General features: G+C 42.4%; 1 long non-coding RNA gene across 1 annotated transcript; it reads right to left on the minus strand.

The window, feature by feature from the left end:
• Nucleotides 1-27625: 27625 nt before the first annotated feature.
• LOC123285102 (uncharacterized) lies at nucleotides 27626-53318 on the minus strand. Its single transcript, XR_011499564.1, has 3 exons — nucleotides 53215-53318; nucleotides 51452-51564; nucleotides 27626-37949 (listed from the first exon to the last, which is right to left on the minus strand). It is a non-coding gene; the product is annotated as an uncharacterized lncRNA (long non-coding RNA).
• Nucleotides 53319-72089: the final 18771 nt, after the last annotated feature.

Genomic DNA, 72089 nt, shown 5'->3' on the forward strand with positions numbered 1-72089 from the left:
CGTGTTGACCTCTGTCTCCATCCAGTTTGAAAAATAGAGGCTAATTCAATTATGCCAAGGGTTTGGAAGGTTTTCGTCCCCATTGTTTTTGAAGTTCACTGAAGCTGTGTTTGCTCTCCAGCTGAATAAGCAACTTCTGAAGTGGATCTGACATTTCAACTTTGTTTCTGCATTGGAAGCCACATTGAGGAGGGGGGTATGGGGTTATTACTGGATGTCTTTTTGATTACTGTTTAAAATATAACAAAAGTTGGGCAAGAAGCCCCATAAAAATCTGTTTTTCTTATGATGTATGAAACAACGAGCATAGGAGATTTTTTTTAAGAAGCCAACTCGAGAAGGGAAGGCATTGCTAATTTCGTATGTGAAATTGTGAAATAATGGGCCAGATTCAATTAGAAGGCAAGCCACACTGGTTCTCAGAACAACAGAGGGGCAGCCAAGGTTTGGTGTTGTGTGTACCCATCTTTGCAACATGACCTTCTTCCATCTACACCCCTTCCTTCTCTTCCCACTGTCCTGCAGTTCATTCCTCTTACGAGCTCTTGTTCTCAGGACAGAAGCTGGTAACAGACTTTGACCTCCCAGTCAGGAAGCTGGGTTCTGTGTTAGCTCTACAACTAGCAAGATTGCTCTTTTTCTTTCAAGAAATGTGTATCATGGCTGCTACAGGTAAGAGACTCTAAGTGGTCCCCAATGATGCCCACCTCTGGATATTCGTGCCCTTGTATAATCTACCTTCACATTGAGCATGACGAATACGTATCTTGCTCCCAACCAAGAGAATATGACAAAGGTGATGAGCTGTCGCTTCTGTGTTCTTTCCACAACAGCAAAATCTGGTAGAAATACAATCACTGGTGTTCACCAGTGATCGCTAGGCTATTTTCTAAGATGCGACTACAAGGAAAAACCACTTAAGACTCAAAGTCAAAATAATCCATATAACAGTTATGTTGGGAATAATAGGAAGAACTGTGACCCTGACCTACCCCTGAACAATGCATTTCTTAACAGCTCACAGAATACACAAGTTCCACCAGGAAAATTTAAATTAATTAGCTGAAAGTGGTGCCAGGAAAATTCCTGGAGCTGTAAGATTTTACAATTGCAAGGCTCACGCTTTTAGTGTAAATACACTCTTGTTTCCTTTCTTAAGGTGGAAAGGAAAACCAAATGAGGTCAGATGAATTATGCCACTGTTGCAAAAAGAAAAATCATTGCAGAAACAAACAGGGGGAACAAACGCCACAGCAAAGCTGATCTGTGCTTTCCAATGTGGTCAAGGACTAGCTTTGATTTGACTTTTTAAAAGACTTAATTCCCCTAAATTGCAGTTCTAATTCTTAGTTAGTTTGTTGTTCTGTTGTCCCCAACTGATTCAGAGAGCTAGAATGTCTGACCTTGAGGCTGACTGCAGTCCAGCTGTGTTCATTTTCTTATCATCTTCTCAACAAGTAAACATTTTCATCTTGGAGAAAGGTTTGCAGCACACAATTAGACCTCCCAGCAAGGGTTCTCATGCAAATTAGTAAGTCGCCACTATTTTAAAACATAAATGGTTTTTGATGTAATGTCCTTGACGGAAAATTTAGGGGAAAAAATGTCATTAATATCTTCAGGTATTGAACTATTTAGCAAATATTCATGTAAAGCTTCTTAATTCTAAGACACCAGACTCGATTTTTTATTCACTCATTCATTCGCTTATTCGTTCAAGGATTTTCGCTGGGCACTGACTGGGTGCCAGTCACTGTCTTAATGGCCGGAGAACCAGTGGGGATAAAATAAACACGGCCCCTCCCTTTGGGAAAGTGTGGGTCTGTTAGGGGAAGTCGTTTGAATGGTTAGAAGCCGAAATGAATGTCTGTGAAGGAAAAGCAGAGGTGCTGGGCAGGACAATGATAGGGAACGTGAGGTTTCTCCAGTCCAACTCCAGGCTTTCTCCTTTCTCCTGTCTGGTTTTTCGTCTAAATTTCTTCATTTTGCCCACTGCCATGCCCTCTGTCTCAAGAGAGGCTGGCTCTGTGGGTGGATTCTCTCTTGGTGAAAGCACTTCCCACTTTCCAGGATGGAGGTCCATGGACTCCCAAGACGGGAGGTAGTGAGGAGGGTCCTCTCCATGCAGCACAGTCTCCATCAGATAGGTCAACTCTCCCCCAGCCACGTTAACTGATAAGGAGAGGCTCCAGTAAACTGACCGTGTGGATAGCTCGCATCCAGGTACAAGCCAGGGGGACACTCCCCAACTCACTGCTACTGAGTTAGCAGTTCAATTTGAGCCAAAACAACCACCAAGGACATACCTACCCACGTATAAGTAAACAACAACAGCAAATATGCATACTCAGATGTAAACAACGAACATACACCTATGTTTATACAGAGATAACAAACAACAGTCCCAGCAAACATGTGCATACCTATACACACATACATGAGCAAATATACAGATCTATGCATATATAAATAAATGAGAAAACAACAAAAATGCACATACCTACATGCATACATAATGAACTTCAAGAAACGTGCACATGCACATATGCAAATACACAACAAATATATACATATATGTTTGTTATAGTAAATAATCACAGCATATATACACACATATATATAAATAGGCAACAGTAAATTTACATGCACTATATAAGCAACAATGACAAACATATGCTAACGTACATATATAAATTAACAACCTAACAATAGGTTGAATGCATATACACATATACAACAATTATGCTTATATATTAAACAACAATAACAAATATACATATATCAATAAGGTACACACATGTATCTATATGTAAATAGCACCAACAAATACATAGATACATATGTGTATTATGTATATACGTGTGTGCATATGATATACATTTAATATTTATTTACACTCAAATATAATATATAAATGGTACCATATTGTATTTATTGCATATGTATACATTGTATAAATATATTTATATATACACATACATTGGGGAGATTTCTAAAGGACATACTGTTGATTCCATTGTTTTTAGATATTTGAAATCTACCCGTATGAAGCCAAATCAGCAGATAATGGCACCTGGTCCCTACCTTGCCAGCCTGCCCTAGATTCATTCTCATTGAATCACCCTTTGGGATGAGAATAAAAACCTCCCATGAACTTAAGACAGGACTGCTTGTTCTGTCATCATGGCAACAAGTAGCCATCACTCCCTGTTTGAAACCTGTTCAGTCCCTCATGGACCACAATCTCAGTGAACAACACCCTTTACAAACCAACCAATGTTCTCAAAGTCAGCCAGTCAAGGATGGAGTTCCTCCAATACACGTGCCTCCCGGTGACAACCAATTAACAACAGTCCCACCTGGAGCCGCCTGGAGTCCCAGCCTGCTCTCACCTCCAAGAGAGCACTGAACCCTCAGCGTCATGCTTCCCAAAAATGCTCTATAAGGTCAGTGCTCTGCTCTGCCCGGCTGTAGGAAGACGAGTTCAGCTTTGTCTCTCTGTTTCAGATAGGTAGACTCACCATCCTCGGGCAGGTGGAAAGTCATCCAACTGGACGAAACTTGCCCATGGAACTCACCTTGGATCCTCCATGGATGTGGAGGGCTCCCCTATGAGCCCCTGCTGAAGAATTCTTTCTGATTCTAGAACCAAGAAGACAGAGGTTGCTTGTGGGCAAAGCCCACGGATGGGGTGATGAAGGAGACTTTTCTGCTGTACCTACTGGAGAGTTTGGGATGGGTCTGTACACCACTCATTGCAAGTGCAAGTCTTTGGGAGGTCACCTGGATGTGTTGACCTCTTTCTTCATTCCACTTTATGTTGCTATGCTTTTGTGTCAACTACTTTTAAAGCATGTCATCCTGATGTGTATATTACATCCTTATAACTTATTCTTTTCACTGCGGTTAAAACACAACTAACATAAGTTGTGTCATTTGTATTAACTTCCTAGGGCTGCCCCAACAAAGTACCGCTTACTGGGTGGCTTAAAACCCAGAAATTTACTCTTTCAAAGTTCTGGAGACTGGAAGTCTGAAGTCAAAGTACTGGCAGGGCTGGATCCTACTGGAGGCTTCAGGGAGAATTCGGTCTGCGCCTCTCTCCCGGCTTCTGCTGGCTGCTGGCCGTCCTTGGTGTTCCTCGTTGGTTTGTGGCTGTTTCACTCCAATCTCTGCCTTCATCTGCACATGGCCTTCTCCCTGTGTGTATGTTTGTGTCCAAATTTCCCGCTTTTATAAGGACACCAGTCGTACTGGATTAAGGTCCCTCCCTACTCCAGTATGACTTAATTATATTCACAATGTCCCTAATGCCAATTCAGGTCACATTCTGAGATGCAGGGACTTAAGACGTCAACACATGAACTTGAGGAGGACACAGTTCAACCTATAACACCAACACCACTGAAACCATTTTACAGTATACAATTAGTGGCATTTAGTGCCTTCACAATATTGTGCAACCATCACCTCTATCTAGTTCCACAACTTTTTCATGACCCCAAATTGAAACCCCATCCATTAAGCAGTCACTCCCCTCTCTCCACTCCTTACAGCCCCTGGGAAACACTAATTTGCTTTCTGTCTCTATGTTCAAACACTGGCTAAAGAGGGCATTTATAAATATGGTAAAGGCGAAACACACAAGCGTATGAATGCATGATCCGACCTAGACAGTTGGGATATCTTATCAAGTTTGGCACAGCACCCTCTCTCTGCATAAAGGGCACGTGAGAATTTAAATGACCTCATTCTTGGAGAATTAAATATTTTGACCAATCATTTGGATGACCGAATTCCAGAGCAGGCTTTTTAAGTTTACTCCATTAAAAGCAGCTGAAGAAAAGCCAGCTCACTCCCTCGGAAAGCTCAAGATTAACATCTCTAATAACTGAGATGAGTTGCAGGCATTGCAAAATAAGAAGAATATGAAGCCCAGGGGTGACGTGCTCCAGGTTTTGTCTTGAGGGAAGAAAAGAAGAGGTGACAGGAGGGCTGCTGAGAGTCGGGGATGGTCTTGAGTGTTGTGTGCTCACAGGAGTGTCCCTCAAGCTAAAATGGCATGATTATCGTTTGTGTCTGCCCTATTCTTCTGGTCTGCAGGCAGCTATAAGGATGAGAGGGCTCGCATCTCCATCCTGTTTGTGTCCTGGGTCCTAGCAGGATCTGACATAAGTGTGTCGAATTGAGCAAATAAACTCAACTAAACATGTCGTAGCATAGATAAGACTGTTTCCAAAAAGCTTTAGCCTTCAAAGCCTTTCATCATAAGCTCAAGGTTTGCCTCACGTTACACTATGTGCACAGACATGCGACAAATACCAGAATCAGATTTTCTTGAACACCAAATTAACACAGGAAAATTGCAGAGGAAGAATCCATGTTTCTATTACTTTCCTCTCTTTTGTTGCTGTGGTTCACAGCAAGAATACTGGTGTTCTGTTCTGTTATTTTTTGGTGTTCGATTTGATGATGAAATTAGACGGACCAGCAAATGTCAGCATGTTTTAATACGCTGTCACAGAATTTATTTTATGTTTCCGTTTATGTTGATGTATTTAACAGCGTGGTAATGGAAATAGCAGCTATCGAGAAATTCTCAGATGCTAGGCACAGGAAAGGGTAAGCAACTCCATTAGTCAGTAGGATTGAAACAGTGTGTTCAAGATTGCACCAACCCCTTGGCTACAGGGCTTGCAGAAGCTCAGCATTGCTGGGCATCATAGTAACTGTGCTACAATAACGCCCCCCAAATGAAGCTAACATCAAAGTTTCTGTACCCGAAACAGAGTGAAACAACGCATCAAAAGCTTAAAAATACAATGGAAAAAAAAGGATGAAAACAAAACCAACTTAGATACTTTTCAAGAACAACTTCTTGCAAAACAGAACTCTGCTCATTATAGACAAGCCAGGAGTCACCTTTATAGGTGTTCCTCTTTAGGTTTTGCTCTAACAAAAGCCAGAATTAAAAAAGAAATTTTTTTGATAGCACCTTGTATAATTAAACTCAGTTTCTGCACACTCACTATTTCATCAATGAGTTAATTAATATAACTGGAAAACATTCAGCCTTTGAAACGTTTTTAACAACCACAGAGTAATCCATAATTTGGGAATATTAACCCCCCGCTTTGCAAATTAGGTCAACAGATTTTCTTCTGGCGAAGTTTCATCAAGCTGTTGAGAAAAATTTTTTTGGCTGCAACTTCACATGTCTGTGCTTCATCATTGTTTTATTTCAATACGATTTTTTTTAAGTTCTTCATAAATCGAAGAACAATTTGAAAGTTCACATGAGGTGAAGTAAATACGGCCAATTATAATTTTCTAGCATAACCACCCATGGAATGGTTCTTATTTACAAGGGTTGTGGCTAAGTTAGATTTCTCTCGAGAGACTAGGCAAAATCAGCTGTCTCATGCATTCACTTAGCATCTTCCACTCCTATTCACCACTTTATAGGACAGTTAAAATATTTTTATTGTCATGAAAAGAAGGCCACCCGGGACAATAGACTTTTACTAAAAAAGAAAAAGAAATCAAAGAAATGTCATTAAAACTGCTCTAAGTCTCCTGAGAACCGCCTTTCCTACAGAGCAAAGCTGGAACATGGGAGCTGTGCCATTATATGACTGAGTTGTCTTGTTTTTAAAGGAAAATGTCTTATAAATCACCTGTCAACGATTTTTTTAGAGCTAAGAAAGTTTAAGAGCATAAGGCAAATACTAATGTGAAGACCATCGGAGGACGAGGGGAGCATCTTCAGACCAAGACTGAGGAGGGGTTGGGAGACTCATTGCTTGATGTTTTCTCACGGAAACTTGATGGCATTCTCTCCAGTGCATTCTCTTTCTCATTCTTGGTCTCACAGGGGAGGATGCGAAAATTCAGACAGGTAAGTGACAAAGCTCAGAGTCGAATCTGAATGTCTCTGGTTGTAACATCAGGCTTTGCTTGCTGCCTCTAGAAACTGCACTATCCCTTTATTTTACCCGGTTTTCAAAAACTGTTACACATGGGGCCCATGCCCAGAAGCAGGAGTCAACGTCAAGTGAGTCCTTTACAGATCTCCAGTTCTCTTGGTGCATTTCATAGAGTGAATGGATTCCTATTTGTCCTCGAGCCATGTTCTAGAGAAGTGGACAAGACATACCGTGTCTCCTCCAAGTGTCAAATGCATAAAACTCTAGGTCTTGTTGACTGAATTAGAGGTTTGCCCTGGGCGATGTGGCCATCCTAAACCGAGGAGGATTAGGAGGAAAATACATAAATTACTCTTAAGCTACTGCCTGCACTGGTATTTAGAAACAAATAAACGTGTCTGATTCGTTCCAGAAGTTTCCTCGTACAAACAATATAGTTCGGTCTGCCTTGGCTGATTCAGAACCAGGGAATCTCTTTATTTGTCTATCTAACCATGTTGTCCCAAACAAGGGAGAGAGGTCGCCGTGCAAAGTCATTTTCAGAAGTTGCATCCATTTTAGAAGAAATGTAAAATGAGATGGAGAGGAAGCAAGACTCAGAGACATCCTCCAAGCTGCACGCATCTGGTTTTGATTTGGGGCCGTATTTTTATTTTCATTGTGTAGCTTTCATTTTCAAAGGGGCTGGCGGGTGAACGATTTTAATTGATACAACCCTTTTTCCAACCGGCAACGTTCCGGTTGTCATCCCCGAGACCGTGTCCCACGGTTCCATGAAAATACATAGACTCAAGAAAACCCCGGTCTCCTGGTTTTTTCAGACCCTTGCAAAATCCTTCTTAATGGATCCCACATGTTCTAGGGTGGCTAAGGAATGGGGAATCTCACAAGACTGAGCTTGGAATAATTCCGGTTTCCCCACATCCCGCCCCATGCCCTATTTAGGATATCAAGTCCTTGGCTTTCATGGGGTGGTCAAAAGGTCAATTAAGTAAAAATAAAGAGGAGCCGTACTCAGATTACACTGTATCCCGAATCATTCATTTTTACACTAATGAAACTTCATTTTCTTCCTCTTCCCCGGCACAGAACACAGCCAGAATGCACGTTTGAATGGAGATTCAACAGCTGTTAGTGGGGATTCTTCTGCAGATGGTGAAGGAGATTTGTTTAGGGAGAAAGAGAGGAAGCTAGCCAAGTTCAGCTGCAAAAAAAACCCCACAATACAAACCTTTGTCTGTCTTTCCCTTGAAGGCATGATTTGCCCTAAATAAAGATCTGTAGAAGGCAGGGCTGTGGGTTGCACAATTGATTCTTATAATTCTTCTAAATTTGCTTTGTGTATTTAAGTGCTATTCTAGGTACAAAGAACTTCAACGTTTTTATAAATTTTGGGTCACTTTCTTTTAAATCACTTTATACTGACTTTCTTTATCCCTCTGTTTTTTAAAAAATTCCTTAAAGTCCTTTTTGTGATGTGAACAGGGCTGCAGAAAGTTTCTCTTCGTATTTACTCACCTATTTTAGGGTTTCCATATCTTATTCTTAAGGGTTATTAGTTTCAGATCCTTGCAAATAATAAGGGCTTAGATTATTTTTCAACCCAATTTGAGAGTTCACATCTATTAGAGATATTTTCAGTCCATTTGTGTTTATTGGAGTTTTCTCCATTATATTTTATATTTCTAAATTTTTAAATATTTCTAAATTTCATTCATGTGTGTATTTTGTATTTTCTATTAACCATTACTTTGCTTCTGTTATTTCTGTCTCCTGATGTCTGTTGTTTTAAAAAAATATATTCCTCCCATCTTTTTATTTTTTTAAAGCGTGGCACCTGAGCTAACAACTGTTGCCAATCTTGTTTTTTTTTTTCCCCCTGTTTCTCTCCCCAAATCCCCCCAGTACATAGTTGTATATTTTAGTTGTGGGTCCTTCTAACTGTAGCATGTGGGACGCTGCCTCAACGTGACCTGATGAGTGGTGCCATGTCCGTGCCCAGGATCCAAACCGGCGAAACCCTGGGCCGCAGAAGGAGAGCGTGCAAACTTAACCACTTGGCCACTGGGCGCGCCCCTTCTCCCCTCTTTTTAAGAGAAAGCTATGTTTTCAGTTTTCATTATTTTAGTGAGTAACTTTCACTGTAATCTGCATCATAACATCAGCAGAAAAGTAATAAAGCCAACACGTTGACTGTCTTCTTAAAGAAATGACTTGTTTTAACTCTGCTACATTTCTATCCTACAAGTGAATTCACCTGTGACTGAGGTTCCACCTTGCTTGGATGCCCTCAGATTAGTCATAATTTTATTATTGGAGGTGGTGGTGGTGGTGAATGGGTTTTATGTGGTCAATGTTAGTGTTGGTTACCAATGTGGTTCTTCCATTCTTTGGCTCACCAATGCTTCTTGCATCCTCTCCCTTCATCTGACGTCAACATCATTCTTCCAGTGATTGTCCTTTTGAAGTCCTAACAATGAGGGTCAGCAAGAGGGAAACACTCTGCCTTTGCAGTATGTGTATTTCCTGCAAACTCAGAAAACACTCCACTCAGTGCAGAATCTTAGACAGCTAGCAATTTCCGGTCCGTGCTTTGAAGACATTCTCCCACCGGGTCCAGCTCTTTTGATGCTGTATAGACGTCTTCTCCAGCTCCTGCTGGATACTTTGAGGGGACCTGGATTTTTCACTCTGGCTATTTTAAAGTTTCCTCTTTGTTTTTGGACATCCACCATTTTCCTTATACATATGTGTACGGTTGTGTGTTTATTTTCCTTACCATACTTTTTGAATCGGAGAATGAAAGTCTTTCATGAATCTTTGAAGATGAGCAACCATTGTTTCTTCCAAGAAGGCTCAGCCCTATCTTTCCAAAACACTCCTTCAGGGGTTTTGATTAGATGTGTTGGAAACATCTCATGCTTTGCTCTGTGTGTATATGTATATATATATATATGCATAAATACATGCATACATAGACATACATGTAAACATATATATATACACATATATATACACAATGCACAACTGCTATTCATAGGGTTTTCATGGCCAATGTTTTCAGAAGTGGGTGGCCAGGTCCTTCTTCCTAGTTTGTCTTAGTCTGGAAGCTCTACTGAAACCTCTCCACCATGGGTGACCCTGCTGGTTTTTGAAATACTGGTGGCATAGCTTTCAGCATCACAGCCACATGCAGCCACCACGGTGTGACAATTGACAGATGGATGTTGTGGTTCCCTGACTGGGAAAGGAACTCAGGCTGTGGTGGTGAGAACACCAAGTCTTAACTAGTAGACAATAGGGGCTGGCTGCATATACACATATATGTATGATATACATATATACTTATTTGCAAAATATGTATTGTGTATGCATATGTGTGTATCCACATATGTATACAAATACATACACACATAGATGTGTGTATATACATATGCATATGTATATTTACAAATACACTTTATTCTTTCAAAAGCCTTCTTTTTTTCAACAGACCTTGCCTCTATCCTCGTCATGATCTTAACATTTTTTAATCTTTTAAACCCTTTAAAAATAGGAGTCTTACATGCTTATTCAGATTTCATGTCCTCTCTGCTGAGGTTTTCTGGCACAAATCTGCTTTTTGCTGAGGCTGTGGGTTAAACCTCATTGTGATGGATTCCATCGTGTGGAGGAGGGTTCAGCAAGGCTGCAAGAGATGAAATCAATAACAGCACAAAGCTCAATTATTTCAAAAAGGCAAATTTAAAATTTTCTCTAGAAATTCCCCAACCCCAGAGCTTTGTGGCAGAGAGGGTAAACATTCCCGCTGATGCGGGGTCGGTGAGCCGAGGAGTCGAAAGAAAGATTTCTTAGACTCTTAAGATCTGGCAGTAGTGCTCTTTTATTTAGAGAATAGAATAGCATGGGGACAGGACCCATGGGCAGTCAGAGCTTCTGCTGTTGCCGGCATGGGGACAGGACCCATGGGCAATCAGGCTGCTGCGTGGGGACAGGACCCATGGGCAGGCAGAGCTGCTGCCGGCATGTTGCTGCTGCCGCTTCTGCTGCCTCTGCTGCTGCTGCAAAGTTGGGTGGAGAGTAAGGCTAAATTTAAGGCATAGGTATGTGAGTTATCTCTTTACAAGACAAAGAATATGTAAAAAAGTTAAAATGGTATCAGTGCCCGTATGGTCTGGCCATTTGGCGGTCCCACAACTTTTAGATAAGAATCAAACCGGATTGAGTAAATGGCAGAAGTCACCGCTTGAATTTTATCCTCAGCTAAAGACAAAGGACGATTTGTGGGGGGGGGGGGGGGGGGGGGGTGGTGGTTCAGTTACGTGAGGTTGCCAGACAGTAACCAACTTAAGTTCTTGACTCTGGCATTGATTAAGCGCTTCTAGAGATAAGGCCATCCCCCTTCTTCCTGGCACAGAGAGGGAGGCATCTTCACAGATAGAGGTTTCCCTTAGAAATGTAAATGTTTCCCAACAAAGGGGCAAACAAATTCCACTCCTTGGAGCCTGAATCTCATCTGTAGTTTTAAAACTAACCAGCCTGAAAATCCTCATCATAAGCCATTTTAAAATTAAGCAGCCTAAAAATCCTCATCACCGCTCCGTCAGCACCTGCCCGGGCTGAGGCACAGAGATGCAGCCCCGTCTGTCAGTTTGGAGGAAGATGGCGTGAGCAGCAGCCCTGGATCCGCCCCCGAATTTGCAGCCGCCACCCCAGTGAGCTTTGCTGGGTCTGTCCCTCTGGTTCCCCACAGGGCCAGCCCTGCCATGAATAACACCACCATCCCCAAGAAGGATGGACTCTAATGAAGTGGCCCTGAAGTGACAGAATGTGAAGCACATGTCAAATGTCTTCCACAGGAGACAATACATCTCTGAGAAATCTTGTGCCAAATTCATGCCCATCTCTGAGGTCTTATAAGAAAAAGGGCATTAAAATCGTCCTGTCCTCATCGGGAATGGCAGTGAGGGGGCTGGCACCTTCAAAGGACTTCTCTGCAGCTGGGCTGAGCACTCAGCCGCATGGCCAAGCACTGAGAACTGGGACAGCTCAGGGGACATGGGGGAAGCTGGAAGTGGAGTCAGTATACACATGAAGGCAGGACCCACCCTGATGTGCAGACTCCATACCTGACCTATTGAAGCAAAGGGACGCTCCAGGACGGATGTGACTTTACTAAGAATTAGTGCGTGCAGTCTTGGTGGCAGCTCCTTAGCCCAGTGCCCACAGCTTCCACGGGCCCTCAGGCAGGTCCCAGCTCTGCACCAGCAGCTACAGCAGATCCAGCTCTCCAAGTAGATCGGCATTCATGTGACTGTGTGGGACCCCCACGCCCTCCTCTCCAGCAAGCCTGGAGCCCTTACCTGAAGACATTGGACGGTCCACAAAGGCCTTCTTCCCACCCAGTGTATACCTTGGAAGGGTGTGACCTAACATGAAACCCCTGGCGATGTTGTGTGTCTACTGAAGAATAATTTTGGTTTGCTTTCGCCCCCTCCAGCAAAACGGAATGAATGATTGATGCATTCAGCAATTTGGAGAAATCTCCAGGGAACGGTGCTCAGTGAAGAAAGCCAGTCCCCAAAGTTTACATACTGAATGATCCCAGTTATGCAGAAAATGACAAAATTATAGAAATAGAGAACAGTTTGGTGGTGGTTGCCAGGTCTTAAAATGGTGCTGCAGTGGAAGGGAAGTTGGTGTAGCTATGAAAGAGCAACACTGTGGATCCTTGTGGTGGTGGAAACGTTCTGTTCTGTATCTTGATGGTATCAAAGTCATCTGCTGGTTGTGATATTTTGTTATAGTTTTTCAAGATGTTGCCATTGGAGGGAGCAAGTAAGGGCTATGTAAGATCTCTCCGTATCATTTGTTACAACTATGTGTGACTCTGAAATTATCTCAAATCCAAAAGTTTAATGTTTTAAAAATTTTAAAGTTGAAAAAATTAAACAAAAAAAATACCCACCACTCCAGTCTACTTCCTTCTCAATACGCAAAAGCACACTAGAAAAATTTTTCCCTACAAATCCTGGCTTTCCAGTCAACTCTCTGGAAGGTGATTCAGACAAACACAGAAGAATTCAAGAGGCAGAGTAGGGACATGATGCTGTGAGCAGATGTCCACCCATCTCCTGGACCTTTCGAGTTTGTTGTGTCCATGTGTTGTAAGTTCCCAAGGTGAGAGGATTAACGGGACATGAAATGATGTCTGAACGGACGTCAATATGAATTAGCTCGTAGTACAAAGCAGGGACGTTGCTTTTAAACACTTCTCGATCTTCATGGAGTCGAGAACATAGCTGATTAGACTATAAATCACAAGTCAATGTGAAGTGAGCCACGATCCAGGTACACACTGGAGATTTTATAAGGTTCTCTTGGGGACTATCTTCCTTGCACATGAGAGGAAAAGATAGGAGGAACAGATTGCTGATTTACGAGGAGCGTGCTTTTGCATTGCAAAAACAGACAACGCAAGTGTTTTGATATAGAGTCTTCAACACGTGGAAGAAGAAGATGCGTCGAATTCCTGTCTGGTTTGTCAGCTCTGGAATGACTAACAGCCTTTGCAATTACCCACTTTAATTCTGCTATAGTTAGCGCGTCCAATGCATTGGTTCCAGAAAACGAGGGTCTCTGTGAACATGTGTAAAGTTTTGTTTAGTTTGCATCTGCTATGAATCTGTCTCCTCGTCCTGGTAGAATGGAAGTTCTTTTTGAAAACCAATTTGCAGGATTTCCAATATTTTCGGAATCTTCCCTCTTCCAGGGAAAATGATACATATGTCACATCGCAGAGGAAATTCTCCACTTGCAGGGTGGACTCCACATATTCTGAGCCAAATGGTTCTCCTTTCAACAGGATGTTTATGAAGCACTTGTGCAAACTCAGACTCGATGACCATGGCTTTTTCCTAGAGCTGGGTTAACCATGTTTACTCACAGAATTGCAGTGTTTGAGGAACTTCGCAGCAGATAAACAAAGGCAATTTGAGAATCATTAACTCAGTGGCAAGTGGAGAATGTTATCCAGCAGTGGGAAATTATATCACGACACATTTGTCACAAATGGCAGGTTACCTTAAAGTTTTAGCAATGAGAGGTAAATAATGCAAGATATTCTTCATTATGACTTAGTATAGCCCTGTGGTTTTCCCCAGGGTTGGACATCTTCTCATCTAGTAGAGTTTTCATTTCCACTTGGCCTTTATGGCTCAGACGCAGCCACTTCTTAACTTCTTTGGGGGTGCGTTTCAGGATTAACACCCCTGAATGGGTGGGGATACCCATAGCTTCTGAAAAACCCCATTTTTTACCCAATCTTTTTGCTGACAATTCTGCGTTCTTCATGGTCTCCTTGCCACCTGTCTGACACCTATCATGGGATCTGCTCTGTCATCACCCATCCCAACTTGTCATAAATTCTGAACTCCACTATTTAAAAGGTAGAAATCAATACCTAAAATAAAAACTTTATTCAAGTTCTCAGCATCTAAATTGCATGAACATTTTGCCGGTTTTCTTCTGTCACTAGGCAATGACAGACTTGTCCCTCAAACCTAAAAACTAATGAAGAAATAATTTTTCTATCAATTATGTGATCTTAAAATTAAAAAGAAAACTCTCTGGTTCTTAATTTCCTCATCCAAATCAGATAATCTCCAAAGGGCCTTCCAACTCTAGCGACACAGAGCTTGGATTCTGTCCCTTAAGAGCAGAACATGAGAGAAATTCGTAATGGGTACAATTTCTTTGTCTTCTTATTTTTCTCCCCTTTAAACATTTTCAAACTAATAATATTTAAGTCTTTATAAATTCAAAAAGTGTTGCAAAAATTGTATAGGGAAGACTCTCTATATATGTTTGTAATATTTTAATATTTATCAGAGAAACATTTGCTAATGTACGAATAATTCAGATCAGCTGATATTGCAATTTAAGCTGATATTGGAACTATTTGATGACTTCTCTTATTCTTGGACTACCCAAATTCCTATAATCTTTAGACATGCATTATGCATCAACAGGATTGGTCTTAATCAATGACCAAGATTTGCCATCATATTATATATTATATTATATTATATATGAGCACACTCTTGTCAATGGGGTCTCACATTAGTCTTTAGATCCCAGCTGAAGTGACCACAAGTAGTTCAGCCGATATTCATTCTCCTAACAAGGCAGTAGAGCAGGTAGGTCTGTATCTTCTTAACTCTGATGTTGTTTATACAGTTGTTCAAAGGACTGTTGATCTTGTGGTCCAAGCAAATATTTTCAGTAGCTGTCATAAAAAGCAGCTGAAGCAGCGCATTAGACATGGACCTGAAAAATATCAAAGTTCTGGAAGGGTCAGCCTCTTTTGATTTAAAGGCAAAATTGTCAGAATACTCAGAAATGTTTAAGAATAAAAACCTGCAGGAAAAGAACCTAAAGTCTAAAGGAATGCAGACCGATTATAGACCCGGGTCCTTTTTCAGAATCACGATGTCCAAAGCACAGCTCATCTCTTCTGGACTCTGTGATTTAGACTTTTCCTTTACACATATTTTCTTCTATTAGAAGTCATTTTAATTATTTTAAGTTACTGTCAAAGGAATATGCTCACATCACAGAGAACTGGGAAAATCGAAAACCAAAATAAAGTCCAGAGTAGGCAAATCGATTTAGACCGGAAATAGACAGGAAGACTGAGGAAAGGGAGGGTTTCATTTAGCAAAAGGGGATGAAGAGCAATTAGTAAAGCAGAATGATAAGGCACGGCCATTGGTAAAATAGAAAAAGTGAGATTCCGGATGGAATTCATGGACAGATATCACGAAAAGCTAAAATAAATTAAAGGAAAAGGAAGATGGAGAGAAAAACCAGTAGAGGAGACAATAGGAAGGAAACATGATGAGGTCATAGAATTGAAATGGATCTTTAAAGAAAATCTAACCCAAGCTCCCCACCCTACAAATATTTCACTGAGTCTTTGTTGAGCTTTGAGGCTGGATATGTGGTTAGTTAGAAACAACACTTCATTTAAGCCACAGATACCCACATGATCCAACAGTCTGGATTCTGGGTATATATCTAAAAAAACTGAAATCAGGATCTTGAAGAGACATCTATACTCCCACATGTATTGCACCATTATTCACAGTGGCCAAGCTGTGGAAACAACCTAAGTGCCCATCAACAGATGAATGGATCAAGACAACGTGGGGAATGGTGGTGGTCAGGGGCTGAGTTGTGGGTAAAATGAGGACATAATTGGTCAAGGGGTAGAAACTTCCAGTTATAAGATGAATAAGTTCTGGGGATCTCATCTGTAGCATGGTGACTATAGTTAACAGTACAGTATTCCATACTTAGAAGTTGTTAAGACATTGGATCTGAAATATTCTCACCACAAAAAAAATTAGAATCATGTGAGGTTATGGAGGTGTTAACTAACCTAATTGTGGCAATTATGGTGCAATATATACATGTGTCATATCATCACACTGTACACTTCAAACTTAAACAATCTTATAGGTCAATCAGATGTCAATAAAGCAGAAGGAACAAAAGAAAATGTGGTATGTATATACAACGGAATATTATTCAGCCTTAAAAAAGGACATCCTGCCATAGGCAACAACATGGATGAGTTTTGAAGACATTATGCTCAGTGAAATGTCAGTCACAGAATGATAAATACTGCATGATTCCACTGATATGAGGTCTCTAAAGCAGTTAAATCACAGAAGCAGAGAGTATAATGGTGTTTTCTTGGGGCTGGAAGAGGGGGAAATGGGGAGTAACTGTTCAACAGCTATAAAGCTTCAGTCAAGCAGGATGAATATGCTCTAGCTACCTGTTGTACAGCGTTGTGCCTAGAGTCAACAATAACGACTGTACACTTAAAATTTGTTGAGGGAGTAGATTCTCATATTAAGTATTCTTCCACCATAAAAGTAAAATAGTGTTCTTTGAGATGGTGCTTAGGCATGCACACAGTCACCTGGGGATCCTGTGAAAATGCAGATTCTGATTCACAAGTTCCTAGCTGGGGTCTGAGATTCCACATTTCCAACAAGTCGTGCTTTAAGTGACACTTAACAGAGTGCCAAAACACGGTGTGCAGACGATCAAGAGATGTAAGACAAGGCGAGGAGAATGTGAGATGTGAGACAAGGTGTGAAACACACAGGGAGATTAGGAGATCCAGCTCAAGCTGGGAAAATTGAGGAATTTAGTTTTTAGAAGAAACCTATTCACCCCCTGCCAGGTGCCCTCAAGATCCCAATTCTGGGATGGTGACCCCATCACCTGAAGGAGGTGGCTGGCCCCCATGGAGGCCAAGTGTTTGAACCATCATGGCGGGTCATGGAGCACCTTTGAGCCTGAGTTTTGCACTGTTGTGTCTGAAGGGAGAATCCCACAAACCATCTTGCTCTTGATGCATAAGGACAGAAAATAAGGCAGAAGACAGAGGAGTACTCCACGCAGAGCAGGGAGAAGGCGAGTGAGCACGGGAGGTCTTTCTGGGGAGCTGTCAATGTTGAGAATGTCTGTAACCTAGCGAAAATGGGATGGGAGAATGAGGCTGTGTCCAAAGGAGAGATCAGAGTTTCATGTCAAAAGGCGAGATCAGAGTTTTCATGAAGAGCTGTGGGTCAAGATAGGGGTTTGGATGCTGATGCCCCGGAAAGGACAGCATGGACTGGGAGGCAGTTAAAAAGCCTTTGCCCTGACTCAGGCAATAAAATATGAAGACTTGACCTTGACTATGAGAGTTTTAGTGAGAATTATAAGATGGAATGGCCAGGAAAGCAGGAGATGGATATGAGAATGGAGTTGACTGGAGAAGGATAGGAGACCAATTAGGTGTTGGCATTAAGCACACACAAGGAGTCATGAAGGAGGCACTTATGTTGCTTAAAATGAGTGGTGCCATGTCTTAAAAGAAAGGAGAGAGCTTAAATGGGACTGACTAAAATGTGGTCATCGCGATGCATTTTCATAGCTGGACATCTACTGAGGACCACCCCATTCCAACTCCACTGTTTCACAGCTGTGTCATCTTGGCAAAGTTATAGAAACTTGATTAGCCTCAGTTTCTTCATCTGAAAATTGGGGGTCCCCAATATCTGTCTCCCGTGAGGTCAGCAACATGAGGGAACTCTCACAGTTGGAAGGGCCAAGAGTTGAGTCTGTGCAGTAAATATTCAAAATTCTGAGTTGGCATCAGTCCCTCCCGCTGTGACTCGGGGATCCCATCCACACTCAGCTGTTCCCTAAGGCTGCACTCCAGAGCATCTATCACTCTCATCTCAATGGAAGTCCCACCTTCCAGGCCTCCTATGGGGCTGTCTTCTTGCATCTTGTCACTCATTCTTTTCCACCCACTCTACAGCATCCTTTCCACTGTGCACTTCCTATTCCATTATAGTGTTATTTTCTTCTTCAGCTTCTCATCGAAAGCAAAATTGGTTTCCTGCCTTCCTCTAGGGCACCATCTTTTTGCACAATGGCTGCTCATCCACACCCTCTCCATTAATCACGAGTTTGGGGATGTGGTTGTCATCGCTATTCGCCAGCACTGTGCTTTGTTGATGTTACTTTTCTGCCTTTAAATAAAACACTTCGTTTGAGATTCATGTCTTCCAATCATGCTACTGTTCACAGCGCTTGTCTGCTTCCACCTCCCAAACTTCTTACCAGTCTTCAACTCTTGGAAGTTCAACCAGTCCACAATAGGGATGGCGGAGGTTCTGGTGTTTTTCTTTAGCAAAGATTTCTGAGCCGTGGGCATCTGGAAACACATATTCTGTCGAGAGAGCCTGTTTCAGAGTGCCTACATCTCAAGAAAAGGAAAACGGGGCCATCACACCTCGTTCTCATGTGAATGCTAAGCTGGAAACCTATAGACTTTTAAGATCAGAATACTCTTGGCTCAGCAACTGGAGGCTGGCTTTTCATTTCGAGCCAAAGGGCAGTGGCAAATTATTCTCTCTGCTTTCTATCCTTCTCTTTAGCAGATTCTGGAAGTCATTTTCCCATGAGTAAGGGAGAACAATAAATGTCCCATCAAAGAAAAAATGGGTTTTGTGACTATTAACCGCTTTCTCCCTACTTTACATTGCCTAAAAAGTGTTTCTGACAGCCATTAATTGTCCTACAATAGGGATACACAAAAGCTTTCAAGGGATAATAAAAATAGATAAATAAATAAGTGGCCCCACCATTCAGGATCTTTACAGTAAAAGCCCTGTTAATTTTACCAGCAATTATATACCACAAATTTACTGCATTGAAGCATTGTTTTCATTAAACTGAAAAATGGAAGATCGTAGCTAGAAAGCTGTGTTCTACTTGAAATAGATTAAATGCTGCAGAGTTAATTCCTTTTGAGTTACTGTGTGGGGCTTTTTTTTATCTCGTCTTGTATATTCTGCTCATCTACCTTCTTCATAATATCTAGATTTTTCAATTGCTATTTATGCTCAGAGAACTCTACTAGGAGCCATAGGGTGAAGCCAGCCTGGTGGCACAGGGGATAAGATCACACATTCCACTTCAGCAGCCCAGAGTTCGCCGGTTCGGATCCCGGGTGTGGACATGGCATCGCTTGGCAAACCACACTGTGGCAGGTGTCCCACGTATAGAGGAAGATGGGCATGGATATTAGCTCAGGGCCAGTCTTCCTCAGCAAAAAGAGGAGGATTGGCAGCAGATGTTAGCTCAGGGCTAATCTTCCTCAAAAAAAAAAAAAAGAAAAGTCCAAATATGTAATCTTGAAGTAACAACAACCGTAGGAAGACTCCCTTTATATTTACTGGGCAACAACCGATCTCAATAATCCATTAAAATTGGTTTTAGGTTAGCAGGAATAAAGGAGATTTGTGAATAATACAAAACCACTGTTTTGGTCTGTCTTCCCAATCTTTCCCTTAGAAGTGGCCAGAATTGCTAATGAGAAAAATAAGTTCTTTTAAGGGCTGTGCTCTCTTCTTCTTTCTCCAGTAAATTGGTCCAAAATAAATTTGACATAGAAAACAAATGGAGATACATGGACGCCCCCCTTCCTTGGTATTATAGAGTTGAGTTCAAGAATTCTCTCCAGTGAGAGACCATTGAATAAACAGAGGAGAATGCATGGATGAGGAGGGAGCAAACAGGAGAAGGAAAACTTGTATGTGAAGGTCGGAAATGTAATTCCCTACATGTACGATACCGTCTCCATTTTTCTGCTCATCTGCAAAACGTGTATGCTTTGGATAGAGAGAAAATATGGTCTCTTCACTTAGACTGAGAGGAACATCCTACAACATTGTGCTGCTCGTCAAATGGATAAATCAGAAACTTTGTTGCTTAAAAATGTATCACGAAAATACAGTTTAGTTTTTGTCGCTGTAATGCTGTGTAGTGGATAAATAGAAGCATTGCCTAGGGAAAGACGTAGAAGGGAGCTGGAAGAAATCCAGAAACAATTTGTGGTGTAAAATCACACAGAAGCTGAGTTTCAACGCTTCCTAGCACTCCATTAATATTTGCAGCAGCCATTCTAATGCCAGTTCATGAAGAAATCTAATAAATATGATCTCAAGATTGTAAAACCACTGAAAAGTTTGTACCCATAAAGCAACGTGAGATTTAAGATGTTGTGTTTCTAGTCAAAAATTTACTAACACATCAACCCAAATATTTAACTTAGTATGGTACATCATTTGCTGTATAAATGCTTGTCTGGAGGAGCCCGGGAAAAAAAGTTATTTTATGGAGAAATGATAAATAAGGAATTCATTGTTTGTTTTTTGCATTTGGCTTGAATTTACTGCCTTCATTCTCATCCACCAGAAAGTCTGCTAAGAAACACAAGAGTAACATTACTGAAAACCAGATTTAGGTTTCCATTTCTTAGTTGTCCAAGGTAATGTGGGTTTTCAAACTATAACTTCCAATTTTCCAAAGCAATCGTTTGTCTGCACTTTTCCTATGATGGAACTTTCTCAATGATGTGAAGAGGGGCAGAGATATAAAACATATAGGATGGCCCTCATTCATCTAAGCGGTATCGTTCTTTAGTTTTCCATATGTACAGTGCTCCCAAAACGGTGACTTCCCGTGCTCGACTAACCTGAAAGATTTTGCCAGAATTCAATGTCATCTAAATTATGAAATAGATCGAGGAATGTGAATCTGAATTTTGGAAAATAGACAAGATATTTTAGCTCCTAAATATAAGAGATTAAAATTCGCTGACCCTGGTAAACAACAGGTATATAATACTTGGGTGGAAGGTTGAGTCTGGATCCCAACCAAATATGATATTTAGAACCTCTATGATTTTTTTAATAAAAGGGAAGAAGATAACGTACACAACTTGAGAAGAGAGTTTGTTGATCAAAACATGAAATCTTGTGGGGACATGAGGCTAGAGATGAAAAGGAATTTGAGGAATCCTCATAGAAATGGTGCATTACCCTCCTGGGAACATAGGAAGACTACACACCACCCAGCCACCCACGCACAGGCACACACCTGTAGGCTGGACAGTGTTCATTAATTCTGGCCAATACCATTCAGGCGGAAGTCCTGTCCCATTAAAAATAAATCTCTCCCAAACTGTGGCATCCCAAGAATGGACAATACTCTACACACAAGAAAGAAGAGGATATACATCTGCAGAGAATTTAGACATAAACTAAAGCCAACCAAAGTGGGCTTGTTTTAATTATCACCATGTACCAGAGATTCTTAACAATATCCACAAGAAAATAGTCCTCCCCGGAAAAAATATTTTGTTCATCTGAGTTCTAAAACAATTTGCTGTGGTTCCTGTTGTGTTTTTAATAGCATATTGTACTTCAGAGCTTCTAGTTACCGTGTTTGTATTAATTGTCTTTTAACGAGTGGTATATCCTACATAGCAGTTAATTGAGAGAACCATCACCATCTGTCTCAATACAGACAACTCAGCTACACGTATCCATTCCTAGAGGAATTTCACACCCGTTCGGAATCATTTGAGCAAGCTTCAAGTGCAATTTTGCCTCCATTTCTCACACTTTTAAATACTCCTGGGTTTAAAGAGTAGAAATCAACAATAAGTGAGTGATTTTTAAGGGAAAAGTATCAAGAGTTTAGGTGCAAATCATTCTTTGAACCACGTGCAGTTGGCTTCTTTGCAAGGAATTCATGCATTTTTTCCCCTTTTCCTCAAAAAAAAAATCATTGATGTAGAAAGTATGAATCCATTACTTTTCCTTCATTTAATACTGTTAATGTTTATTTTTATTATTCTTGCTAATATGATTATACATACGAAGTTTAATACATAAAAATCTTTGTTCTTCATGTTCCTCTTCTGTCATTATTATTATTCCTTTTATTTTATGGTTGCTGAAAACATTGTTGTCATATTGAAGAAGGGGATTTATAAAACGATGCATCCAAGGTGTTAAAGATGCTGAATATGCCACTAATATCCTCCTATTCTCCCACCTCTGGCAGCTATAGAGGCCACAGATGGTGGCGTCCCAACATGGAAGGAGTTACTTTCCTAAGTTACCACTTGAAGGATGGATTTGTCACCCATTGCTGTGTAACAAATTGCCCCAAAGTTTAGAACCTTCAAAGAACAGACATCAACTATCTCACACAGTTTCTGAGGCTCTGAAATCTTGGACAGGCTTATCTGGGTGCTTCTGGGTCAGGATATCATGAGATATCATGACATTGCAGTCAAGCTGCTGGCTGAAGCTAGATTCCTCTGAAAGCTCGACTGGGTTGCACCACCTACTCCCAAGCTTGCTCACTAGGCCGTTGGCAGAGACTTCGTTCAGTTCCTTGGCATGTGGACATGACTCCAAAAGGTTGTTCAAGACATGGTAGCTGCTTTCCCCCAGAGGGAGTGGTTCAGGAGAAAGAGCGAGCAAGATGGAAATCGTAAGGTCTTTTATAACGTAATCGTGGAAATGAGGACCTTCACTTTCGCCATGTCGGTCACACAGAACAACTCCGGTATATTGTGGAAAAGTACTACCAAGTGAATATTACAAGGAGGAAAATCCTCAGGAGCCATTCTGGGGGCTGACCACCCCAAAGAATTGCCCAAGAGAAACACGCAACGAAGAACACCCCAGTGGACTTTGTCGGGGCAGGGCATAAATATTTTTGTACTAATCCACTGGGATGTGGGGATCATTTTTAGAACACGTAGCATGAATTTCCCTGTGCCAAATTCTTTTCTGAAACTTTCAAGTGAGAGTTTTCGATATGAAAAATGAGAATCTTGAGAAACAAACTTTTCTCTATTATTTGTGCCCTCCATGGATTCCGGGTTGCATCTTTCTCGATCTGTTGCCTGCAATTGTTCCACATATATAGCCACGGGGACGTGTTTGCAACCCCAGTCTTGGAGTTAGTCTGTCACAAAAATCAAAAGAGTTTTCCTGACAGCTAAACCAAAGCCAGATTCTGTGAATGGTTTATTTATTTATTTATTTTTTACTGCCTTATTACAGATACTGTTATTTCATTAGTCTTCCTGCTTCCCCTTAAAGCCACAAAAGCAAAAACAAAGGCTGATTGTGGTTTTTTTTGAGTTTATATTTCACGTGACATGTTGAGCCGTCCAACCCAGTAGATGAAACAATAAACAAGAAAATGGGATTGATTCAAACCACATAGTGATTGCAATTCTTCCAACCCAACATAGTTTAGGACATTCAAGGAGCTTTTGCTAATGTTTCCCAAGGAAAAAAAAAAAAAGTGAATTTTTGGAGGAAAATGGTTAAATGTTTCTTCAAGCATTTTTTACTTACATTGTATAAATTAAATTCACACGTTATATAAATTGCATCACATAAATTAAATTGTATAAATTAAATTTAAATTTATGAAATGGCTTTTCACACTTCAGTTATAAGAAGTGCATTTGGGAGTGTTTAGGAGTACACGCACATGTGCACATATGTGGTGTGTGTGCAGATGTGTGAATATGGGCATGTGTGTGTCCTGGTGTGTGAGTATCATGTGTATGTAAGCACATGCATATGTGCATGTTATGTGTGTGTGTGCACGAGTTTGTGATGTGTGCATGTGTCTGATATTTACAAACAAGTATGTATGTGGGGGTGTGTGTGTGTGGTCTGTCTTGTGCACGTGAATGTGTCTTGTGTGTGTATGGTATGTGTGTATGCACGTGGCATGTGTGCTTGCACAAGCATTTGTGTGGGGCTTGAATGTATGTGTGTAGTCTGTGTCATGTGTGTGCATGAGCACGTGGTGCATGTGCTTGTGTAATGTGGTGTGGTAGAGAGGCCCAAGATGACCGACAACTAAGGAAATGCTGTGCCCATCGATCAACACATAATAGGACACACGTGTTCCTATTTTAAAACAGCTGGGACCAAGTAAAGTAGCTGGAACAAAGGTTTGTAGTCCGGGACTGTGTGAGGGAGAGTAACTCTTTCCTAGGCTGAGACTGAGGGGTTTCTCACAAGGACTCTTCTCTTTAAAAATGGATGGAAATAAAAGGAATGCAAGTGAAAAAGTAGATACCTTTTTGGCTTACCACATTAGCCAAGACTTTTAATAAGGACATGGCTTCAGCAGTCACCAAAAGCTGCAGGAAATGGGTTCGTCTTGGAGAACAAAGAATCCAAGAAAAGATGAGGCCCCCATGTTAGAACGTCCTCCAGCCACCCACGAAAAATAGCACAGGAACCCAAGCATCGTGCTTCAACGAGGCATGCCACTGGTTTAACCAGGCTGTTGCCACCCTAAGGCTTACGGAATCAAGACTTGATACCAAACAGCCTTTCCCACAAAACACGAAGTCTTAAGCAAAGCCAGAACTGAGGTTGAGTATAGATAATCAATACTTCATTTGCAACGTCAAAGGGCGGTCAGCATTGGCTGTATCATTTCAGTCGGAATGTTTTCACCAACTTGGCTCAGCGAAGCGTTCAGGGTGAAGAGGCACTCCAGCGATTAATCGCGCTATTGATCTGCTCTCTTATCTTGTTAGTGTGATTCGATCAAGGGACCTCCTGGGCACCTCCCATTTCCTGGGACAGATCAGAGGATAATTGCACATAGTTTTGATCTAGGGAAAGACGATGGCAATTGCCTCCAAGCAAAGTAGAAAGTATGATTCTGAACAAGTTGTCAAAAATGTCCAAGTTTAATAAAAGTAGGACCAGCCATAGAGAAGAATTCAGTGTTGGATGTTTCCTTACACCCAGAGGAAACTCAATTATCACAAATATCCAGACGATCAGAGTTTGAATTTTCTTTTGTTGGTTGTTGATTGATTGGAGTCCTAGAAGGTGTGTAGATAAACAGAATTGAAGTATGCATGTGATTACTATTTCTATTATTGGGCACAGCAACAATTTATGTCCTCCAGGGAGGCTCTTTTTCTGTAGATATTTGAGTATGTCCACAGGAACACATGAGTTAATTGAGGGGAGACCTTTTTTACCAAAATATGTGAATTGGGTCTAGACCAGGAGTTGGTAAACCTGTTCTGTAAAGGGCCAGATAGTAAATAGTTTCAGCTTCATGGGTCGTAGGTTCTCTGTTGCAGGGACTCAACTATCCCATTGTAGTGCAAAAGCAGTCATAGATAAAACACAAATAAATGGGTGTGGCTGTGTGTCAATAAAACTTTATTTATACAAACAAGTGGAGGGCCAGATTTGGCGCACAAGCCTTTGTTTTCTCATCCCTACAAGGCCATGGTTCCTTATAGTCCAGGGGTCTGTAAAGTCAAAGACGAGCTGTCTATTTTCCTTATTCTGATGAATAATGGCAGCTGAAAAAATTCAAACGCTGAAAACATGCCTCCCATTCAGAAAGGAAAAGAATGAGAGACCAGCAATCTGGTGTATGGAAATCATGGCGTCGTCAGGGTCCACCTTATCATCTCTTGTCTTCCTAGAGGCTGTGTGAGTTCTGTGCCCACTTCTGCTCATGGACCTTTGGAAACACGAAGATGGTCATAGGCTCCTTGTTTCTGTAAAAATAGGATTCCCTTAAAAACTTGTGGGTATCTGATCAATTTGCTTCCAGTCAGTGTCGATTCCCAATAAAATTCTCAAAATTCTTTCACAAAAAGCCTTTACAAAACTGTTTGCATCAATTTCCTATGCCTGCCTTAAAAATTGCCACAAACATAGCAGCTTAAAACAACACGTGTTCATTAGCTCACAGTTCTATAGGTCAGAAGACCGGGTACGGCATGGCTGGGTCCTCGCCAGGCCAAATTCAAGGCAGCCTTGTCATCTGAGTTTGGGTACCTCCTCCAAGTTCATGCAGTTGTGGGAAGAATTCGGTCCCATGTGTGGTTGGGCTGAGATCTCCATTTCCTTGCTGGCTGTCAGCTGGGGTTTGCTCTCAGCTCATAGAGGTACCCACATTCAAATCATCAACGGAGAATCCCCCTCACGTGGAATACCCCTCATGCTGTGAATTTCTCTGGCATTGCCAAAAAAGAGTCCCATTTCTTTGTACTGTCTCACCTGATTAGGTCAGGCTCACCCAGATAATCTCCCTATGTTAAAGTCAACTGACTGGGGACAATAATTACAGAAGCAAAGTCCTTCACAGCAGCCTCTAGCCTAGAATTTGACTGAATCACGTGAAGAAGGTGTGTGCACTATAGGGGCCAGGGATCTGCTGGTCGTTTTAGAGTTCTGCCTACTACACTGTTTTATTTCTTTATTTTCTTGTCCCATGCCTCTTTCAACTGGATGATGGCTTCTTTGAGACACCGGAGGCTTGGGTGGGAAGCACCCTTGACAGGACCTGGTTCACCGATCAGTATTAATGGGATTTTATGGCTCAAATCCCTTTTCACTCTTTTCCTGTGAGTTTGACAGATTCCCAGGGCTTAAAGACTCTGCATGAGATTGCTGGTGATAATAGAAAGTGTGATTTTTTGATATCTTGTAACAAAGTATCAATACTTGGAATATCTGCAAATTTAGGCACTGATATTTACAAAAGATGGCTGCAACTCACACACTGGTAAAAGATGCTTCAAAGTGCCAGGGAGACCAATGGATTTTAATTTGACCGAGTGTGAAAACATGCTTGATAGGATTTCACATTGGTCATGGCAACTACCCTTTAAGAACCCACAAGAGGTCAAGTTTTGGTGTGGTCTCAAAGAATCTCCAGGATAATCTAAAAAGACTATGAAAATATGCCTACCTCTTTCAATGATGTGTCTGTAGGAGGCTGAATCATTTTTCACACACTTTAAACAAAGCAGCATGTTGACCAGAGATGATACCAAAACAGATACGCAAACTCAGTTGGTAAAAATGTCAAACGCCACTCTGCTCAGTATTTTCTTTTTTCCATTTTGAAAAAATATTCTTTTTCATGAAAAAATATATGATTTTTATAACTTTAAAATGAATTCATCAATGTGCTTTTAATTCCTCAGTTTTAATCTGTAATATGGTAAATACTGATAGATACAATGCCCATAAACAAAAGCTCTTTGGGGTCTTTGTGTAATTTTTAATAATGGGAAGGATTCCTGAGACCAAAAAGTTTAAGAACCAGTGGTTGAAGACATGCAACCAAAGATATGATAGGGTCATTCCAAATGGAGTCTAAAGTAGAGGGGAAAAGTTTGATGTATATATACCTGAGATATATATATATATATATATATATATGAATATGGATATATATTAATACGGGCATAAATGTATATACGTACAGAGGTATTTTATATCTGTAAAATATATTTGAATATATATAAGTCTTTGATGAATAAGTGGTACTTGAACTTGTCATTGCGGACAGCATCCTGCAGAGAGAGAATAAAGAGTTAGAAGCAAAGAGACCTTAAGATGGAGGCTTGAAGTATATGAACACCCCACAGGTGTCCTCTAGGAGACTGAAGATGTTCTCCCTCTTAAGCTGAACGTGGGGCACACAAGTGTTTCCATAAGTGGTGTAAATCTTCTCTGGGACAGATTTAAAATCCGGGTGCAACATTTAACAGCCAGGAAGACTCCGCCAAATGATAAAGAGTTAGCGGGGCGATTGGAAAAAGAATGAAGAGTATAGCAATTTTAGTTTGCTTGGCTGCCATTACAAAATAACATTGACCGTGTAGTCCAAACAAGAGACATTTATGGTCTCACAGTCCTGGACGCTGGAAATCTGAGATCCAGGTGTGGGCAGGGCTGGTTCCTCCTGAGGCCTCTCTCCTTGGCATGTAGATGGCTGTCTTCTCCCCGTGTCCTCACATGGTCGTCCCTCTGTGCGTGTCTGGGTCCTCACCTCCTCTTCTCATAAGGACCCCTGTCCTATTGGATCAGGGCCCACCCTCATGACCTCATTTTACCTTCATCACCTCCTTAAAGATCCCATCTCTCCAATACAGTCACATAAGGAGGGTACTGGGAGTTGGGGCTTCACCATATGAATTTGGGGGAGGCACGGGGTTCAATTGATCCCATCACAATCATGAAATTCAAGGAGTAGGTGTGTTTCAAGAAGCAGCCATTGCTGCTGTGGGATCATTAAGAAGAGGGTTGGAAAGGTCTGTTGCCCTTAGAGATAGTTAGGGATGGGGCATGCTCACTGCCACCATTATGGTGGAGCCAATAGGAAAGAATGCAGATTCGAGTGGGCTGAGGAATGGTGAATGAGACAGTGCAGGAACAGAAATAGAGAGGATGATGGAGATGAGACAGATGAGGGAGTCCTTCCTGGCGACCTTAAAAAACCCAAGGAAATCGCCTACCGCACGCCTGTAACGGGGACTCTGCCAATGAAGTCCATCTTGGCCATGTCACCAAGAATGCCCTACTCCAACGGACCTCAACCACATAAAAACTGAATGCACGGCATCCTCAGCTCTCAGCCTGGAAAGCATTCTCCAAGTCCCCTCCCTGCAACGTTCACTTGAGGAACTCAACTCTAATTGCTACTAAAAAACATTTGGCCGTGGAACAAATGCAAGATAAAGTTTAATTTGCTGATGACTGCCTATGGGCCTGAGTTCAGGGATGATTTATCGCTTAGGGCTGGCAGCAAATTTTAGGGGTGGAATCTTTTGTTTAAATGCTTTTGAGCTTGTGTGATAGTACAGTACTGCGAGGCTCTGGATCGAGAAGTTTTAGCTTTCCTTTTTGCTTATACAATGGAAATCAAATGATAAGGCTCAAAGGAATTTTAAGGCATCATTTAGAGATAGCAATCCCAGATTTTGTTACACTGATGAGAACTCTGGAGCACCTGTGATTTGGGGATGCTGCTCACCATTTTTACGACACCTACCCCTGTCGGGAGTGTCTAGTACAAAATGTGTCTGAAAGGTTGTAAAATGCCAGACCTTCCACTCTCTCCCTAACATGGTTTATCCACAAAGCTGGCTGTACTCATTTCCTGTGGCTGCCATAACAAAATGCCATGAGCTGGGTTGATGAAAAGAACGAAAATGTATTCTCTCGCAGCTCTGGAGACCAGAAGTCCAAGATCAAGGTGTCTGCAGGGTTAGTTCCTTCTGCAGGCTCTAGGAGACAACCTGCTCCATGCTTCTGCCCAGCTCCTGGTGGCTGGGAGCCATCCTTGACGTTGCTTGGTTTGTAGAGGCATCACCCCAATCCTTGCCACCATAGTCACGTGGCCTTCCCTACACCTTCTCCACTGTTTTTATGGACACTAGTCATTGGATTTAGGGTTCACTCTACTCCAGTATGACCTCATCTTAACTAACTACATCTGCAGAGGTCCTGTTTCCAAATCAGGGCACATTCTGAGGTTCTGAGTGGACGTGAGTTTTGGGGAGATGCTTCTTTTTCTCACTTAGGTGGTGTGATTGTCGAATTTCTCTTTCTCCTCCTCCTGATACAAAAATATAAATGCTTCTTCTGAAGTGGAAAACCTGTGTGCAAAACCTCTGCCCAGAGGGACTGGAGGGGACCATGACTTCTCAATATGTGGTTCACAGAAAACTCTCTCAAAGTATATGATTGCATTACAAATTTGATTTGTGGAAACACTACGGCCGTGTTGATGCGTCTTGGCCCGTATTTATGCATGCATTTGTTCTGAAAAAAAGTTTGAAACTTTTTTCCCTATTCATGGTAAAGCTTATCTTAACCACAACCATCTTTCATTATTCATACTCATACCTCATCAATTTCCACTAATCCTACAATTTAAGGATGTCCAAGAGTAATTTATGCCTCTGCACTTCACAGCTGTTTCTCTTTTCCTTGGCTCCAATGTGGACCTCAAAGGCAAGCCCCAGGTCAACTTGTTTAAATCCTTCAATGCATATTGAACACAGTGGAAAGAGATCTCTGGATGGGCAAATTTTACACGGGCTATTAATTAACTGTGGCAATGAATTGGCATTTATCAATTGTCAATAAGTTATTGACCATTTGTCTCATGTATAGATTCAGGAGGTAGCTGTTCTGATCGTGTTGAGTGCTTTCCTTTTAAATGACAGGGGACAGAAAGACTGCTGTAGTTACAGACATCATGAGATGAGCTCATTTGGTAGTGAAACAAAAACTATTGTTGTGGCTGCCCCCATTCTCACCAGATATTTATGCCTTGCCAGGTTGCATTCAAGGAGAGCTCAGGGTGATAATCTATGGAACGGTGTGGGGGTCAACTTTCAGTTAGGCAGTGGGAGAAGGTGACACTTAGGTTGATCCAGGAATCATAAGAAGGACCCAACCCCTTGAAGTGCTGGATCTAATTCCACCCAGCCAAGGGCAGAGGGAGTACAGGGAAGAGAGACAGGAAAACAGATTGGAGAGATAGAGGGGCCCAAGAATGCATGGTCAGGTAGTGTATGAGAAAGAGTCTGAACTTTATCCTAAACGTGATGGGAAGTCATGGGAAGGTTTTAATTAAGAAGGTGGAATGGTCTTGTTTACGTTTTTAAACATCCTTTGACTGGTACACAGAAAACAGATTATGGGGGCGATCATGGGAGCAGAAGCTCATCCAGGGAACCATCACAGGGATGCAGGTAAGAGAAGAGGATGGATCTGACAAGTGGCTTTATTGGAGATGAATGAAACGGACAGGTTCAGAAGATGTTTTGGAGGCAGAAGAATTATCCTATAGATTGGATGTTGTTCTAGTGGAGATGGAGAGAAGACAAATCAGGAATGAATGTTGGTTTTTGAGTCAATGGTCAACTGTGTCAATGGTGGTGCTCACATATGCAAGACTTGGGGAGGAGAAGATATAGAAGGGCACAACTGAGAGTTCCCTTACAGATATAAGACTTTGAGATTTGTGTCAGATGTACAAGTATGAAGAGGGGAAGAATATCACAGGAGGCTCCACATACGTGTCTTGGCTTCAGTGACAAATACATGAGAATCAAATGTATGAAAATTATGCTCAGAAACTAGAGTGGCTTCTGAATTCTGAGTAGGATGAGGATGATGGCTCTCTTAACATCTGTGTGTCTGAAAAGAATAATTCTAAAAGCCTGCTGCTATTTTCCCTTGATATTCAAGATGGCCCTTCCAAGAGATTTAATTTTGCTCTTGTGTGTTTGCAAAGTCCTTTGCAGGATTCGTGGTCTTCTTCACATTCCACACAACTACTTCCTGCCCGTCAAGTATCCATCCCTGCTGGAGTGGTCTCTGTGTCACTGACTCTTGGTTTTATAAGCAGTGGCTCAGCATTGTTAGTTGCGAACCAGCTTACCTGCACTGGGTGGAAATCAAATATCTACTGATGTTTTGGGTTCTCTCCTTTCCTTTTTCTTATTTACGGGGAGGTATGCTGCCTCTGGCACAGCCAAAAACTGGGGGAAATGTAGGCAGTCCAGAGTCTCTGAATGGTTCAGAATCTACTATATTAGAAGTCAAAAACATTCACCTTCTCTCTCCCACTGGTGCATTCTCCAATGCTTACTAAGAAATTCATTGATGTGTTTGATAAACATTCATTGAGCAGCTGAAATATAGCCAGTACTGCATCAGGCTTTATTCACAGAAGATAAATAAGCTTAGTCTTTACCTTGAAGGATGGAATTTCCACGTAGTTTGGAGAAAAGCAATCCTGGCAGCTCAGGGCACTGTAATAGAGAAACACACACAGTGCCCTACAAGGTTCACAGGTGGAAGAATGATGCAGAAAATGAAGACCAGAAAAGCTTATTGGTTTTCTCAATGTCACTTGTCAATATTTATCTCGATCCAACAGAGACTGAAAGATGAGGTAGAGAGTAGAGGAATGATCCATCAGATGCTCAGACCTCTACACACAAGTGCTAGCTAAATTGCTCATAATTCCCTAGGACCAGCCCTGCTCCCCAAAATGCACCATGGACACTGGGCTAACTTGTCGGCACCAACGCACATCAATATTTTTCATGGCAAATACGGTTTTAGAAAGGGTATAGCATAATCAAACTAAAGACGTACATAAGTGCCCATCAAGGGACGAATGAATAAAGATGTGGTATATTTACACAATAGAATATTACTCAGCCATAAAAAAATGAAATTTGGCCATTTGTGACAACATGGATGGACCTGGAGGGCATTATGCTGAGCGAAGTAATTCAGAGGGAGAAACTCAAATACTGTATCATCTCACTCATAAGTAGAAGATTAAATCAATGACAAACACATAGAGACAGAGGTTGGATTGGTGGTTACCAGATGGGGAGGGGGGAGGGAGGAGGGCAAAAGGGGTCAATAGGCACATGTGTGTGGTGATGGATTGTAATTAGTCTTTGTGTGGTGAACACGATGTAATCTATACAGAAATTGAAATATAATGATGTACACCTGAAATTTATATAATGTTATAAACCAATGCTACCACAATAAAAAAAAGAAATTTTAAAAACACTAAAGAAGTGATCTATCTGTTAGGACAGACATTGCCCACAAATATTAATATATCAACATTCATTAATAATATTGTCATAAGGAGCTAGCATCTTCTTAAACATTGGAGCCAATTTTTCAGAATTGAATTGCCTACCGAAAGGTCTTGTAGGCTGAGAGAATCTAGCTCATCAACTAAGCCTAGTATTCAAGGAATAGCACAACTGGAGTTCGTCAAATTTTGTTTAAAATTTGACTCTGGTCCTGACCGTCCCCTGCCAAGTTTTAAGTGCAAAGTTCCATAACCGAAATTGAATGCTGGTTGCCTAATGGGAACAATGAGCACGCTGGGTTGACTCATTGTGTGATAGGTCTTACTACAGGATTGTTTACAAGGATAACATTTCGTTAGTTCTAATTAGATATTTATTAGTGGGAAATATCCGTACTTAGGCTCTCCAGACAAGGAGACTGCCCTGCTTGATTGCTTCAGGGCATTGTGGCTGATGAGATGGCTGGGTGACCCTGTCCGAGAGCAGTTCTGCGGTGGTCTGAAATAGAGTTGTGGCAAAACCTGCTTCTTATAAATATACAAAGACCTACAGCATATATTAGAGACTGTCACAATGTTTGTGCATGTTTGTACATGGCTTAAAGATTCTTGGCAGCTTGTGCCATATGTCTTCATTGATTGCGATTGCCATTTCCTTGGTCCTCTGCAAATACAGCTTCCTTGGTCGTTTCTGTTACTCCACACATCATTCCAGACCGTCAGCCATCTGAAGCGGAAAGAATGCCTGGGCCGAGTGTGGGATGCGTGTAATGCGTGGGATGGTGGCTGCAGCTGCTTTGTCAAACAACATAGGAAAACGTCCTCCCCCGTGTTTCCTTGGTGGAACCAAATCGTGAAGCTGGCAGTTTCATTTCTGGTGCAGAGTAAAGGTCATTTAAAGTGAATACTGTAATGCGTTGTGACTGAGAGCTGTCGCCTTTGTCATTTTAAAATGAAGCCGAGTTTGAATCTGCCCTGCATTCACAGATTTTCAAGAGAGGAGTGGAAAGGAGGAACAAGCATTCTGCAGACCTCGCATAGCCGCGAGGCTGCCAGCAGCCAGCCCCTCTGAACACGGTGGCCGTAACAGGGCAAGTGGACAGCATCTCTTCCTCAGCAATGAGGAGCACAGAAGATACAGAAATTTTATGGATTTACTGGAATTTTTATGTGACATCATGGCTATCTGTTCTTCGTGTCTGGCCAACTGGCTGTATTCTCTATTTTATTTTTTCTGGTCTTTCACTCAATTTGAATTTGGACATAGCAAATGCTGTTTCAAGATGACTGTTGAGTATTATTACAGTGCACATTTTCCAGCAAAAGTTACCACATCCTTTATTCTGTGCTGGAACAATACTTAACATGTTGTAAGATGCATGCATACACACACACACACACACACACACATATACCTAGACATTGTGATGGTTAATTTTGTGTGTTAACGTGACTGCACCATGGGGTGCCCGGATATTATTGGTCCAACATTATTCTGCGTGTGTCTGTGAGGGTGTTTCTGGTTGCCATTAGCATTTGGACGAGTAGATTGAGTAAAACAGATTGCCCTCCTCAGTGTGGGTGGGCGTCATCCATCATTTGAAGGCCTGAGTAGAACAAAAAGATTGACTCGCCAATAAGAAGGAACTCCTCTCTGTCTGACTGTCTTTGGACTGGAACACCTGTCTTCTCCCGCCTTCAGACTCAGACTGGAACTTCGCCATCGGTCCCCCTGAGTCTCCAGTTTGCAGATTGCAGATCTGGGAACTTCTGAGTCTCCATAAGGGCATGAACCATTCCCCATGACAAACCTCTTTATATTTACATTGCTGTGGTCTTCATGTTTGTGTCTGCTCAAAATCCAGATGTTGAAACCTAACCCCTAGTGTGATGGTATGAGGAGGTGGGGCCTTTGGGAGGCGATTAGCTCATGAGGGTGGAGCCCCCATAGATGGGATTAGTGCTGTTATAAAAGAGGCCCCGAGAGCTGCCTCACCCTGTCCACTATGTGAGGACACGGCGAGATGACTGTCTGTCAATCAGGAATTGCATCCTCACCAGACACCAAATCCGCTGCTGCCTCGCTCTTGGACTTCACCTCCAGAATTGTAAGAAATAGATATCCGTTGCTTAAGCCGCCCAGTCTGTGGTATTTTGTTATAACAGCCTGAACAGACTTAGATATAGAGAGAGAGATGTGCATATGCAATCACACACACGCATATATTACATATAAGACATACACACATACATGTGTACATATATATGAGTAATAGATACACCAGAGTAATATACAACATATATTATATAAACATATGTACTCATATATATGACATATGTATGTAACATGTCTATATATAATATATTACATATGTCTTATGTATAACATATAATACATAATGTATTATATATAGTATATATCTAATATAATAAATATTCTCTGGAGAATATGTACACTCACATATTCACATAGTCATGTACTTGCATATACATGTAGATGGACTTACACGTATACATGCACTCACTTTCCTTTTGACCTGAGACATGGCAACCCAACAGCACAGGGAGGTTGAGACCCCATGAGGAGGAGGAGTCTTTGCACAATGGCAGACAGGCGTCAGCCAGCAGATAAGGTCTTCTCTGTTCTTCCCTTTGAGGGTCTTTCCTGAGACTCAGTTCCTTTTGTCCACTGGGAAGAGGGTGCCCGAGAGAGGGCCATTAGCCTTGGTCATATCCGACAGTGGTCACGCCCCTTGCCCTGCCTCTCCCTCCTCCCCTGCCTCACCCTCCTCTCCCTCACTTCCGCTTCCTTGTGACTGCACCCCTCCCATTGCTTTCTCTCTGCTTTCTGGGGAACGCAACCCAAGACATGGACCCTCGAACTCACTGAAGCACAAGCCTCCACAGTCCCTCTCTAAGGTCTGCTTCTAATGCCTGATGTTCACTCCAAAATACTCAACGGTATTTGGTGGAGGGCAGACTCCGTGCTGGGGCAGGACTGAAAAAAAATGAAGAGACTCAACCCTTACCCTCACGTTGCTCAGAGGCCACAGGACAAACAGAGGAATGAAGACTAAATTTTGATAAGGGCTACAAGGAAGTAACACAACACAGAAAAGGAGCCTCCAGTGCAGGCGCCTCACTCTGTTGGGGGGATTCTGGGGAAGTTGTAGACAGGAGGTGAAACTCTGGGGCTGATTCCCAAAGCAGAGGGGTGTGAGTACCAGAAGATGTCAGGTGAAGTTTCTGGTGGTGGAAAGCAACAGAGGGACGCACTTAATGAGATTCAGGGCACGACATGGCAGTGGGGCACTGCAACGCAGGGGAGAGGCACACAGCTGCTGCTTTGGGGCCAGCGACAGACAATGACATGCACAAGATGCCGAGATCTTTCTGGGTTAGTGTGCAACTCTGTCAGCAAGTGACCCATCTTTGGGAATGAATCGAACCCCTTCTGCGCCCTGTCCCAGAGTCTTCCCAACGTTACCTCTTCCAACAGCCTTAGTCTCCTCAAGAGAGAGGCAAGGAGATACAATTTTTAAGAGCAGAGTAATGGAAGGGAGAAGGGTGTGTTTCATTCTGCCATGAGTCTGAAAGAGTTCCAGGAGCTTCTTCATTCCAGGATGAATCCAATTTCCACCTCTTGGTCAAGAAGCCCTACAAAGGACGCTGACAGCACAAAACGGTCACAGAAAAACCACTCTGGAGTCAAAGGGATTCTTTCAAGGGTGAGGAATTATTAGAGGGTGGGAAACCATCCAAAAGTGACTCACTGCATCTAAAACTAACTTACTTTGCATGTGAAATGTTGGGGATCTCCTAAGGAACATATGCGATGGCATGAAGGTATGAATATGCAAAGGTATGAAGCAAAATACAAAACAAGCAAGGACCTACCACCCACTTCAAACATCTAGAACATTCCTCAATAATTATTACTCTCTGGGCTCCCTTTCCTGCAAACACACCTCATGAAACCCCTGCCACCAAGTTAACTATTTTCTTGAATTTTGTGTGTAATAAGAATGTAGTGATAGTTTTGGCACAGATCTCAGTATTCTTAAACAATACATTATTGTTCAGTTCTGTTTACTTTTGAATTGCATTCATTGATAGTACACTGTCTGGTCTTCTGGATATTTTTCGTCTCAACACTGAACATCTAAGATTTACCATGACGCTGCTTGTAAGTTTAGTTTATTCGTTTTGCTTTTGTGCCATATGCCTTTGTGTGATTATTCCACACTTTATATATCCATTCTCCTGTCTGTGTAAACATTTGGGTTATTTGCAGGTTTTCACGATTGCAGATATTACTGCTGAGAACACGCTTACCCATGGACTCATATGCAAGAGTTTCTCTAGAGTTTACACCAGCAAGGGGAATTGGAGGGTCATGTTCCGCTTTACAAGATGTTGCTAAGTGAATTCCCAAAGTGATTGTACCAATTTGCAGTCCTGGCAGCAATGGATGTGTATTCTCATTGCTTAACACAAGCATCAACAGATGGTTTTATCAGTAGAGAGAGACTGATAAGTGATACCAAACCAATTTCTCCCTCTTCTCAGCTTGACTACCTTCCAGCTGGTCTTACAGTTCGATGTGTCAACATGGTTCAGTTCTGGCCAAAGGAATGTGAGTGGAAGGGTGTGCACCGTGGAAACCTCCCGTGGGGAAGCGGGCATGTGCTTTTTTTCCCTTTCAGCTGTATGGAATTGAAACAAAGGCAACAAAAACATCGACAGCCAAAAACCAACCAACGAAAACAAGGACACCTTGGGAAACAGGTGTTGACGATGGCAGAACACCAATTTGGCATGGAACCTGGATCTCCAACTCACCACTTGGAAGAAGTCTGCTCAAGCAGGAACACCTGCAATGGACTAGTAATTTAAAATAAATAGACTGTGATTGTGTTAAGCCAACCAAATTCTCTGGTGGCTTTATCACAGCAGTTGACATTACAGTTAACTAAGACAGCCAGACTTCATTTGACCGATCTCGCGCAGCTCCAATGACAGCCTATTTTGGCCACGACTTGCCCTTCTCCTCTTCAAATGTGATTGGTCAGCATTTAGCTGGTTACACATCTGTCACGTTTCCTCTTGTGGGAATCTGATTCTTCTCGTCTTTTGCTCATGTAGAGACTGTAAAATAATTGTGAGGAAACATAAGAATATGTAGATTTGCGTATATAAATAGTTGTAGATTTCTATAGCTATACCATATATGGATTATATGAGTATGCATATATATAAACATATTTAGAAATACAGCAATTTCAGGGATTTTTTGGAATTTAGCTCTCTTTCGTATCAGGGCTTTTTAGCATATCTAGTGAGTTGCAAGTTGTGAGTGAAGTATATTTGCGTCCTGTTCATGAAGAGCATTACACCAGTTGTACTAAACTTTATGTGGCTATCATGTGTGCCCCACAAAATCTTACAATAAAAAAAAATCCAAAAATTGAAAATACTTTAGCTCCTTCGTAAGTGGATATTCCTGGGTGATAGCCAGCCTCTGGACTAGCCCAGTCCTGTAGAATTTTCTGCAATCACGGGAAAACGTTCTGTGCTGTGCTGCCCAACATGGTGGCTGCTGAGCCCTTGAAATGTGGCTAATATGAGCAAGGAAGTGAATTTTTAAATTTTCTTTTATTTTAAATAATTTAAATTTAATTAGCCATAAGTGGCTAGTGGCTACCATGTCAGACACGTATCTTTAGAACCCTCCCACTCAAACATGTGGACTACCAGCACCAGCATCACTTGACAGCCAGCAAGAAATGGATGTTTTCAAGCCCTACCTAGGACGTACTGAGTCAGAATTATTTGTGAGCGTGTTAAGGTTTGAGAGCACTACTGTAGCTGTTCCACACAGATATGCCATTTTCCTTCAGCTTCCTGGAACTGTCCTGAGCAAAGCAGCCTATCATCCTTCCATTATCCAATAAAAATAACAGCATCCCTGTATTTACTGGAACTGTCCAGTGTTCAGTTCTCCAGTGCTCAAAATAATCAAGCTATTTCTCATTCAGCTTCTAAAATTAAAACGAAATATACTCTGCACTTTCTGCAATGCCGTCTATCACTATGCGGCAGGTGAAGCAGGATGGTGAGACACCTAACATTGCTTCTATGGGAAAATGAATTCAAATGAATAGTTGAATTTAAGCCATCACCCGTATGAAACAGATTTCTGACATGAAGCACATTGTTGCTGAAAACAACCACATTATGGGGTAGGCCTTTCAGATTAACCACCTCCCCCAAGATTTTTTCTATGATGCCATATGTCTAATGCCAGGGGCATGGGCATCTCATATAAAAATTTTACCCACCCCCCTCATTACATTTTTATAGTCACACATCTTTAAATTTGACTGGACCTGAAATGATATTATTCATGTCCAGAACAACCTTGAATACATGCTGTTTGATGATGATAATGGCCAGGTCACTCTAGGCCAGTAGTAACTTAGAGGAAATCCAATCAGATGGTACAAGAAGTTGGGTTAACAATAGAAGAATACCTGCCATTGGTAGTTAATTATTCTTAAAATAATAATGGGTAACAAGTCTACAGCGCCTACTGTGTGCCAGCGTCAGATGGCGAGTTTGACATTATTAATCCCTTTAGCTCTAGTGCAGAGCATGGTCCAGGCAAGGACAGAAAGAGGACGCCGGGAGACTAGTTAGAGGAGGCTATTTAGTACTGGGAGGGAGAAATTAGACTGTCCCAGTAGGTGTGGGGAAAAGCGGCTGGGCTAGGTTATTGGTTTGGTGGTAGACTGTGGGGTTTATCACTATTTGGATTGAGAGTGAAAGAAAGAAAACAATAAGCATTGGCTTCCAGATTTTGACCTGAGCAATTACATATATAGTGGGCCATTCTGAGAAGGGAAGAATGGTGAGAAAAACATTTGGAAGATTTTTTTTTTTTTTTTTTTTAAGGAAAGGGGACTGGGAAGTGTAAGCCAAAGTTCTCAAATTTTTAGAACAATGCCTTCATACCCCTGAGCTGTTCTGAATTGTCACAAGGTGGAAAAATGTTGCAAATCTGCCAATGTGCCCAAGTGGACTTTTCTCTTTGCTAGAGGTTTCAATCTGCCTTTATCCTGTTTGTCCACCACTGTGACAACCTTTCATGTATTTCTTGATGGTTCAGCTCTTCTCAATGGAGCCCATTGTTCTCAGAAGACAGGTTGGGTTCCGTCACAGCCAGAACGAGGCAGCCTCGCACATAGGTGGTATCTAAAGCGGTCGGCCCTCTTTACAGAGACAGCGGTGCCTGGTTCCAGGCTCTTGCTGATGAGTTCAGCTTTGGAATGTGATTCTTCAGCTCCAACTCAGACACACTAGGGAGCTTGTGTTAGAAATGGGCCACCTGCCACGGTGATGCACAATGCAGATGTCATCAGAGGGTTGCAGGTGTGGACTAGCCAAGTTGCACACCCAAGGCCAAGTTACCACTGAAACTCTGCCACCTGCTGGTCAAGCCTTCATTTCCTCAGAACCCAGTCCATTTCCAAGGATTCACAAAGTGCCCTCTCCAAATGGTACCAGCCTTCCTCATCCCTCACCAGATTGGCCTTTGGCCTGTAAACATCACCGCATTTCATTGTGGGGGCGGTTGGCCCAGTGTACCATGGAGGCCCAGAGAAGTGATGTCTGCCAGTGGGGTGAGTCCAGGGTGGGACCCTGGAAGACATGACTGGATTTTGTGAGCTGAGCCTGGAAGAATGGGTATTGGCAAGATGATTCTTCACATTTATAGAACATTTCCAAAACAGTAAGTTGGGCGAGTCCTCGTTCCCATATATTCTCTGAAGGGGCTAGACACTGTGAAATAATTGTGGAGTGAGGTGAGGGTTTGTGAGTCACGAATGTAGAGAAATAGTTGTAGAAATGCATTTCTGCCTAGTTGTCATATTTGGAGCATATGAGTGTTTAGAAATATGAGTAGAAGAGGGAAGGATTGTTGGGTGATTACTGAGAGGGAGGTGATTTGGGGAAAGAAAAATCCCCATGGTGGATCCTGAAATGTTTATTGCTATTATTATAAATAGGCACATACACTACTTTCTCTTTTCTTTGAACTCTAAAACTCAATGAGAACTATAATTTTAAAAACACACCAGAAAGAAACATTAAATGCATATTACTAAGAGAAAGCAGTCAATCTGAAAAGACCACATACTGCACAATTTCAATTCTATGACATTCTGGAAAAGGCAAAACTTGGAGACAGTGAAAAGATCAGTGGTTGCTGGGGGTTGGGAGTCGGGGAGGAATGAATATTTGGAGCACAGAGTACTTTTAGGACAGTTTCACTATAATGATGGACACTTGTCATTACACATTTGTCTAAACCCAGAGAATGCACAGCACCAAGACTGAACCCAGTGTAAGCTATGGACTTAGGGTGATAATGATGTGTCAGTGCAGGTTCATCAATTTTAATTTTACAAATGTCCCACTCTGGTGCGAGATGTTGATAGCAGCGGAGGCTGTGCATGTGTGGGGTCAAGGAATATTTAGGAACTCTCTGTATCTTCCACTCAATTTTATTGTGAACCTAAAACTGCTCTAAAAATTAAAGCATATTAAACAATAGTACATGGAAATAAAATTTTGTTCAAAAAATTATTCTCCTAAACAGAAGGTGAGAGACTAAAACAATTGAGGGTGGGGTGTAGAGCTTTTTTCATTTTGAAAACTGAAAACCAATAAATCCATATTAATTGGTAAGCAATTTTGCAAAGATCATCCACTTAGGTATCTCAGAAAATTCTGGATGGAGCAAGAAAACAGTGCTGTAGACAAGCTGAGCCTCTCTCGTCTCTGTGGAGCATCTAGCGGCATTACAATGGGGGTTTTCTGGAGGGTTTTCATCAACTATGGTTAATTCAGGACTGGGAGTCAGATCTGCTATAAGCATGCAACTCCTTGAGCACAGATGGACAGCCCAGTGGAAAGAAACATAAATCCTTGGAGACATCAGGGCCAGCAAGACAATTGCACTAGATGAAAAGCATTACAGGAGGGTCACCCTGCTTTCATTTCTAAATTAGACAAGTGTAGGAGTGAGGCATTTGATGGAGACAGCAGATTAATGAAGTGTGTGCTGTCCTGTTGAATTGCTAGGCATGAGAAACAAAGCCCACATGGTTGCCACTGAAGACTGTGGACAGCCTTCACCACTGAGCATACAGCTGCGTGATGGAGCCACCGAAGCTCCCAGAACCACCCGGAGCAACCGCCCAGGCTCCTGGGAAATGGCTTAGGCAGAGCCACACCTCTGGGGACCTTCATTTTCCTGGGAGACCCTCGCCTGGTGAGAAAAGGCAGCTTCCAAGCTCCATCCAAAGGGCACGCATGGGATAGCGTGAACCGCAATTAACGCAAAGCCATCTCAGGAGAAAAAATGCAGGTGTATTAGAAAATATATGTTGGTTGCATGATATTCTAGCTCCCATTGAACCTCAGAGGATGCTCTTGCCAATCCTAGACCTGATGTAAGAGCCTGAAAATCCCACTCAGCGTCTGAGGTTTAGACTTCTTAATAAAAGTCACTTATCTTGACCCCCCAGTTAACAGACCACAGGTATTTGGAAGATTGTGCAAGGAGGGCCTGCCGGAAAATCCCATGCACATTTGGAGCAGAGTCAGCTGGTGTAAGGGAAACCAAAGACCTGTCTAGACATGGTACCCTCAGGTTTTGCAGCGGGTCAAGTATTACTGAAATCGTTCAATCCTTTCATGGAGATCATGAGAATTAACTTTGCCCTGGCACCACATGGGATCCGGGGGTTGTGTTGTGCTATTCTTGTTTTGTCTTGTTTGGGCTGTATGTTATGGTTCTGCAGAGAAACAGAATCAAGAGGAGATAGATAGAGATAAAGACATAGAGATAGAGATGCAGACAGAGATATCTGTATTTGTGCCTCTTTCTCTATGTGCAGCTTTAGCTAGCTAGCTAGCCAGCTAGCTATCATTTATCTATCTATCTATCTATCTATCTATCTATCTATCTATCTATCTATCATCTATCCAACTATCACATATCTTTTCTTCTATTTATATCTATCTACCTATCTTCATATCATCTATCCATGCATTCACCCCTCCATTCATCCATCCATCCATCCACCCACGCATCCTTTCATCCATCCATCTCTCTCGCTCTATCATCTATTTATCATCTATCAATCATCTATCTATCATCTCTCATCTATCTATGTATCTATCAATCATCTTTCTATCATCTATCTATCTATCTATCTATATATCTATCTATTTATCTCTACCTATCTTAGAGACAGAGATTGGTTTATTTTAGGCAATTGGCTCATGTGATTTGGGGGCTGGCAAGTCCAGAATCCGTAGGGCAGGCCAGCAGGCTGGGAATGGGGATTCTAGTAGTTCCCACCCATAGGAGCTTTTAGGGTTCCAATGTAGTCCTTTGAGAACAATGCTTGGCACATGGGAGGTACCCAGCAAACAGTAGCTGTTGTCCCAGCCACATTTCTTAGTTGCAGAGATCAGAATCCAGTCTAGTTGATTTGAGCAAAAAGGAAACATGACTTACAGTTCATGCCCAACCATTATGAAAAAGAAATGTGGTGATTACTTTCCTAGGAAGTACTGGGATAATTGGGGCCATTTCAGACAAGAGAGTCTTGGGAACACAGGCCGTATTAAAGCGAATGAACCAGCCCTGGGAAGGGTTGGAGGACTGAGTTTCATAGTTCACAGGCAGGAATGATGGTACTGGGTACCATGTAGTAAACAGAAACACCCAAACGTCATGAGACCTTTGAGTGGAAGCAATTCAGCTCCCATCCCACTTTGCAGCCCCTATGATGCCAAGACTGGACCCTGGACTCTCTCCCAGCATCCCCAGAAGAACCAGATGCCAACCCCATTGTGCTGACTGGAAGATGTGCTCCTCTGCTGTGATCAATGCCTGTCAAAGCTCATCTCTGGGCCTTGAGTGATGACCGTAGGTCTACCTGGGAGAATCTGCATCAGGTGAGATTCCCAGATGTCAAGTATTCTGGGACATGGAGCATTAACTTTCCGTGCTCTCTTGTCCTGGCAGGCAAGTTGCTGACAGCAGGTGGTGGGACTTCTAAGCTTCTATAATCACATGAGCCAATTCCTCATAACAGATCTTTTATCTATCTATCTATATATATATAGAGAGAGAGAGAGAGAGAGAGAAAGAGAGAAGAGAGAGAGGTGGGGAGGGAGAGGGAGAGAGAGTTATTGGTTCTGTTTCTCTGGAGAACCAAAACCAAAAACCTTAAGATACAATGCATAAACTGCCTCCTCTCTTTGACACTGGGTGACAGCTTTTCCTGCAGAACCCTCCTGTAGGATTCCACAGACATCGTCTCCTTACGCTTTGTCAATGAGGGTTTTCCACATTTGGGAACACCTCCTCTCTAACACCCATGCCACCCTTGACAGGCCCCAGGTGTGGCCAGCGATGGGTGCGGTCGTAGAGACTTCCAATTTTCCCTCTAACTAGCACCAAACAGCTCTGCTCTTAACAGCTTTCTTTGGTCTGAGTCATCTCCTTTTGGAAGATACAGTCCATTACTTTTCCTTCTGCAAGCAGCCAGAATATGTCTTCTCTCTGCCAAGCTCACACAAACTGAGATAATCATAATTGCTAAATGGATTACCATAAATGCCAATTTTGCAAGAATATAAACCCAACAGCAGCTCTTAACCCAACACGCATTCGAAAAGACAGCAACTTGTTTGGTTGAGCAGAGCATTACAATGGTGACATATGGGCAAGCATAGCATAGATGTGAAACTCCGAGAAGTTAGCCAGAACCATGTGGTGTAACCATGCGAACAGCAACGGTTTTGAAGAACACAAAAGATGGCAAAAGAAGTCCATTCAGGATGGCAATTTTGGCTTCTTGGTTCATAGACGAGGGGGAAATTACCAGGAAGCGTCAAGCTTACCTCACCTCCTGATCTAAGCAGGTTGCACACTTGCAAACTGTTGTTTTGTGCTACAATAGAATGGGTCCTCCTTCCAGAGTGCCCTCCTTGGTGAATGCAGTCATTGGTAGTGGCTCTGGGTATGACAGGGGAAAGAATTACTGGTTTCCTCTAGCCCCTGGAGTATCCTACTAATATTCCAATCACAAGATACATTTTTTTTTAATTGCAACTTTCCACTCCGGAACATGCCATCAGGGGCAGAGAAAAGGAACAGCTTCAGGTAAGAGTCATCAACACCATAGCCGACTGGACAGGTGGACATCCTCTTGTCAACAAGGGATGTCCTAGGGCTGGTTTCCAAGGCTGGGAAGGAAGTGCAAATGCTAACATGGCTACAGAAGTTGAGTGAATTGTGGAAAAAAGATGAGTTTGTGTAAATATGCATAGGTTCCTCTTTCTCATTCCTTATGTGTATTGCGTATATTGCTTAAGAATATGCACAAGAAATAAGATATAATTAAAGAATTGGATGCAATTGTGCCATGCCTGGGATTAGCTTCAAGGTAAGTCTGGGGGTCATAGGAGGGGAGGGGGTATGGATATAGATTAAGCAGGATTGTTCATGGGTTGGTAATTATTCAACGTAATGGACATGAGTAGGATCCAACATAATATTCTCCTTACTTTTGCAGATGTGTGCAATCCTCCAGAAAAGTGGAAAAATTTAATCTAATCACAGCAAAGACTTTAGAAGGCAGAATATTTAAAAATTTACTCTTCCCTCATCGCCTTCACCTGAAATCTCTTAATATAAATATATTGTTATCAATCAAAACAAGATTTTTAAAAATAATTTAGTTATGAGCTTCCTGGCAGCCAAAGGAAAAAGTGAGACATCTGTTAGATGAATAATGCATTTCCCAGCAGTTCTCCTTGGGGAGTAAAGCTGTTCCAGTCATATCTCTGAGTCATCAATACCAAATTTGTCTTCAATAATATCTCTACAGTGAAGACAGTAATGCAATTTGTAAATGCACTCTGCTATAAATATTTTCACTTTAACACCCAGTGCATAATAACAAAGTGTTGCTGAGTGGTAGCAATTCAGTGGAGAATTGCAACAGAAGTGGTCTAAGTACTCAACTTTTGGATGGTCCAGGGTGCGCTGAAAATACACCAATGGTCCTTCAAACCATCCTCCTCAAATATCATCTCTCTCAGTGGTTGCTTGACCCAAATGAATGGCAATTTAAGGTCATATCATCTGGCAAAGGCATAGAAAACCCACGTTTTCTGTAGCTGAATAAGGGCAGATGTATAAACCCTAATGACCTACCAGGGGAACCATGTGATTGTAAATTATAGCCCTAACATGGGGGCTCATGGCAGAATGGGTGCTAAACTTCCCTCAGTATAGCTAATATATTCCCCTTCAATGAAAGTTCTTTCTCTCAATCTCTCTCTTTCTCTCTCATACACACACACACACACACACACACACACACACACACACACAACACATGACAAGTCTTCAACCTTCTGCACCCTTGGGTATTGCTTAGATCATTTCAGCCAAGGAAATGTTTCAAATTCAGTCTTAGAAGTCACTGGCCCCAGCCACAGAAATATTTCCATCACTCTCCCCCCAAAATTCTGGATTTGTGTGATAGATAGATAGATAGATGGATATAGATAGACGAAAGATTGATAGATTTGACAGACAAGAGATAGATACGAAAGATAAATAGATAGATGAAAGATAGTTCATATACCAAATCTGCATTCCATAATATGAATGTATCTGTATACACCCCTACAAGTTGAGGTTCTCATGTAGAGTAACCCAACAATTAACTGTTAGCAACATATATTGAGCTACCATCTCAATTTGTATATTTTAGAGTCATATATCAAATTTTAAAAACCTAATCCTGTTAAAATTCTCAATTTACTAGATACTCAGTTAAACAGAACCGACAACCCTCCAGTAATGAATGTTTGAAAGGCACCTGCAGCCCCTCTGAAGGAAGACACTTCACTCTGTTCCCCTTGGTCTCTCATTTGCCCAGAGCACATGAGCAGGTTCCTCTGGCTTTCTCATAGAGGGAAACATATCTAGGTTGTTAATAAATGGATTCTAGCTTTATGCACCTAAAGGATCTGGAGATCCAATGCGTTTGGGAAATTATCGTCAAGGCTGACCTCACTCAACTTTGCCATCTTGGGCGGAGGCTGGAGTTCGGTACCAGTTTAGCTCAAATAGATTTGCCAAATGGATGAAAGACTCTGTACTTTAGACAAACCGGGAAGCAGTGCCCTAAACATGAAGACTGAGTATTTGTTTCCAGTTTCTGCTGGTGACTCACCTCAACCTGTCCGTCTTTATAGTCGTCCAGTTCTGAGGCAGGGCCCGGGGAGGGTGGGAGTCGGGAAAGACAAGCTTTGCCTGGACAATCAGGATTCTGGATTCAGGGGGACTGGAAACGTCAACCTTGTCGCTCTACTCTCAGTTTGCATTAGAAAAGCTTCAGCTTCTGCCGCGGACCTTCACTCTCCCCTTTCAAGATTCGAATAGATGAATTTTCAGGCAAGGCTGAGCTCAGACAAGGGCAGCCTGCAAAGACCCTTTCTCCAGAATCTGGTCACATTCCCAGATTCTAGAGATGGAGATCTGATATCTTTAGAGGAATAAGTTGTCACAGTTTTAAAGGGTTATATTTTTTTATAATGACCAGTTCCATCACTCTCTGGGAAAGAGTGGGATGGTGGATGGATTGCAACCATCATTTTAATGCGGTTTCCCTTCTGGAAGGGAAGTCAGTGGTGTCAGAACTGAAACGGACCCTGGCAATCTTCGTCTTAGAATTTATAGATATCTCAGAGAGGTCCCACGAGAGGTTAGAGGGACCAATCGGGGCCAGACTCCAGGCAGCATTTTCCCCACTTATGTTGCCTCTCCAAGAGAAAATTAAGTTATCTTTTACAGCAGCCAATTTCCCTCAATTCACCTCAGCTCTGGCAAATCCATTCTCTTCCATTTCCTTTCTGCTCTTCTCTCTCCTGCAAGACAGAATGAGCCTTTACAACATGTGAATTGTGACTTTCTGGCCAACTCATATCCTCAGATGTGGGCTGCGCCTGGACAGACCTCGAACGTTGAGTCAGGAGTGGACGCTGCTCAAGAGGGAAGGGAGACCTGAACAAGCTGATGGGTCCAAAGTTTTCATGTGTCAGAGAAAGTAGGCAAATATCAACTCTCTGAGTAAGAAGAGAATATTTCATGGCTATTGGAACATGGGGAAAGAGACACCTTTGACATAACTAGCATCTCGCAAACTAGATACTCTACTCTTACTAAAGTAAGAAATATGAATAAACACTAGAAAATTCCAACAAAACTCAAGGGGATAAACTCTTTTTTTTTCTTTTTAACTTTTCACATCTGGAGCTTCCAGTTCTGTCAATTTAGTGTTTTTTAAAAACAATGGCTACATATTCAGCCTCTCCATATGAAATCAAGATGCTGCTATTAAACACTACATGTTTCTTGTTCATGGGCTGACAAAATAGGTTATATTATAGAGGATGGGACATTTGATATAAATGGTATAGAATCTCTTTTTATTAACTTTCTCATATTTTTTATGTCTCCAGATAATTTTTCCGATGACATGGGTCATTATTTTTTAATAATAAAGAAAGTTTAGCTTACACCCTTAGGTCTCTCATAAACTCTTCTGGTGTTGAGAAAGAAACTTTCCATCGTTAATGGAAAGCACATGCTGAAGTTTAGATGACCTCAGTCTGATTCTTGTAGAATGATGGGACGTGGGGAGCTCTGTGCAGTTAAAACAAAAGGAGCCCTACAGCTTACGCAGCACCATAATTTACACCAAGGGGAACGAGGAGGAGAAGATAAAAGACCATTAATGAGGATCTCCTCTCATCATATCAAGGGACAGGAGGCAATGACTAGTAAGAATGGAGTCAGCTTATAGGGATGGTGTTACGGCTATGGAATGTGAGCAGGATCGCCCACAGCAGGCCATGTCCAACTGAGATGCAGTGCTGGTATCATATCTTCACGAGAAATTGCATCTCCAGAGAGAGCGTCCAGTCCTTCCTCCCAAACACTGCTCTCCTCACTCTTTCCAGTCTTCCTGTCTGCCCTTTTATTAGTCATGTCTTGACCACAGACATCTCCCAACCAGCCTGACACTCCTGTCCACCCACTCCTTTCTTGGGGTGAGGCATCTTGCTGACATTCTCTTTGGCTCTGTCTTCTCCTTTCTTCCACTAATGTTACATAAATACCAGATGTTGGATGGTGCTAGACATTTCTGAAAGGAAAAACATGGCAGATGTTCTCAGATGTTCCTGTCTTCACTGAGAGATTTTCTCTTGACCTCCTCCTTCCCTGAAGCTACTGTCCATTCTGTCTTCTTGCTGTCACTCCAGACATCTTCCCACGTGGACCATTCGTTTTCTCCCCTTATTCAGCTCCCATAGATTCCTCAGCCCATCCCATTGCTGTTCTGATGCTGCCCTACGGAAACACCACATGATCTCATTTCCAACTCAAGAACTCGTTTTCAAGAGCTCATCCTGTTTGAGCTGCTCATCCTTCTTTCTCCCCACAAATCCTTCCTCCCTGATCTCCATAACTTCATTCTCTTCTCTTCTTCCTACCTCTCCCACTGCCCTCCAGCAATCATTATTTTTTGTAAGTTCTTCTCCTCTACACTCTTCCCATACTTGTAAGGGCTTAGACTTGGCCAGCTCCTTTTTCTGTAAGTGTCCTCATCTACTTTCGCCCCTTTGAATATCTTCCAGACACAAAGGAGTCCCACCTTTCTCTAGCCCATCCCTAGTGATCCTGAGTTACCAGTGATCCACTGAATCTCTCCAGTTGGATGCCCCCGTGTAACTTAAACTCATTATGTCTAAGAATCTATGTATTATCCTCTCCCTCAATCCCACTCTACTTCTTTTACATGTCAGATTTCAATGGACCCTCCGTCAGTTCGCCCAAATGAGAAACCACAGCCACACCTTCCGGTTTCCCCTCCCTCTCTCATGTCCACATCAGACTTGTCCCAAAGTCCCACCCATTCCAGCATCCTTTCTAATTGGCTTCTTTCTCCTTAGTCTCACTGCTGTTTTCCTGGTTCAAGTCCTCATCATCTCCCTGAGGACCATGGCAGATGCTGACAACCCCACTCCCATCCACCCTCTCCTTTGTCCTTTTTGTCATAGATGTCCCCAAGTATCTGTTGACACATGATTAGGGTACCTTCTCCAGCCTCCCCTGCAGCTAGTGGTGGCATGGCTATTTGCCGCGTCCAAGAGCTAAGTGTGCTCTGCAATCTCCATCCTTAAAATGTTTATAGACATTTTTGTGTGTGAACTAAAGAAATGAGACTCTCCAAAGCCACACGATGAATGACATGGAATGTAAATATATATCACTGGTCACCACAAGCCAACACAGGAACTTCTTTTGGAAGTTTAAGATGGATGAGAAGAAATCACTGGAGCCGCCGTGTGTGCAGGAGAATAATGCAAAAGATATTTGGAGAGAAAGAGAAGGAAATAGGATGATAAAATAGCAGGGACTACATGCTGGCTGCTTCCATGAGGCAGTGTTTTCTGAGGCTAAAGCACACATGCCAGGAAATAAAAATAAAGAAAGATATTTTAGCTTATCTACTTTTCTAATATGTAGCTGCTCATTCACCCTATTGGATATCTGGGCTTTTTTTCCCCACCCCAAATTTAAAGCTTTATAAAATCCTAAACCTCAGTGTTGGAAGCAGCCCTAAATCCAAGCAACTCTAATTCTTTAGAGGAGAGTTCTTACCCAGGATTAGGAACCAGAATCCCAGGGAGAATATTATCAAAATTCATGCACCCAACTCCACCCCAGACACTCTGGTTTAGCAGGTCTAGAGGCGAGGAGACCATCTTAACTACCTATTTTGAAAAAAAAAAAATCCCAGATATTTCTGATGCATACCCTTCAAGAGTCACCATCGCAGGGCAGAAGGGCGCCTTACAAATAGTTAAATTTCCCACTTAATCATGCCGAACAATGATGTGAATGAGAAAATGACACATTTTGCAAACAACAGCCAAGAGAAAAAGATCATTTCCTTCTGTAGATTCATTAGCAAGTCGGGACAATTTAACTCGTCTCCCGGCCAATTCCTGCAGAAGCTGGAGCTGCGTATCCTCAGCCGGCTGGAAACAGATACAAGCCACAGTATCTGCGGATGGATGGAAATTACCCTGGCTAATTGGTGGTATGTAAAACAGGATGTGAGAATGTGTGGGTAAGCAGAGGGACGAAGCATCAGGGGCCCTGGCTTCTACTGATCATGGCACCTGTGGGTGATTCACACCAATGCTTGGATGTTTTGGTGTTGGTAGAAAGCAGAAAAGTGAAAAAGAGATTTACTACCATCCAAGGCAGGAGGAAGGCAAGAAGGAGAGTCGCTGATAAAATAAATACTGGATGAACAACCACAGAGAATCTGCCAATGGCCGGGCCGATGGTGGAAAGCACGAGGCAAGATGGCTTAGAGCCCCTCCCCAGCCTGCCACTGAGAAGGGCACAAGGCTGGAGGGGTTGGCAGGCATGGGTGGAAAGGTATCAAAAACAAGTCAATCAAAAGCAAACTCACCTCATCTCTAATTGGGTTCACCTCCTTTCCCAGCACAAAGCAGAGGCAGCAAGAGCCACTCGGGGCTTAAATTCTTTCCAGACTTGCTCTTCTGTTGAAAATGGTTTTACAACCTAATAGGCAATGGAGAAATCCAGTTCAGTTTTTTCTCCTCCTTCTTATACTCCTTCTCCTAACTTTTATTCTTTTTTTAAGTATTTCCTTGGGAGAGGCTGGAGACATAAGCGTAATTAGTGTATTTATTGAGAATAGCTCATTATGGTGCCCAAAGCAGAAAAACAAAATTCTCCAGAGATCAGGGCTTACTCTTCATGTTGATGCTGGACAATGATGAGCCCAACTTGGGCAGCCTGGGGAAGTTATTCTTTACAGGATGCCTCCATGATTATTTCTGATGAAACACAATATCAGTCCATACATTGTGACATCTTCTCCTCCCCTTTAATTCCTTAAATGCCACTAAATCAAGGTAGTGACACATACCGTGCTTTTAACATGTAAGATAATGAGAGGTTAACAAGCAAAAATGAAAAGGAAGAGAAACAACCTTAATTTGGAAACTGGACATTATAGCTCCTACAGTCCATGGCCATGGTCACCCATGTGGAAATTTTTAAAAATTGTAATAAATAATTGAATATGTGAGTTGACTACGGAATATTCGTTACTTAGAGAGTTAGTGAACCAACAGATAAAACTGAGAAGATGCTCCCAGGATACAGTGTCTGAAAGAAAACTAAAAAGATATCCAGAAGATGATAAAATTCCGGGACGAATCCAGTGAGGGTCCCATACAGAGAAGAGAAAGAATGGCAGAGAGGGAGGGCTGAGATTCAAACAACTAGCAGATGAAAATTTCCTCTGAACTGAAGAAACACCTAAAAGGTTAGCTTAAAACCAACCCAGGAGGTTCTAAGCACCCTTAAATCCCGTATTTCTCATCCATTTGATCTCTAACTATGAGCTTGTCAAGAAGGCTAGTATAACCACAGGCAGCATTAGCAGAAAGACAGCATCTCAATGGAAGGATGACTTGTCACCTTACGCTCTGAGCTGACCAGAATCAGGGGAGCTCTACTTGCAAGTGCATGAAACGTGTTGAGATATTGACAGCCTGGAGCATGCCATACTAAGAGTGGCCATCTTGATTATGAAATCCAAGTTATGGTCCCTGAAGAAGTTGGGTGGAACTGAAGACCTTTCACCCAAGAAACAAATGACTCCAGAACCAGATAGCAAGGACTTTCTTGCTACAAGGAGGTCCACCTTAATCTGTGCTGCTCCTCAAGGCTGAGCTAGGACAAAAGGTAGACCTTACAACATAATCCAACCATAATCCAACCCACATTAGAGCGTGTCACCATCAGAACATCAGCACATCAGAATCATCAAAACAAAGTGGGCTGCCTTCGAGACACGGGATTCTGAAAATTTTCCAACAGAGCGGGTCAACCCTTGCTTTGATACTTTGAAACTCTGACTATGTTTGGAGGGTGAGTTGGTATCAGTTTGGAGGGAAATCTGAGTGACCAGCTAGGGAGCGCTAAGATATTTTGTACTTAATGCAGAACCTTGGACCAGCTCATACCCTGTCTGATTTACAACTTATTTTTAAATAATTTCTTTTAACAAATTGAATACTGTGCAATATTCCATCCAATACCTTGAAGGGAACAAAAACATGCAAATATATTTAGGTAGGCAGGAAAAAAATTGTACCTTGGAAAGATAAATACCAAACCAGCACTTTATGAGTAATTCACCTATTAGACAACTCGGCACAGCACCAATGACGTGGGACAGTAGGGAAATTCTGAGATAATGTAAGTACAGCCCATGCTTGGCTTCCATGATGTTGAGTTGCTCTGAAAGAAAGAAGAGGGTTTTGCTGAAAACACCCAGACAATGACAGTTGCTCTGTGTTTACCATCTTTGATTTTGTTTGTTGATAACAAAAATGTTTACTTTCTCCATGTGTCTTGTTAATGCAGACCTTAGTTCCTAGAAACCTCAGATCTATAAAGGAAGAAGATAGCTGTGGGGCAATTCACCTGTGAATTAAAATCTATTGCCTTAGCAAGCTTGAACCAGAAGAACTCAACATACGCCTATGGGGGGTGTGTTCTGCTCCTTCAGTGGTACTTCCCATGGTTTGATTTTGTTCTTACTCAAGTTGTTTGGGACTTGAGAAAGGTCATCTCAGTTCTCGAAGGTTGGGGGAAAACCAAGTCTTCATGTTCTCCGTATGTACAACGAGGGTGAATATTTCAAGCATGTAGATGCTTTTCTGCAAATCATCAGTCTTACAGCATATCTAGACTGAGATGACATTCACCAAAGTGGTGGGGTACCCAAGGTTGACATTCCCCAAGCCAATTTGTTAACTGTGCCCCTTTCTCCTGGCTACTATATAGCAACTCACTCATTGCATCATTAAATAACACATACCTGTGGTCATATATGCACATATACATATTCTCTGGTCTGTGCAAGACCCAAACATAGGCATGTGGGTAGAGTATGATGCAAAGAAAAACGTGTTATAAACCATGAGAAGAAGACCAAGCAAACTCCAGATCTCAGAATCCCGTCTGCTCCTGGGCAGCCTGCCCTACAGAGAACGATGTGCAGATTTTCCTAGGCGAAAGAGTGTTCCAGACAGGCAGGGTTCTCCCACATTCCAGCACTCTTTCCCTGTTAGGAATTAACTCCACCTCACTTACACTTTAGCAGAAAATGGGATACCATCAAGCACATCAGAACTTAGGCTCATCTTGGGTCTTCATCGGACCACTACACTAGGGGGAAAAGGTCAGAATTCATGAGTGGGATGGATTCGTCTTTCTACGGCACGTGATCCTTTGGAAACAGACATTTTTATAGGGATGTAGAAATCACAGGCAAGTGACTTCGGAGAGTCTAAACATAGACCTGGAGGAAATGTTTCATTCACCATTTCTTTTGATACCTATCGAGATAAAGTTTCTTGGTTGTGGAGCAGAAGATAAGATGATACCAGGAATGAAAGGAAAGAGCACATGTCATTCAGATGTTTTAAAGTACATTAAGAAATAGTGTCTAGAATGAAGGCCGGGTTAAAGACTGGATTCTGAGGAAAAATACCCAATGGTCCTCTCTCTCACCTTTCCTGTGTTCAAGCCCGTGGGGCATCTCGGTTCTTAGTCTGTGGGCAAGGCTTTGTTGTTTTACAGTTGAAGTCTAATACATCTCAAAATTCATATACCCGTGCTCCCCAAAAAATGGAATTTGGAGATGAAAGAAAACAGAAGTAGAAAGTATTGAGATCCACGCATTCGATAGAGAGTGAAGGACCAAGAAGAACAATTTGGGCATGAAAAAGAGAAAGAAGAGAGTGGCAAATGGCATTTGTAAAAGGGCAAATAAGGCAAGTACCCCTCACAGCCAGCTCTCTGTGGATAAAATAGTGTCCCTTTGGTCCTGTTGTGGTCCTTAAAATTCCCACCACGGAGGCTGGTGAAATCCCAGTGTCCTCTGCCCAACATGAGGAATTAAGCCATAAGTAGGTGTGAACTTGACAAGGAGGGGTAGAAGAGGCGGGGGGAGCTCACAGAGATCTAAAGAGGTGCTGTCAGCCTATAAAACTGGGAGACCCACTTCCGGGAGAGACAAACGCCACCATCAAAGCCAGAAGGCAAAGGTTCTGATGCCAGCGTTCCCCTGCTGAAGGAGAAGCTAGACTCCATGTACCCCACAGTGTCGCCCATGTGCCTCCAACCTCACAGTGTCCCCCCATGTCATTCCAAGATCACAGTGTCCCCCACGTCCCCCCACAATTCTATTTCTCAACAGCCTCCAGCAACTTGCTTTTTTTCCTGTTCCTTCAGCCCAAAGCTAGAAACAGCCTCCTGGAGAAGTCTCAGCAGGCCTCCTGTGTGTCTGCTCCACCTGCACTCTGTAATCAGCCCTTTGATAGCATCTCATCGTTTGGACCACCTGGGTGAGATGTGCATCGACCAGGCTCTGACAGCACCTCTCTTAAACTCATTCATCCCTGCAGTGAGCTGTGGCTTACGACACTATCCAGGGCTATGGTCATTTTCATCCCAGCCTCATAACGCATCATCCTACAAAAAGGTCTATGGGTCACGGTTCCCCAAAGAGAAACTTGGGAAAAGAAAAAAAGACTGAGATAAAAAGCTTGCAAAATTTTCCCTGCGGCTTCCACCTTTTAATTTCGTGGAAGTTAGAGGGTGCAGGGAGATCATCATCGCCGTTCGAATACGCAAGATCACTTTCCTTTAATTCCAAGCAAATTAGAAACCAGCATTTGAATGGAGGCTAGCATCCAAAATATGCAGACACCTACAAGGGCAACCCTCGCCAAAAAACACAGCTCCACTCGCCTGCAAGTAATAGCTGTAATCTGCAGAGGTTTCCTTAAGGGGCTTGCTGAGTTTTTCACAGCTCATTTCTTCACCCTCCACCAAAGGTGAAGGTCAGCCATCAAATAATTAATGTCACGAAGCAGATGTGCTGGCGCAAACATCTGTGGCAGTAACAGACCAGGAGCTCATGCTCTTCACAGTGTGGAAACCGTGCTGAGCAAGGATGTCTGGGAAGGAGGGCGCATTTACATTCTCACATGTGTTGGGGATGTGCTAATATTCTCACACTCTCTGGGTTCAGTCTGCGTCCCCTGTGGAGGTTCCTCTGGGAAGAGAAGGAGGGTGTCTCTCCTTTTTCTCCCCTGCCCAACTTGCCCCCAACGCACACACACAGATTTCTGACTTTGACAGGTCGGCTCACATTCATCTGTTCCCACTTTGACCAAAGGGAACAATAAACTGAAAATTACATGATTCCATCCTGGATTCAACTACAGAAGGTTTGGTGTCCTCAAATAATTATAGTCCTGCACTAGCAGCTTAACATCGAGAGCAAATAAACTAGAGACATGTAAGGAGTATGAAATTGAAATCACAACTAAGACGTTTAGAGAGTAGACAATGCTTGATGACAGCCAGACGTTTCTGCAAGACTCACCAGGTAGTTTTCCTTAAGAGAATTAATAGCAGATGAACGTCAGGCTCAGAGAGAACGAAAGGAACAACAACAAATCTGAAAACTACAGACAATTTGGAATAAGGATCAGAATCAGTGTGGTGGTTCCAAGATGCTCAAGCATTGAGGAACAAATAGGCCTCCCTTCCAGTTGAATTAACTCTTTCTCGGCAGCCTTCCTAAATATCTCATAACACGTCTACTAATATCCTATTGAACTTAGTCAAATGGCCACACCCAGTTGAAGGAGAGTCTAGCAGACGTAGCTTGTTTGTTAAGCTGGGGACGTTATCACCAGAAAAAAACAAGCAAACAAAAAACAACAACAAAAGAAACCCTTGAGTTCAGTTGAGAATGAACTTGGGTTATCGACTGGCAGTGTCTGCTCCGAATATCAGGAAATAACCCACTTTAGGGCATGTTAGAGTTGGGGTCAGTCGAGATTTGTGAGCCAACAACTCCAGTTTCTGGAGAACTCAACACACTCCTCTCCACTCGCACTCCCAAATGAGTCGATTGCTCCCTCTGCACTGTGGCTCCCCTCTGCTCGCACATTCCCGGTCTCTGCTGGAGGTCACAACCTGAAATGGGTCTTCAGGGCTGTGTTCCTTCTCCAGGTTCCAGGGGAGAATCTGTTTTCTTGCCTTCTAGGGGCCACCTGCTTTGCTTGGCTCATGGTCCCGCCCTCCATCTTCAAAACCAGGAACATAGCACCTTCCAGTCTCTCTCTCTCTCTCTCTCTCTCCCTCCCTCTCTATCTCCTCTACTTCTGTCACGCCATCTCCTTCTCTAACTCTCCTGCTTCCCTCTTATAAGGACCCTTACAATTACACTTAGGGACCACTTGAGTAATCCAGGGTCATCTCCCCATCTCAAGATCCTTAATTTAATTACATCTGCAAAGTGCCTTTTGCCACATAAGGTGACATATTCCCAGGTTCTGGGGATCAGGACACGGACATTTAAGGGGTTGCGTTATTCAGCCAACCACACCCACCTTAGGATTCTGAACAAAATAACAGGGAAGAGTAGATTTTTCCAAAAGATATTTGCTGTTTGCGTGACTGTCATCTGAGTGTTTCAGCTGATGAATCTGAAAGCATGTTTGAACAGTAAAGCATTAGGTTCTCCACCACTTGACATGATAATACGTGTGCACAGCCATAGGATGGTGTTTCAACATGTTGAGTGTTCCAAGAAATAACCACCGTTGCAGATTGACACCAAGATCTGGAACACCTTGTGAACATACATTTCAAAAAAGAAAGAAGTTATTTACCCTTCAGAAGAGTACCAGTTGGACAAATGAGTTGCATTTCATTTCAAAGAGAAAGCAAGTGGGTAAGATTTATTTTTAAGTAAATATGTGCTGAATACAGGAGAAGAAGTTGAGAAAGCTTGGATAAATGGACACTGTAAGGTTGACTCTTAAAATGTGGCTAAAATTCAAGGCAATAGACACAGCAGTTGTCTAACTCATAATATGGATCATTATGTCGATACAGAGAGAGTTTTACAAATTCAGGTTTCCAGGTGTATATCCAGAGAGCTCCCTCACCCCTTCCACCGTGTGAGGACACAGCGAGAAGACAGCCATCTATGAACCAGGAAGCGGGTTCTGGCCAGACACTGAATCTGCCAGTACCTTGATCTTGGACGTCCAGCCTCCGGAACTGTTGGAAATAAATGTGTGTTGTGTAAACCCTTAAGTCTGTGTTGTTCTGTTATGGCAGCCCGAATGGACTAAGATGGGGGTCTTATGGAGGCGTGGACAGGGCAAGATGTGGGATCCAAGGCACTTAGCCTGTGGGTCCACATGAATTCTCCTTGATGGCATTAAGTAAAGAGGGAACTCTGGTGAACTTCAGATGCAGTCCTGGGAACTCTGACGTCTGCTTTCAGCAACTGACGTCTAAAAAGCCTTTATTCCACTATGGATTTTCACCAAATCCCACTTTCTTACATGAATAACATAACACCATCGAAATGGAAAAGATGAGAGGTTGAAAGAGCAAGAAGGGGAATTGGACCTTCCTCAATATTTTCAAGGTGTGTCACTAAGCTCTTTGGACCCATGAAACCCCATGACACCCCATGACATCATCATCATCCTGGGGTGGGCACTGTTACCAGCTCCATTTTACGCATAAGGGGATGGAAGCACAGAGCAATCAGAGGATTCAGTCAAGTTTCCACAAGCAGTAAGTGGATACGAAATTACCTAGAAGAACTGGGTCTGTAATATGGCAAAGAGGGTAATGCTCCAGCTCCCTATTTACGATCCCACAGGTTGTAATGAATAGCTATCTTTCTCTGTGTTTGCTCCCCTGTTTTCATTCGCCAGCATTTAAACTATAAGTGGGATTTCAACTGTACTGTGTTTATCTTCGAAGGGCTTGACCTGCAGATAGGAATACGCATGCCCAACAGCAAAACAACGTAAGACATGTTTATTGCCATCGATGCTATGAAGTTCTAGAAAGGAAAAGACTAGAAATAAGGCTGGTGCTTACTAAAACCAAATTGAACATACTCTTCTCGTGTCAGCATATTTTGTTTTTCGGGATTGTGTTTTTGCAATAAGCCAGCAATATTCGAACACACACTCTGGATAGCTGTCTCCTTCTTTCTCTTATTTAACAAGTTTGGACAAGGCATCTTGAGCTACTCAAGTTCATTCTATGCATGTGTGAATGTTAAAGACGCACACCGTTATTTTCCTGGCAAAAGTTTGGCGTCCTGTCCTGGCAAGGTCTATGCACCTGGGCCAATGCAAGCCCACCTCAGGTGTGAGAAGAGCCAGGTGCAGCCAGATGTCTTCACTCTTCTGAGAATGTGTACGTTGGCTCGTTACAAAATGCAGACACCCCAACTCCATGAAAGCCTTGTAAAATGTCATTTAAAATAAGAACACCGAAAACATGTTTTAAAAGTAGTGAAGGCAGCGGAGATGAAATTAAAATGGAGTCATCAATTACCTGGAGAACGTGACGAACCAAAAGTCAATGTGGACCGATCACAGAATAGGGGAACATACAATATTTTTATTCAACAGCAAGAGCTTGGAAACGGTCTGAAACCCTGGGACCATTGCCTAACATTTTCCACGTCCCTCAGCCAGACTAGAAACGGCAAGGAACATAAAAAATAGTGAAGAATATTGCACCAAGAAAAATACATCCATTGTAGCATCTCATGAACTAACGCAGAATGGAAAAATCAGAACCAAGCCATTCTCTGAAGCTGGCTTCCCGAATGCACAGGAAATGGGCGGGGAGGTTGGGATTTCCAAGGAGAGTCAACTTCTGGTCCTCATTTGAGAGGGGATGCAGTGACTTACTACCTTGAATCTCTGACATGTTGCCCCTTTCCAACTCAGCAGCACCAGATTCCAGAAAGACAGTATTTCAAGGATGACTTTATGGCCAAATAAGCTAAGAAGCTACAAAGCAGTATAATTTCTGGGGTACTGAGAAGGTGCCTGTATTAGTTGCTTGGGCCGCCATCACAAAGGACCACAGACTGGGGGGCTCAACAACAGACATTTATTTCTCCTAGTTCTGGAGGCTGGAAGTCCAAGACTAGGGTATCTCAGGGCTGGTTCCTCCTGAGGCCTCTCTCTTGGGCGTGTCGAGGCTGTCTTCTCCCTGTGTCCTCACATGGTAGTCCCTCTGTGTGTGTCTGTATCCTCATCTCCTCTTCTTATAAGGACACCAGTCCAATGGGATTAGAATCCACCCTAATGACCTCATTTTACCTTCATCACTTCTTTCAAGACCCATATCCTAATACAGCCCCATTCTGAGGTCCTGGAGGTCAGGACTTCAACAAGCGAATTTTGAGGGAACACAATTCATTCCAACACTGTGCGCCCTCTCAGCAAAGTGTGTTTTGTGCTGAAAGCATCTTCATGCCGCTGGCCTCTGCTCAGTATATTTTATGGGGAATGGGGATGCAAGCACCATCAGCTGGCATTAGCGGCACGGCAGGAGAGAGGATGGTTTAGTGGCGCAAACGCAGGTCATGAAGAACTCTACACGAGATCCTTAAATGTTGGGATTTACCCTCTCAATCAGAGGCTGGCAAACTATAACCCACGGGCCAAATCTGGCCCACCATTTGTTTTTGTAAATAAAAGTTTTATTGGCATACAGCTGCACCTATTCATTGACATATTTTCGATGCCTGCTTTTGTGATAAAGTGGCAGTTGAGTAGCTGTCATGGAAACAAGATATTCTGCAAGGCCAAAGATATTTATTCTATGGCTAGTTATAGAAAAAAAAAAAATGCCAACCTCAGGTCTAAATGATGGGGCGTGTTTGGAAAGGATTTTACTCAAAAGGATGATACTCTCACATTTATGGTCTTATAATTGCTCAAGCAATACTATAGGAGTTGGACTGGAGGGAATCAGTAGATGGCGTATGACCTCAACGGAGGGGGCGTGGAGATGACAGATACATGTGTATGTGGGAATCAGTGGGAGGTAATGCGTGATCCTGACAGCCTGAAATTTGCATCAAGACATAGATGGGAAGTCCATCTTCTGAGAAAGACCACAGTGGGACAGAAGAATTTGCAAATGTTTGCAGTACCCACTATCAGATACGGAGCGGTAATTTTGCCTGGGCGTGGAGAAAGGCTCCCAGGTAGCCTGCAGACCTGGCAGGGTGGGACGCCATTGATCAGTAAGTGATTGTCTCCAAAAGGATCAGAGTCCATGTGCAGCCTCACAGAATGTGGTTTTCGAGGCTGATCCAGGCTTGCAGACTGCAGGCTGGCCCTGGCATCAAAGAAAAGACGGCAAGTCAGGTGCGGCTGCTGGTCTGGGATGAAAGGAGGTGGGCAAGGAAATCGGGGGCATTGGTGACAGAGAGAGAAAGCATTGTGTCAGAGGCTGATTGCCATGAAATTTAAGATTTTGGAGATGATTCAACCATTCCAAGGATTATTAGCAGGACCAGGGTGAGGACTTGGACACTGTCTGCTTTCTCAACTTTTTTGGCCATTTGAGTGAGGTTGAGAGAAGGTCCCTGCAGGGGAGGACTTCAGCCTTAGCACATTTGTCTCCAGCTCTTGTGTTCATTATACCGAGACCCAGTCTTTGAGATGGGCGCAACTCCAGGCTGTGGAATGTGAGCCATTTCCAGCCACAGCAAGTGAAATCCTAAGTCTTGGGTCACTGGTGCCATCTTCATAACACATCTCTAGGGAGTTTGTGTTAAGGAAGCACACAATTTCTTCCTCAAATCATGTTCTGGCAAAGGGAATCATATGTTTCTTATCTAGATGTAGTTGAGCATGAATCAGAATCCAGGTCTGATTTATGGCTTCTATTTCCACGATATCCAGAACTCCAAGTTCCCTGAAACCCTCATTAGCTCAGGAATCAGACCTGGAGCTGGGGTGTACCTCATCCCCCAGACCTGAATTGTAGGGGTCAGCTCGCCCCTGGGGGCTGCAATGAGAAGAGATTGTCCTGCCTCCTCCTCAAAGATTCAACAAAAGTTGACTCAAAATCATACAAAGCAGCCATAATCCCCAACATGTGGCAGGATGCAGACAATGTCTTCTCTCAACTTGCCCATCATTCTGGCTATCCTCAGACCCTCATCTACCCAATCCAGGACGTGGTACTTCACAGCAGGATCCATGTCCAGCTGCAGGGGCTTGAGTTTCTGTGTTTTAGGCCACAAAGAAGTTTCTGTCCCAAACCAATTGGCCAATGTCTTCTCTAGGAGACTAAGCTTTGATGGCCCCATGTGGGGTTATGCTGTTCTTATCAACAGTGGGACATCTTTCCAAAATATTTACCTCTGCCTCTTGGCTGGTCTTGACAGATACCGGGATTGTCTCATCATCTACCAGGGGCAGAAATAAATAAGAGAAGTCTGAGATCAACTGAAGCTCCAGTCTTGGACAGTATCCCAAGGAGGACCCCACAGAAACAGAGGGAAGAAGTAGAGGTTGGCCATAGGACTGTCCATGCACCTGGATGAGGAGGGCAGGAGAAGGTCCCATGCAAACAAAAGACCCCTGCCCATGGTTGGTGTTTGGGACCACAGAGCTCTGTCATTCTTGGGCTATGAGTGGAGATGTGGTTTTCTAGGCAGTGGTGTCTCCAGGATTCTAGCAAAGAAAGTTCTGGTCATGCCAGAAGCAAGGCTGCAAAGAGAACAGAACCAAACCAGAGCAGGCTTCTCTGTGAATAGTGTAAGTTTTCTAAAGAAATCATTGGTGTGGAGTCCTGCCCGAGTTGGGGTTCACCCTGCCTGCAAGGAGTTCCAGGTCAAGCAGGATGAGGCTAATGTAAAAAATATGCAAACAGAATGCAGAGAGAGCCTGGGGAAGATGTGGCCTCGGGGGTGATGGTGTTGGAAAAGGTTCCCCAGTAAGCAGAGACACTTGGAATTTGTTTGTTTGTTTTGCTGAGGAAGATGTGCCCTGAGCTAACATCTGTGCCACTCTTCCTCCACTTTAGATGTGGGTTGCTGCCACAGCATAGCCAATGAGTAGTGTGGGTCCATGCCTGGGGTCCAAACTGATGAACCTGGGCCACTGAAGTAGAGCATGTGGAACCTTAACCACTAGGCCATGGGGTTGGCCCCTAGATTTTTTTTATCATAGTAAAATACATATAACATAACATTGACCCTCTGAACCATTTTTAAGTGTACAGTTCAGTGACATGAAGCACATTCACATTGTTTAACCATCCCCACCATCCATCTCCAGAATGCGTTCATCTTCCCACACTTGAAACTCCTTCCTCATTAAACGCTAACTCTCCATCCTCTGCCCCAGCCCCTGGCACCCACCATTCTACTTTGTGTCTCTATAAATCTGACTCCTCTAAGGACCTCATATAAATGGAGTCATACAGTATTTGTCCTTTTGTGTCTGGCACATTTCAATGAGCATCATGTCCTCCAGGTTCATCCATGTTGTAGTATATGTCAGAATTTCCCTCCTTCTCAAGCCTGAATCATATTCCATTGTATGGATGGACCACATTTTGCTTCTCCATTCATCCATCACTGGACACTTGAGTTGCTTCCATGTTTTAGCTATTGTGAATAAAGCTGCTGTCAACATGAGTGTACAGATATACATTCAATTCTCTGCTTTCGATTCTTTGGGATACACACCTAAGAGTGGAATTGCTGGATCACATGAAAATTCCATTTTTAATTTTTGAGGAGCTGCCATATTGTCCTGGGCAATGTTATTATCATGTGGAAGCTGAAAACCAAGGTGCTATTGGGATCTACACTTGAAAATTTAGACATCTTGCTCCTCTTTGGTTCACTATGCTAGAAAAACCCACTGACTCAGAGATGTTTCAGATCAGTGAGAGTGTGGCATTGACCAATTGATCATTGATAATGAAAACAGATGGATCAGGGTGAATATCATGATGCAAAACCAAGAGAGACGAAGACCATACGTACTTCAAAACCACATAGTTATACGCTATGAATGGCAGACTTTTTTTCCCCCTGGCTTGGTGGGTGAAGAAAAACAGGAAAAAAACAACAATTAATGAGAAAATGGAGGTAACAATTTTTTAAATCAGCAAGTAAACTATTAATCGATGGTATGACCGTGAACAAGTCTTTCAACGGATGTCAACTGAACACAGTTGAACTCACAACATATTTTAGGGAACTGAGAACTGGAGGGGCATGGGGCCACAGTCCAAGGCATGTGGGTTCAAGTCCCATGGGACGGTGCTGGTTTCTGGGGAAACGGTGACCAGTAATACCACGTGGGCTGTAACAGGAACTTAAGAAGCTGTAGGCACAGGTGATGGAGGTCAGAAAGGAAGCAAAGAGATAGGTCACTGAGAGAGGCAGGAAAGAGGCAACATTTGAAGCAGCCGTGCAACCCATGGAAATAGAGGGTGTCCAGCAGACAGAAGGGCATGACCATACTTGGGATGAGAAAGAGCCAGTGAGGGCAGGGGCAGGTGAGAAACATTCAAACAGTGAGAGAAGTGGCTAGCAGAATAGTCGAGGGCCATGAGGTGTCTTGTCATGTCCCATTGTTGAGTGAGGAAAACCACAACATTCCTCTCTTGCTAAGATGGATCTGAGCATTAGGAGAGCTTTGCCAATTCTCCAAGTTGCAAATGAAGTGTGTTGTTATTACATCCTTGCCCCTGGCTGCAGTTGGCTTCCAAGGGTTGGAGTGAATTTCTGAGTGTCAGGAAGGAAGAGATACGGTGAGTTAAAAACAAAGGACATTTATATCTTCACATGTTTGCATGTATCTATACGGGGTGGGTAGAATTGTGTCCCCCCAAAAGATATACTGGAGTCCTAGCCCCCGGTACCTGTGAATGGGACTGTATTTGGAAATAAGGTCTTTGTAGCTGGAATCAAGTGAAGACGAGGGTGTCCTGGAGGAGGATGTCCCTAAATCCAATGACAGTGTCCTCATCAGAGACAGAAGAGGAGACACAGACACAGAGGAGAAGCCACCTGAGGACGGAGGCAGAGACAGGAGGGAGGCGGCCATCAGCCCAGGAGTACCTGGAGCCCCAGAAGCTGGAAAAGGCAGGAGGGACTGTCCCCTGGAACACCCTGGAGGGAGCGCGGCCTTGATGATACCTTGTATGGAACTTAGTTATAGCAACCTTTGGAAACTAATATATCAGTAGAATTCTGCATTCATATAACTATATTGATAGTTTTTTGCTTAGATCTGTGTTTTCGATCCTATCAGAATCCATTCATTGTCTTATTAATTCAGTCACATAGAGAAAACTTCTAAGCTACTGTCTGATTTTCTGGATTTCTGTTGAGAGCGATTCTCTTGTCAGTGGCTGCTCAAGCCATCATGTCTTTAACTGAGCTCCTCAAAGGAGAATCATGTCTTTAACTGAGCTCCTCAAAGGAGAATCCACGATGAGAGAAAAGTCAGGGGATCCCCCTCACTCTCACCCTTGGTCAGCAGGAGCACTGGGTGGCTGCAGGAACTCTGACAGCCTCTGTCCATGCTAGGAAAGCAATTGGAGAAGGCTTTTTATATAGGCGTGTTGTTCTGGTTTTCTTTGCTCAAAAGAGAGAAAATAAACATTTACTGGCATGAAGCCATTAAGAGGTTTGCTTTCAAACCCAGAGGGTCACTGCACATTCTGGGATGGTTAGGAGGCAGACGAGAAATGAGTCTCCCCCAAGACCATGCCCATGACTTGGTCCCAATGTACTCATGACTGCCATGGTCTATGCTTTAATCGTTAAGGATCAAAATCAATCTCCTGCTTCATGATTCAGCAACTATTACTTTAGACACTGAAAATACAAGCATTTCATGAGGAAATGATTTTTTAAATAATAGCACTATTCACAATGGCCAAAAAAGGGAAAACAGTCCAAGCGTCCATTGACGGGTGAACGTATAAACAGAATGTGGTCCATCCATACAATGGAATATTGTACAGCCACGAACAGGAATGAGGTACTGACACACGCTACAATATGGATGAACCTTGAAAACATGATGCTCAGCGAGAGTATCCAGACACGAAAGCCCACATAGCGTGTGACTCCATTTACGTGAAATGTGCAGAACAGGCAAATCCATAGAAACAGAAAGTCAATTAGTGGTGTCAGGGGCTTGGGTGAGAGACGACTAGGGACTAACTGCTTATATGTTAGGGAGTTTTCTTTTGGGGGATGAAAATGTTCTGGAACTAGATAGAGGTGGTGTTTGTGTAGCACAGTGACTGTACTAAAGGCCACGGAACTGCATACTTTGAAATGGTTCATTTTACGTTCTGTGAATTTTGCCTCAATAAATTATTTTTAAAACAGTAATAGTGAGAGCAGCATGGTGACCACAGCTAGATCCTGGAAAAATTACTGCAAACCTTGATATCACCATTTAAACATAATCATTTTTGTGTTCTTATACCAAATGTGTAGATAGATAGATAGATAGATAGATAGATAGATAGATAGATGGATGATTGATAGATGATAGGTGAGAGGGATAAACAGATAGATAGACATATGAGAAATAGATTGATAGATGATTGATAGAAGATAGATAGATGATAAATAGATAGATACAGATAGACAGATGATAGATAGATTCATAGATAGATAGATGATTGATAGATGATAGACAAAGGTAGATAGATGATAGACAAATAGACACTCATGAATTTCACTAAAATAAACTTTTGTGTATCTTATGTTAAAAAAAACAAGTGGGCACAGTTGAAAAATCTTTCCTAAATCCTTTCCCCCTCAAAAATAGTAGTAACAGGGCCAGCCCCATGGCATAGTGGTTAAGTTGGGCACACTCCACTTTGGTGGCCCGGGTTCGCAGGTTCAGATCATAGGCGTGGACCTACATCACTTGACAGCCATGCTGTGGCAGTGACCCACATACAAAATAGAGGAAGATTGGCACAGATGTTAGCTCAGGGACAATCTTCCTCAGCAAAAAAAAAAAAAAAGTAATAATAATAAAAAGTGGCACGTGTTGGTTCAGGAAACTATCAACAACCAAGACTGCCCAAGTTGACCTTTGGGGGAAGACTAAAATTCTGGGCCAAGGTTCTTGGTCAGTTAGTAGATGTCTGTTTGCATTATGTTTGCATTTCAACTTCAACCTTTCCAGAAGGTGTTCAGATTTATATTTAAGAAGAGTTTTATAAGTTGGAGACTGGTGTTATCATTTGTTTTTGAAAATCATTGCCATCCTTCGCTTTCTAACTCACAGGAGAGGGAGACTTTGCTAGCTCAAGGTTTATCATGTAACAGGATTCTTTTGGTGGAACAAGGAACTGAACATTTCGAGTAGCCACTCAGTCTTCCAAAGGATTTGAGGAGCCTTGGCCACTTGTTGTCCCAATGACCAAGTCCCATAGACCCTGCTGGCATTTTCTGTTTCCCATTGAAACATCCCTGAGCATAAGGGCATGCTAAATATTTTTATTTCAGAGCTGATTCGTCTCTGCTTGAACGTCCTGGCTTAAAGAATCATACAGAAATCCAAAGCAAAGCAAACTTTAAAGGCAGGCATACTGGCATTCTTTAATGAGACAACTTTCATGAGATAAGACACTGAACGGTTATAATTGGTCAATGAATCAAGTTGGTGGTACACGTATGGACACAATCATCTTATTCAATATCTAGACATCTGGACCCTTTATTCACCCAAAGCAATGAGTGTTTGGAGATTATGACAGATGTGGTTGGTATTTTTCAATGGCTAGTGGGGCTTAATGCAGAACACCTACCAAGTGACAATCTTCATGGCGTGAAGGTTTTGATTAGTGTAGACAATCACTTTAAAAGGTTTGGTCCTCAGTATGAACTCTTCTGGAAGGTGAGGAAGGCAGAGTTTGTTGAGACTTGCTTTGCTCCTTCTAAGACACTCAGCCCTCTGTGAGGGTTTTGGCTCACTTAAGTCGAAGTACAGTGATCACCAATAAAAATGCTCCATCTTGGTGAAACTAGGTAGCATCATAGAGGTGTAAAGTCAGAGAGAGAGGGAGAGACGAAGAAGGAGGAGGAAAATATGGACCTACATGGTTGTGTTGAGTGATTCCCATTTGCCACATTTCCTTTCTCTTAAACGTTGCAAACACTAAGCTTTAGCTGCTGTAGCTTGATCAATGAAACAATGTATACATAAAGATATTCAAGGAGAAAAGCATTAAATACTTTATGAAATATAGGAACTATAGAAGATCTTTATTTTGCCATCAAGAAACTTGCAATCTGCCTCCTATTCTAATCTAGACTTGTGTTAAATGACTTGTCTAAACCTTTCAATTTTATCTTGGATCTTGATGATACCTGTTTGGTTTTGTTGTTTGTTTATCAAACTTAAGCCTTGGAGATATAAATCGTTTCCAATTTTACTGTGAGGTTATTTTCACCGCAGACAAGGAGCGCCAGCCTTCTCTGGAAATCCAACTTGCATTCGTCTAGGCTCTGAAATGCTCGTCAACGCTCTGAGACACCGTGAGAGGAGACGAATGTACGTGAAAAGTTGAATTTCAGGCTCTGTTGGAAGAAAATATCTTCTGGACTGTGCCAGATAGTTTGATGTTCAAGCCCCTTGCATGGTTATCCTCCCTTGAATAGGAACTCATAGGCCATTTCATTTTTTTACGAAGTTAACTGGTGTTTTTATCTGAGCTGAATAGTCACATGGTGGACAAGGAAAGTCAAGTCTACTGAATTCCCGGGTGAGTGAGAGAGAAGAGATTGGCTCTTCCAAAAACATGGGTGAATTATGTTTATTCTGTAAAGTAAATAAATAGAAGTCATAATATATCAATAGATAAGAAGAATCACTTTCCAAAGGAAGTTATCTTGAAAGCCGAATGAGAGAATGTACTGGAAAAATACAAATCCCAGGGGAAAGACCCGTTAAGTGGTATCTACTGCCCTCTCGTGGAGGTTGTTTGAACAGAAAAGAGCCCATGGATTTATCACCCCAAAATATATTTTTTTAGCTATTATTAGACGGGTTGTTTCCAGCATTAAGAAATGAACAAAAAAATCTGCAAATGTTTCTTGTTAATTTATGTAGTTGTTGAATAATCCACAAAGCCACAATCAGCAACATCAGCGAATATTCTGTATACAAGTGGCTGATGGGTTTGCAGTTCAAGTGACCATAAAGTAAATTGTTCCTTCCTTTTTCCAAAGGTTAAGCAATAAATGAAATTACAAAAAAATGTTTGAATTCGTCATGTTTGAATCTGCATGGTCCACTTATCTTTTAGGAGTTTCGCAAGATCCACTGGCACCACACTGTAATAGTCCACCAGTAACAAAAGAATAAGTGGAACATTTCTGCACAGTTTTACAATTGTTGGAAATGTCTTGACAAGAACAAAGTCTCCTGAAGGCAACAGATGGGAGGAGCACAGTTTTCATTGCTTTATTCTGTTCGGTTATAATTTCTTTTTTTATTCCTAGTTCCACAGGGAATTTTCAGAACCGAAAAAGTATGTGGCAACACTTAATTGCTGGATCGATGAAGCCAGGAGGCTCTGAGCTCACTTGGAGAGCCAGGGACTTTCCTAAGTGTTGAGAAGGAGCCAGAGCAAGGAACACAGAATGGGGGAAAACCACTACCTTCTGGTTCTCGCAGGTGACAGGGAAGAGACGAAATGCATCACATTCTAAACGGTCCTCACTGTGTTCATCTGACCCCGTGGTCCTCAACACAGGTGATTGTACCCGCAGGGGACACTTGGCACTGTCTGAGATATTTTTGGTTCTCACAACTTGGGGTTGGGTGTTACTGGCATCTGGTGGGTGGAGACCATGGATGCTGTTCCACACCCTACAGTGCACAGTATGCCTCACCAGAGTGTGGTTCAGCCCCAAATCTCAGTAGTGCTGAGGGCAAGAAACCCTGTCTTAGCATGAGACACTGTCTGTCTGTCTATCTATCTGCCTACCTATCCATCTACTCATCCATCCATCCCACCATCTCTCTCTCTCTCTCTTCTTTCTTTCTTTCTATCTATCTATCATCTATCTATCCTATTGGTTCTGTTTCTCTCAAGAACTCATACCTGGTATGGAGGAAGGAAAGCCTGTGTCTCTATGCATGAGAGGAAGAAAATCCAGGCAATTGGCAGAATTGGGATGTGTGGGGAGGTAGAGTGGAGCCCCAGAAGAGCAGCCCCATGGAATTTTGAGAGAACCCCTTGACATTCGATCATCTAGATCCTGGTCCCAAGTTCCCCAGTCAATGGGAGTTAGATTCTTGTGGAACAAAAACAGACCAGTCAACTTCCCTTTACCACTTAAAAGGCCATTAGACAACCACAGTCTGAGTCAAGGATTCTCAGAATAGGATAAAGAATAAGTTTCTACCACACTGCAGAACCTTCTAGATTTGCCTGGCACTGGGCATTTTCCAGCGATGTGGGAACTTCAGTTTTGAAACCATGAAGGTCCCAGGCGAGTGGGGTCAAATTGGTCACCCTAGCTCCTGGGACAGGGGAAGAATCAATAAATTAAAAAGCTGTGAAAAGTAAAATTGGCCTAAGTCATGACGGCTTGGGGAACACGGTTGTCTGGGAAGGAGACAAGCAGGCGATTGAGAAAAGGAGCATTGTTAAGTCGTACCAGATGCAAAAAGATGGATCAGTCAGTTATATTTCTCAAATGTGATTCATTTATCTTTTTTTTCCCAAAGTTAAAAGTTTTCTTTAAATAGGTAAAGTTATTCCCCAGGGTACCTAAAGACTTCAGTGGAAAGCAATTTAACTTGTAAAATGGAAAATATAGACAAAGTTTAATTCTATAACACTTTAGGAAAGAAGGGATCATTATATGGCATTCCAAATTTAAATCCCAATAGCTGTTAGGCCTCCAATATACAAGAATAAGAAAAATGTGCTTAAAATGGCAAGCATGGGGATGCTCATCTATGCTTCCTGTCTTGTGTCTGCCACCATTCTGAATAGAGGTCGCCTTTAGCCTGCAACTGAAACCACATTTCCAAGATCCAGTGAGGTTTGCAATCCTTGACAGAGTCTAGTCGAAGGATTTCCACCTAAGTCTTTCCCTTAAGCTAACAAAATGAAGGGTATGCAGGTGTGACGGGCATTAGGGGGATGGTAAAGGAACATACGTGGTGACCTCCTTCACAGGAAATTAGCTCTGGGAAAGATGAAAAGGTTACACACATTCAACAGATTAGCTGGTGCACGCTGCCTTGAATCCTGTGCATTAATTAAATTCTCAGATAATCCAGGACCTCCTTGCTCAAGAAGTCAATAACAACCAGTGCCGTGACGACTGCCATCCCAACGGGGAACAAACTGTCTGCATTTAGGAGAAGATCCAGGTTTGGGGCTGAAGCTTACAAGATTTGGGGGGTCATCTTGAAGAAAATGGATTTAAACCTATCCTACTTTTGGAAATGTCTCAGGCTCCTCCTCCGCCATCCTCCTTCCATCCCTCTCCTCTTTCATGGGGTCAGATGTGCATCATGAGCTAAAGGCTCCTGTTTCTTCTGCATTATCCTCCATAGACATTTCCCCCAATAATTCCATCTCAAGATAGACTTCTTGCAGGACCTCCAGTGACAGAACGTCTAATATGTGAAAGAAGAATGGAGTTATAAACTGGACAAAAATTGGGTCAAGCTGGAAGAGGAAAAAACCAGAGTAAAAGCATTCTAAGTTCACTGTGTTGCTTAGTGAAAGGTAAATATTTTCATGACTTTCAAGTGTGAGATAAGAACTACTGTATAATTCAGCAATTCCACTGCTGTGTTTTTATCCAAAAGAATTGAGATCAGAGTCTTGAAGAGACGCCTGCACTCCCTGTTCACTGCAGCATTATTGACAAGAGGCGAGACAGGGAGACCACCAAACTGTCCTCCCACAGATAAACAGACAAAAGAAAAATGTGGTCTATACATACAACGGGATATTTATTAGTCATCCATAAAAAAGAAGGAAATCCTGCAATATTCAACAATATGCATGAGCCTTGAGGGCATTGTGTTCAGAGAAAGAAGCCAGACCCAGAGGGACAAATAACATATGATTCCACTTACATGAGGTGCCTAAAATAGTCGAACTCCTAGAAACAG

The sequence above is a fragment of the Equus asinus genome, chromosome X, assembly GCF_041296235.1.
Source record: "Equus asinus isolate D_3611 breed Donkey chromosome X, EquAss-T2T_v2, whole genome shotgun sequence".
Lineage (NCBI taxonomy): Eukaryota > Metazoa > Chordata > Mammalia > Perissodactyla > Equidae > Equus > Equus asinus.